The sequence below is a fragment of the Lynx canadensis genome, chromosome X (assembly GCF_007474595.2).
Source record: "Lynx canadensis isolate LIC74 chromosome X, mLynCan4.pri.v2, whole genome shotgun sequence".
Lineage (NCBI taxonomy): Eukaryota > Metazoa > Chordata > Mammalia > Carnivora > Felidae > Lynx > Lynx canadensis.
Genome location: NC_044321.2, coordinates 108,453,508 through 108,525,596, shown reverse-complemented (window position 1 = coordinate 108,525,596; position 72,089 = coordinate 108,453,508). Strand labels below are relative to the sequence as shown.

General features: G+C 44.2%; 2 protein-coding genes across 3 annotated transcripts; one reads left to right on the top strand and one right to left on the bottom strand.

Moving 5' to 3' along the window:
- Nucleotides 1-34,149: 34,149 nt before the first annotated feature.
- HPRT1 (hypoxanthine phosphoribosyltransferase 1) lies at nucleotides 34,150-70,826 on the bottom strand. Of its 2 annotated transcripts, XM_030305510.1 has the most exons (10): nucleotides 70,815-70,826; nucleotides 70,272-70,276; nucleotides 58,485-58,591; nucleotides 56,446-56,629; nucleotides 45,736-45,801; nucleotides 41,496-41,513; nucleotides 39,474-39,556; nucleotides 35,593-35,639; nucleotides 35,347-35,423; nucleotides 34,150-34,836 (listed from the first exon to the last, which is right to left on the bottom strand). In XM_030305510.1, the coding sequence occupies exons 2-10, from the start codon at nucleotides 70,272-70,274 to the stop codon at nucleotides 34,789-34,791; spliced, it is 633 nt and encodes a 210-aa protein (XP_030161370.1). In that variant the 5' UTR covers nucleotides 70,275-70,276; nucleotides 70,815-70,826; the 3' UTR covers nucleotides 34,150-34,788. The 2 variants fall into 2 exon arrangements, with proteins under 2 accessions (XP_030161370.1, XP_030161371.1); XM_030305511.1 differs by lacking the exons at nucleotides 70,272-70,276; nucleotides 70,815-70,826 and adding an exon at nucleotides 69,452-69,612.
- On the top strand, nucleotides 52,978-53,707 carry LOC115507235 (40S ribosomal protein S3a-like). The gene is given in 3 exon segments (XM_032592119.1): nucleotides 52,978-53,280; nucleotides 53,283-53,571; nucleotides 53,573-53,707. Coding segments are annotated over 3 exon segments (690 nt in total). The 5' UTR covers nucleotides 52,978-52,994; the 3' UTR covers nucleotides 53,688-53,707.
- Nucleotides 70,827-72,089: the final 1,263 nt, after the last annotated feature.

Here is a 72,089-nt window from a genome sequence, read left to right as displayed (position 1 = left end):
CCGGGCCCGGGAGAGGCGCGCGGGACGGGGAGGGGTTGGGGGGGTGGGAGCGTGAGCACCGCGTGGCCACGCCCCCGGAGCCGGCTTTTTCTAGGGCCGCTGCCGGAGGCTCTCCGCTGGCTCCCCGCTCGCCTCCGGTGCGTGCACAGCTCCGGCCCTCGCTCCGCTCCGCCTCCGCCACGCCGCTCTCCGAGCTTCGCCGAAGCCAGCGCGAGAGCGCGCCCTCAGCGCCGCCACCCCGGCTCCCGGCGCCCCGCGACCTCGCGGTCTCCCAAGTCCCGGTCCTGCTCCCCGCCTGGCCCCGCTCTCTCACTGTCTGTGTGCTCCCCCCACCCCCACCCCGTTCCTCCCTCTCTCTTTTGCTTGCTTGCTTGCTCGTTCGCTAGCTCTCAGACCAGGCGAAGCAGCTTCGCAGGAAAATCCCAGAAACCTTTGCAAAAAGCTGACAATGAAATTTAAGAAGTTCTTCGATTTCGGCGCCATTTTCGAGTGGAGCGAGAGGTGACATGCGATTTTTTTTAAAAGGGACTTGTTGGCTGGCGTCTTCCCCGCTAGTAACGTTGGTTACGGCAGACTGGAAAAAAAAAAATCTGGTGACAATGCTGAAAAAGTTCAGTGTTGCTTTGGGGTTGTAAAGCGCGTTGTGGGCCAGGGTGCGGGCGAAACAGACTTTGAAAGTGTTTAGCACACGACTGCGGCCGGGAAAATTCTTAGGAAACGGGCTGGAGAAAAGCTAACATGGAGGGGTGGGGAGAGCAAACCGAGTAGAGGGGCAGTGACCGACTGTCAGCCTCGCCAGGGTCGGGAGCCACCGGTTTTGACAGACTGTAAATGGACTTTTCGTGGCTCTTATATGCAAGCAGGAAAATATGTGTTAGAAAGAAATGTGGTTAATTTCGCATTGTCTTTTCCCAATTAAAACTTTCAAAGATGTTTAGTTTTCCCTGGAGGAAACTTGACATTAGGAAAGTTTGGCACGAACGCGCCAAGGGAAGGTACATCGTGTGTTTGGGGCGTGGGGAAGAAGGCATTTGCAAAATTAAGACAAAACGTTGTAAAATATGAACGGAAGAAGAGGCGTATTCTTTGGCTCTTAAATGATTTGGCCAAACACAGTTCAGTTCGTCAGGGGGTGGGGCTATGGGCCACTCGAAAGTATCGATTCTTTGTCTATTGTATCAGCGACTGACCATCTCCTGAAGTGACCAGACGCCTCTTTGTAATCTGTTTTCGTAAGTAAATTTCAGTCTAAAGGGAAATCTGTAAAGTAGGGGATGGAGGTGCCTCTTTAGGAATGTAAGTCGTTGTCCTGTCACTGGGAGAGAAGAAAGGGGTTAAGTGAAAGGTACAAATGAATTCAATTCCAGTGAGTTTGCAGAGCGATCTGGACGGGTCCTTCGCCTTTGACACCATTGCTATTTCGAATAAACTTTTGTTTTTCTAAATAGTCAACTAAGGAAATGTTAAATTAGGGATGACTTTAACATCTGATGTGATGGTTCACATGTTTGTGTGGAACGTAAATATTTAATTGGGAGAGGGTTGTGGAGTTTCAAAATATAACTGTACATTTGCTAAACATGTTTTTCTTTCTTTTTAAGGGCAACCAAGGACGTTTTTCACCATTAATCCCAAAAGTCACTATAAGAGTTGTTTGTACATAACATAGCCAGAACAAGATGGAATTTAGAAACACTTAACTGTATGTCCCAACTGAGGGAGTGGAGTTACTATATTAATAACCGTGTTTACCATGACATAAGCAGTGTAATTGGTAACACTGGGTCTCTGGTGTTAGGAATGTTGTTAGTCTGATTAAATACTCTGCTCATTTTATCAACTAATAAGTAGGACACGACATCCCTTGTACTGGTTCTGAAACACCGACGTGATTTTTAAATGAACCAAAACACTTAGCAGATTTGGTTGGATGCTTCAAGTGTCCGTTACTTGTATTGAAATGTATTTTAATTTGCAAACCCATTAGAGTTTTGTGGTGGCTTTGTTGTTCTAACTTTTAGGTGTGTGCTTGAGGTTACAGAGTAGTTTCTTCTCTGCTTAATTGACTATTTCGTTTAAAGGAGGGGGAGTGGGTGCCTTGTAACTTATTGCTGATGGGTGTCCATTTTAAGAAGGGAAAAAAGTGGTATCTAATGAGTTAATCATTAAGGAGTATGCACTGTGCCGGCCATTTCAGGACATGAAAGAGTTTCTGTGGAACTGCTTGACACAGGAAGGAGTGAATTGACATCAAGTATTTAAACTGCTTTGATTTGTGTTTTGATAGGTGACATTGAAAGGTATAAATTATTTATAAATAACGTTGAATAGCCAGGTTGATACGTAAACATCCAGATATTTTATTTAGGGGCAGTTATCTCTCATTCTTTGGTGCCTCGAGGGAAGGGCTCAAAGCAGGGCGTTTGCTGCAAGAATGGGGCACTGGGGGGTTAAAAAGGACCTCGGATGCTTGTATGGACCAGCTGTGTTTCCCAGCTCTCTTATGTGTTAGAATCAGCTGAAGCTGCCAGAGACATTTTGGTTATCATCTTTAATCAATAAGTGAAAAGTTTCTTTCTTTTTAATGGGGACATTAAATGAGACTTACGGTTCATAGCCTGCAGCAGGAAGACGTTTCCCTAATACTTTAAAGCTGGCAAGAGTGACCCGGATATTGCCAAAGCGCCTCAATTTATTTTATCTTATTATTATTACTCTCAGAGGTAAGATTCTTTCCCACCTTCATTCCTGACTCCCACCCCTCTGATTTTCACCCTACACTTTTCCAAGATTCAGCCTCTGGGAAAAAAAATACTGAGAGCCACACCCTTCGCTCCACCTGCCAGTCCTGGAAGTCACGCGGTGAAGTTCTAAAAAGTACGTCGATCTGGAATGACGTGTCTTAGTCCTGCGTTTTGCTTTGTTCCTCGCCTTCGGGCGGGACTTGACGGGGCTTCCTTCCAGTCATCATGTCTTTCTCCACCTGCAGGTACCCCAGAACGATCCCCCTTCGTTGACTCCGAGGGGATGCAGCAGCAATTCATGTTTTGAAGTGCTTTAAACGGTTCAAAACGTGAGGCGCTGCTATACCCCCTCGCGGGGAAGTTGGAAGGTTGGGTTCTGCTGGACGTGGGCTCCCGCGGGGCGCCCGCTCCCAAAGGCCAGTTCGGGAGCAGGTAGGTGGGCGGGGGCTTTGGTCTCTCTTCCTCTTCCCTCTACGCCTCTCCCCGCCCTCGAGGCACCGCCATGGTCAGGGGAGAGGGCCAGGGCCGTGCGACGACTTCGGGGAGGGGGGTGGTCGACGGCTGCGCGCAGGCGTTGAGCGCCGAGCAGGGACGCGGTGGCCCGCTCTCAGCCGTGCCCTAGCAGCGGGAACAGTACTGCAGTGGGCGATCGGTGCTCTGGAGTATTGTTTCTGCTGCCCGGGCAAGGCTGGGACTGCCGCACGGGCCCACCCGCCAGGTAAGTCCTAGTGCGGCGCCTGCCGTGTCCGCCCCGGGAGGAGCGAGCAGCTAGGCCCGGGACTAGCGCGTAGCGCGTTTGCTGTCCCTCAAACGGTTGCCCGTCTTTGAATACGTAAATGGCTGTGAAAGATGCTTCCTCGTAGCACCCCTTTCCCTGCCCAGGTAAAATGTAAACGATTGCAAAGATCCCTTCCCGATCACTTAGAATACCACCCACACGACAAAAAGGACTACCTTCAAGGCCCAACAAGTCAAGGAGGGCTGGATATTGGAAAAGGAGCGAGAGGTGGCAGGAAGGGCGACCCGCTGCAAGCAGTTCCCAGGCCACTCTGTGGCTCCTGGGAACCGGGCTCACATCCTGCATGTGGAGAGGGCTTTGGAGTGCAGGAAAGATTCACGTTTCCGCCCCTTCCCGACACCCTCTTTCCCTCCCGCCCCCTCCCCAGCTGTGTGGCGGGGACCTTCCTTGGGGTTCGGGCAACGACGGATCGGGGCGAGGCCTAGCATGCGGGTGGGAAGGCCCTGACCTGCCCGATCTGAGGCCTGCAGCGGAGCAAGGGCCGGAGGGGGGTGGCTCCGGGATGAGGCTCTGCGTTTTCTAGCTGCTTCTTGCCTCATCTCGCCAAATCTGGTCCCAGAATTCCACTCTGGAGGCGCTGCCCCAAGGCCACCTTTGTCGCTCCAGGGGCCTCACAGAAAAGAGATGGTTACCCCGCTGGCAAGGTACCGGCTTGACACTTCCCAAGAAAACGGCAGCACCCGAGCTGTCGATCCAGGGGCCCTTCGTGCCTCCAAACTCCGACACTGCGGCTCGTTCGTGTCGCACAGCCATCGACCTCTAGAGCCACCTGCACCCCTCACAGGGGGTCCCGGTCGGCTAGGGGCGGGATAGAGCCGGGATAGCCGGCCTAGAGAAAAGACGGCTGATCCCCTGGTTGAGGCCTTACTTTATCTGTGAAAGCCACTAAAGCTGTGCAGGGCTTTTGACCTGGCGCACGGACAGGTAGAGGACAAAGGGAGGTGTGGCGTCCTCCCCACACTTTAGGTCCTCTTAGAAGAAACAAAACACCAAAAGCCCCCCTGGCGGGCGCGGGCTGCCTCGAACTGGCCCCGCGGGGGCCGGGGCCCTGGCAGTCTGGCAGATCTGCGGTGCGGGGAGGCCGGGGTTCCGGGGGGTTCCGGGCGGCCCCGAGCGAAGAGTCGGTCGGGCCCCGGCGCCCACGCGGCCGCGCTCCCAGACTCCCTTGCGCCTGGGGCGGGCGCGGGGCGCTTTGGGGCCCTTCCGGCCGCCGCGGCCCCTCGGGCTCCCCGGGGCGCAGCCGCCCGGGCCCCGCCCGCTCGCCGCCGCCGGGACCCTTCCGGCGCGCGGTCCCGGGGCCTGGCCGGCGAACGGGTTCCAGCGCCCGCCTTGCCTCTGCGCCCCCCGGGGGTCGGGGAGGCACCTCGCAGCGGCCTTCCAGCCTCTCACCGGCCTCCCTTCTCCCCCTCTCCCCGCTCTGTACGGGCGCCCCTCGGGCCGGGAGGAGGCCCGGTGGCAGCCGGCGCCCAGCCTCCCCCCCCCCCCGCCCCCGGAGGACGGTGCCCGCGCCTTCTGGCTCCCTCCGGTGGGCGCCCGCAGGACCCAGGTGAGCGGGTGGCCGGCGGGGAGCCGCGCGGGGCGGAGGGCGGGCGGGGGCGGGGGGGGGGGGGGGGCGTTGCCTTCCCGACGCCGGGCCTCCTCTCCATGCCCCCCCCAGGGGCCTCGAGGTCCAGGGCGTCCACTCCGCCCTCGGACTGCGCGGTGCCCTTTGCTGACTTAAAACATTCATCTCGCACCATTAGCCACGGGGTCCAAGTTGCAGTGTGCCTAGATTTTCCTCCAAGGACAAAAATGTGAATAAAGCAATATTTTAGTCAAACATTTCGGTGTTAATGAGGAAGATGGCAATTCGTTCCGGACTATAAATTCTCTTTAGCAACTCTCCAAGGTATTCTTTAAAATTGTTTTTTCAACACTGCTGAATGTGCATCATGACGTGTGGGAGACTTGTGTAAAGCGAATCAATTTATAGTGGGCTGATCCCTCGATCCAGTGTTACACCTTCAAGGAGGCACCTTTCCATCGTTTTCTCGGTTGTTTCCCAACACGTGTTATCTGTTAGTGAGGAAGCTCCGTGCACACAGCACTGTATTCAGTCTGTTAGACAGACGCGGCTCTCAAACTAGGAAAAGCCGAGTCCAGCTCTAAATTCAAAAATGGACGTTAAGTTGTGGATTAAGATATACAGGTAGCTTTTATGATCTATAACTGAACATAATCTTAAGACAGATTTAATCACAGGATTTTTTTTTTTTTTGAAGGCACCCAGCATCTCCAGTTAGCAGTACTGACTTTTTTCTTTCCCCCCCCCCCCCCCCCAACAAAGGCACACTACGTCAACACTCTTGGCCGGGATCTGGACGCAGAAGACTCCTGTTTCAAGAAAATACAATCGTCTCTCAAAGTCTGTAATTTATATGCATTTTTAACTCACTAGGTATTGAAAACCACCCAAGTGTCCCACAACATGGGGTAAAATATAATCACTGAGTGTAATATTATACATCCCTTAAAAATGTTATTGGAAAATGTTTTATGATCTGTAAGACAAAATACCCTCTCCCACCATTTCTTTCTCCCTGCTGCTCCCCCATACCCACGCATCTTTGTTCCAACTGGCATGTTCAACTTGGTTTTCCCGCCAAATGAGTCAGTTATGATGGGAACGTCAATTGATTTGAACAGATGTGTGTCAGTGTTACTTGGGAAACTAGATGCCAATAACCAGGGCCACACAAAAAGGCAGTGGTTGCAACTCCGTACAAATTTATGCGGGCATGCAGACAAGGACTAAAGTGGAACCCCAAACAGGAAAACAGTTGGATACACTCCCGAGCCGAGAGACTGAATGATTGTACGCTGCTTTTGATTTCCTTTAATACAGGCAACTGTCCAATTAAAAAGACCTAAGAAGGACTCTGCAGTTCAAATTATTTTGCTGTTTTAAAACACCATACCTATGCAACCCTCGAGGCAGATGGGGCAGCAGATTCCTTTCTCCCGGATCCTGGGCCCTAGAGCTCGGGGCAACACTTGGAAAAAAGTGCTCCCACGCAGGTGGGAGTTCACTTCTACACAGCTTTGCCAAGAGACAGTGCAAGAGGAAAGTAAAAATAGGTTCAAAAAGCATTTTGGGGGCGGGGAGATCAATGAGTTTATCGATAGGCCCGAAAGACTTGAACCGAAGGCTATATCCAAGTTGGCATAAACTTTTAGAAATCTGTTTTCCCATTGGCCTGCAGCATAACTTAGCGTCATAACCCTAAAATTTTATATATGCATATGTATTTTGAATGATTACATTAATCTTAAAAAACTATATATGTATACGGATACATCTATATTCTTACACACACACCCCAATTCTAGCAAATGTATATCTCCTTGCCCCCTCCACCCCACTCACCCTGCCCACTAGCTACTGCTCAGTAAATGAACAAAGATCTGTCATCTCTAACACCCCATTTCACCTAGCCACCACCTTAGCCTCCCTCCCCTCCTGCACAATTGATCTCTTTGGCAAGTTCAAAAAGGCCTAACCACCCCCCCACCCCCACCCCCGCAGGATAGTAAATTGAGCCATTAGGGAGGAGCCCTGAAAAGATCTCCATTTCCTGTAGTGGCTCAGGCTTTGGAGCACTCCCCCTTACTAGCTCAACAATCTGAGCAGCTGGGGGGGTGGAGGGGGGGAGGTGGCCGGGGCTTCACCGCCGCCGCCACCGCTACCGCTGTTGCTCTGGGAGCTGAGAACAGAGCTGGGAGTCCTCATTGCTTTGAAGTGTGATTCTGCTGAGGCAGCTCCTTCACCTGTTCGCCTTCCCCCACCTCCACCCGCTCTCCAGACCAGACCGTTCTCCCAAGACCAGATCTTTTAAAGGTCTTGGTCACAAAAACCGCAATAGTCAGAATCCCAGTAATCCCAGCACCTTGCGGTTGTAGCGTGCTTGTACGTGTTTTTGCAAATATTTTCATATTTTCTACTTGTAACAAGAGAAAAATAGGATAAGGCAGTCAAAAGAACCAATTACAAAGAAGAAGACTGGGGCTTCTGGAGGTTAGGGATTTGGCTCAGGCTGGGCTCAAGCCTCTCCCTCCAGACCTCATGCGGTGCTTCTTATATCATTACCGGTTAAGCAGAACCCGCTACACAGTCGTGACTAGAGTCGGAAATGAATTCGTTTGGTTAAAAAAATTCGAGGCGATATTGATCAGTCTTATAATGAGCTTTTGCCTACACCCTGAGCACTTCCTGGGGGAGGCCCAAGATTTGGCCCCAGGATGAGGAAATAGTGACTAAAGTACCCAGCCGTGTACAAGTAGATATGTACAACCCACAAATGCTTTAAGTTCATTAGAATCTGTGGCCCATGTTGTTACTTTCTATAGATTCAACCAAATTAACCTTAAGGAAACAAGTGGAATGTTCAACCATAGGGGTTAACTTAATGTGGTCACTCACTCAGTGGAACCTTTTTCGGCTGTTACAAGTAATAATTATAAAGCCTATGTAGAAACCTGGAAAATGCTTATGATAACCAAGTTTTACAAATCAGGACATAAAATCATGCGGACACCATGATGGAAGTGTAGGTCTAAACAGGAGCAGAAACTGGAAAGACCATGCAAGACAAACATACCTGTTGCCTAAGGTGCTGGGATTTGAGCTGGAGTCTCTTCTTTCTCTCCTTTTCCCTGTGTGTTCGTTATGCCGTGTTGTTTTGTTATGTTGTCAAACATAATTCTCTAAAAAGCCTTTAGGGGTCACGGGCAACCCAGAAAATTTGGGTCAAGGATGCACAGACCTCAGACATCTCGGGGATCATCATGTCACGAGAGACCACTGTGCACTTGTGACAGATTGATAACTGAAAGGTCTGGGAGCCACTCCTCTTCACAGCAACACGGCTGGTAAGTATTGCAAGACCAGCTGATGAAAAGATCGGGAAAAAGTGGGCCCTAAGCAAGGAAGAACGTGGCTGCCACGGCAGGAGAAGGGGCTGAGTTGTATTTTCGTAGTTTCATGGGAAGGGGGGGTCAGACTTTAAGTTTCTTTCTAATGAATGGAAACTTCTATATTCGTGCCAGAATGTTAAAACAAAGGATTGCTGCTCAAGCAAACAACTGGAAATACATTCGCTGTAAGCACTGAGACATAAGGAGGCTCATCGTTAATATGTTGACCCTCTAAAAATGGTCAAGAAACAACAAAAAGTGCATGAACAGAAAGCCACAGAAAAAGAATCCATAAAAAAAGCTCAGTTTAGGATTTGTAAGGATGGAAATTAGGAACATCCTGGTGATCAACAATGAAGGATGGGGTAAATAAAATATGGTGCATCTAGTAAGTAACACGAGACTGTGCCCCTGACGAAATACGTGATGCTAACAGAAACATGCAAAGTGCTCGCAGTTTCCATCTATGCAGTCTAGGAGTATAGGGAGCATTCCGTGTGCAGTTTGGTTTCAATATGGAGATAAAAGGCTGGAAGGAAATAGATCACAACCTTAATAGTGGTGATCTCGGGCGGCACACATGATCAGAGAAAGATGCTGAACTATTTTTGCGATGTGTTCCTAATATGTAATATAAATGTATTGGGAACATTTTGCATTCATAGTCTTGCATCACTAATATGGAAAGAAGGCTAAGGAGAAAGTATACCAAGAGTCTGTCAAAGAAAGATGCTGAACTATTTTTGCGATGTGTTCCTAATATGCGGTATAAATATATTGGGAGCATTTTGCATGCATGGTTTTGTATCAATATACAGATAAGAGGCTGGAGGGAGCACACCAAAAATCCTATAATGCTTCTCTGTGGGTTGCGATATGATAAAGTAATAAAAAGTAAGGTACAAAATTATTTTTGCAATATGTTCCTGAATATGTAATATGAGTGTATTGGGGACATTTTGCATCCATAGTTTTGTATCAATATTTAGAGAACAGGCTAGGAAGAAATATATTAAAATTTAATAGTGGTTATTTGTGGGTTCTAGTATTATAGATGATATCTGTTCTTCCCTTTATACTTTTATGTATTTTCCAAGTAATACTTGTACAAACAACAAAATTCATTACTTTTATAGCGATAATAAAACTTCCTTTTTTTTAATAAAGAGTTTGTATTTATTTTTAAAAAACAGCATAGCCCCCTGACCTGGGGATAGGGAGAGACTTCCTATTTGGATAGCAATGGGCCTAGCAGACATTTGCAAACCTGTCTGGGCCAACCCTACACAGCTTTGGTTGGTTTTGCAGTGCAAGTGTGTGTTCTCCTTTGCTCTTGGCAAAGGGTAGAGAAAGCATAATTTAAAAATATAACCATGACAGAGTAATAATAGTAATATCGTTAAACACACTGCTATCTCCTGTCTAATCAAAGTAACACTTTAAGAAGTATAGAAAGTTGAAACAAGCTCCTTTTCCTGTAAGAGCAATTCACGATGGCGCGACTTGGACGCTTGCCTGGGGCCTCAAGACACATGGGCCCATCTGGGACCTGCCTGAGTCAGGAAAACACCTTACAGGAAACCTAATTCCACCCAGCCGATCTTTTGCAGAGGCAGATAAAGCCCCCTGCATCTTGCCACCAGTTCTGCTGAGCTCCAGAGCTGCCCTGGTGTTGGGGAGCCCACGTGACACCCGAATTTAGGCTTTCCCTGTTTTGTTAAGAGAGACCTAACCATTTGGAAACATACCAGGCCCCTGGCCTGAGAAGACACCGGCCAAGGGCTCGAGCATTCCTCAGTTGCACTTCTTTGAACGGAGATACCGCATGAGAAGAGGATGTACGGCCTCTCCCACCCTCTTCGATGCTCTCGGGGAAACAGTTTCCCCCAAAGAATTAGTCGCACTCTGGAGCAAGGCCCTATCACTGGGCATTACTCTCAAAACATGTATCTTAGTCCTTAAAGCAGAAGCTGCAGTCACGAGGCAAAAATATACTTGAAAGAACATTCTTCCCATTTCCTGGTGTCCTGCCTTTGTTCTGCTTAAGAACAGTCATACAGCCAAAGTCATCCTTGGCGACATGTGTACTCCTCTGTATGTCTTTTTTTTTTTTTAAGTTCATTTATTTTGAGAGAGAAAGCATGAGCGGGAGAAGGGCAGAGAGAGTGTGTGTGTGGGGGGGGGGGTGGGAGAGGGGCAGAGAGATGAGAGAAAATCTCAAGCAGGCTTCATGATCAGTGCGGAGCCCTACGTGGGACTCAATCCCAGGATCTGTGAGATCATGACCCGAGCCGAAACCAAGAGTTGGAGCCTTCACCGACCGAGCCACCCGGGCACCCCCTCTGTATGTCTTTCATAAACATTTTTCCCCGCCTCATTCCATCAATCTGAGCACATTTTCTGGAGGCCTGGCTCTGTGCTGCTGACTTGGGAGAGGAGAGGACAGAAGCGAGGGGGGTAAGGGGATTCTGAGCCAGAGAGGCCTCGAACACATGAATCCTTTCCTGCATCTGCCATTGGGTATAAAACTGGGATCAGCTGGTGCTTTGACCTTCTTCTGAGCCAGGTCGGACCACACAGAGAACCTGCTTTGCTCAGCCAAATTATCCAGTGTCCTCCTTTCCCTAGGCTTCACTCTAGTCCCTGCTAGACAGAGTAGAGTGTAAAATAGGGAAGAGTGTGGGAGGGTCCCCTTACTAAATGGAAGGCCTCATGCCCAGCTGAGAGAGAGAGATCTTTAATATAAGCACTGACCTTAACTCTCTTCATTTACCAGTGAAAAAAAGCTCTAGGCCCTGAATTTCTGGACCAATACAATGTCCTAGAATTTGGCCAGTGGGGAGACCACTCCCAATTGGGGCTATGCCAAGAAGGGCTGGGTGGGGGGCAGGAGCAGGCGCCGAACGAGCTGGGAGCTGCCCTTTGCTAACGGGGTCAGTGCAATCCCTCATTTTACAGAAGAGGAAACTGAGTTGCCGAGAGAGAGGAAATACCTCGTAGAGAGGTCGTGCAGAGAATTGGTGGCAACGTTAGAACCGGAACCTTGATTTTCGGGGCTCTCTCCACCGTAATACGCTGTGTATAAAGGACACAGGGAGCCACCCAGGCAGACACCATAAAGAATGTGGGGCCTGATGAGCACCTTTGAAGGTGCGCAAGGCCAGAAGAGGTGGAGAGGGCAGGGGAGGACATCCCAGCAGGGGAGGACGGCCCCGCACAGGCACAGGCAGGCTTGGATATGGCATGGCACCGAGGCAGTCAGGAAATAGGTCTGGAGGAAATTGTTAAGGTCAAGTCTGGCCTCTCAACGTGAGCTCTTCAGACCATTGAGGGTGTCCCAAGGGGTACAAAAAGCCACAGAATACTTACGGCACAACTTCCTAGAGCGCAAATTTGATCGAATCGTTTAAAGCCTCGTTTTCCTGTGGAAAGCAGCACAGATCCAAAAAGATAAAACTGAGACCTCAAAAGCATTTCAAGGGTGTTGCAGGCCCCTCTGGGCTGTCCCACAGTCCGGGACTGCTTCCACCCCAGTCCCACTGCAAGTGAGTATTCAGGCACTGGTCCCTAGACATTCTGGCTTTTTGTTTTTCCTACCGGTACCAGGGTCCTCAATTTCTCCTGATAACAGCTCTCCTGCTCTTTCCTTGGGTGAACTGCCCCTGCCCACACCATCGGCAATAAACTGCTTAGCCTCCAGCCAAGCACATGACCCAGGTCAGGTCAGTCATAGCGACTCGTGTCCCCTTCCGTGCCAGCGGTGCTACAGAAAGCTCCCAGCCTCACCAATGAGGCTACTTCCCTGGGATTTTTTTTTTTTTTTTTTTTATCGTGAAATGGAGAGAGTCGTTTCTTCTGCAGTTTCTAAGCTTGGAGCTCTATGTGGCTACGCCCCTACTCACCCCGCTTGACCGTGTCCATCACTGGGAGGAAGCTCACCTTCAGCAGGAGAGAATGAGGATGATGTGTACATAGAAACACATAGAAACACAAGACGGAGATTGAGGGAAACGACGCCTTGAGTCCCTAGACCCAGGTCCGGAGCACATACTGTGCCTTTATTTATTTATCTTGTTAAAGTCTTTTTTTAAAGTATATTTGGAGAGAGAAAGCGCGCCCGTGCATGTGTGTGAGCAGGGGAGGGGAGGGGGTGGGGTGGGGTAGAGAGAGAATCCCAAGCAGGCTCCATGCTGTCAGCGCAGAGCCCGTCGTGGGGCTGGAACTCACAAACCATGAGATCATGACCCGAGACACAGTCAAGAGTCGGACGCTTTACCAACAGCCGCCCTGGCGCCCTTTGTCCCTTTTTTAATAGCTGGTTTCACTTATTCACTCACCAAGTGCTTACCGAGTGCCTGCTTCCATGGAGTTTACATTCTAGGGTGAGTTGTGCTTCTGTCATTTGCAACGGAAAACAATGCTGCCTGCCAGATCTCAGAATTTACAAGCTAGGATAAGGATCAGAGAGAGAGAGAGAGTCTATACTATAAACAAGGGAAAGTCTGAAGTTTCTGGAGCAGGGGAATCACGTGATCTTTCACAGCCCTCTGGATTTGAGGCAGACCAGGTTGGAAACAGGGACTTTGAAAGGGCTGGAGTGGCCGGGACTCTGACTTGCTCCATTTTTAAAATACCCTCATGAGTCAAGCTTCCCGGGAGGCAACTCAACTTGGAAGATAAAATGCTTCCAGGAAGTGCTCCAGGCCCCGCTCTTGCGGTGCTCCCACCCTCACCTTCACGGGTGGTTCGGTTCAGCCTTCCCCCGCCTGCACCATTTTCCAGCGCTTTGCCCGTTTGCTGCCCGGACGCTCATCTGTACGTGCAGCACCCGCCACTGGCGGGGACATATTAGCTGGAGGGAAGGCCCTTAGGAGCTCCCAGCTGGGCTGCTCTCTCCCTGCTCCGACCCACTGCACCTCTAGGAGCCATTCCGGGTGCTTCCTTCTCCAGAGGGCTCCCCGGACGGCCCCCCACCCCCGCCATGCCGAACCTCCTCGAGTTTCTGCCACACCCATGTCCGGGCACCTGCTCACAGAAGTGGATTTTTTTTTTAATTTTTTTTTTTAACGTTTATTCATTTTTGAGACAGAGAGAGACAGAGCATGAACGGGGGAGGGTCAGAGAGAGGGAGACACAGAATCTGAAACAGGCTCCAGGCTCTGAGCTGTCAGCACAGAGACCTACGCGGGGCTCGAACTCACGGACCGCGAGATCGTGACCGGAGCCGAAGTCCGACGCTTAACCGGCTGAGCCACCCAGGCGCCCCAGAAGTGGATTTTTTTCAGGTGTGCGTCGTGCGATTCAGTAGTAAGCTGCCTGAGGGCAAGAACCAGGCTCCCCTTTACCACCCCTCCCCCACCCCGGGAGCCTAGCCCTGTGCCTGACACAGCAGAGGGGGGTGCTCAACCCAGGTTGGTTGAGGGACTGATGGTGGAGACAGCTCAGAGATAAGGGGATCTGAAGTCCTTTTCCCGGGGCCAGTCTGAGTTTAGGCCGATTTTAGCGTCATCGTTATTTCACAGCATCTTCCTTCACTCTCCAAAGTGTCTTATGATAAAATATACTGTCACCTACTTATCTGGAGAGTACCAAAGGGGCCGTCGACACAGCCAAGTTGAAGCGGCTCCCGACCTAGGACAAAATATTTATAAAAGCCAAACAGCGGTATACTGCAATGCCGTGCTCTGTCGCTTGGAACTGAACATGCAAGGAACAACTTTCCTTGCAGAGCTCCGGAAAGTCTTGCCTGCTCGACTGCGGCCGGCTCCCACGCGCTCTCCAGCACACAAAGCATTAGAGCCACAGTGCAGCCTGTCACAAGATGCACATATTGCCCCCATCCATTTCATGCCACGGGCACGTAAAACAGCACGGTTGGCCCCACAGAGACTGGAAAGGCACACGGGCCCGGCCCAGGAGCGGAAAGAAATCAAAGGCAGTCGTGAATGGGTCGGGAGCCAAACAGACGGGGCGAGCTGCCGCAGGACGGGCGTTTTGGGCCCCCAGAGTCATGGCTTCGTCCTGCCACCGCAGTGGGGTGCTCTGTCTGCCTAGGACACTCACAGTCTTCAGAGTGGAGAACACCCGCCCCGAGCTTCTACGTAGAAGTCCAACTACTCTGAGGACTCCGTGCAGAAGCCATGTGGGCAGATGCCGTGGAAAGGCCCTGAGACCCCCATAAGGAGGGACACAGAGGCCCAGGGGGCACATTACTGTTGCAGCCCCCCGTGGTTCAGGGTCATCCCTGCCCAGTCCTCGGATATCACAAGCCATCCCGGCCAAATCGCAGATTCCTGAGCAAAACAAATGATCGCTGTTGTTCTAAGAGACAATGTTTTGAGGTGCTTACGTAGCTAGCAATTGACAAGCAGGACACTCCCTCCCGCCGTGTTGGTCTAGCGCTTTGTGTAGCCTAAGTAGGCCGTGCTATTTAGGCCCTACAACCAAATGTGAGGCAGGGGAAGGGAACAGCAGGTGGAGGGAACAGAGGACCCTGTACTGCTGTGCCCCGAGTTCATAGAGTATGATACTACTGGTGGGTGGGAGGGTGGTTAGTAGAGGAGAAGACCAATGTATTTAGCACTATGTGCTCATTTTTCCTTTCTTTTTATTTCTGGCGAGTGAAAATGGCTTTTGTTGACCATAGAGAGACACAATTATACTTAAAAATAAATTTACGTCACACTCATTAAGATGGCTACTACGAAGACAACCCGGAAAACAACAAGTGTTGGCCAGATATGGAGAAATTGGAACCATTGAGAGTTTCTTTCTCTTTTTTAAAGTTTATGTATTTTGAGAGAGAGAGAGAGAGAGAGAGCACATGAGAGGGGCAGACGCAGAAGGAGAGATAGACAGAAAATCCCAAGCAGGCTCTGCACTGTCAGTACAGAGCCCAACGTGGGGCTCTAACCCACGAACCATGAGATCATGACCTGAGCCAAAACCAAGAGTCAGATGCTTAACCAACTGAGCCACGCAGGCGCCCCAACCATTGCGCATGTCTTAAGTGCTATCGGCAATAGCCAAAGTATGGAAAGAGCCCAAATGTCCATCGATGGATGAATGGATAAAGAAGTTGTGGTATATATATATATATATATATATATATATATAGTGATTACTCGGCAATCAAAAAGAAGGAAATCTTGCCATTTGCCACTACGTGGATGGAGCTGGAGGGGATTATGCTAAGTGATATAAGTCAGTCAGAGAAAGACAAATACCATATGACTTCACTCATATATGGAATTTAAGATACAAAACAGATGAATGTAAGGGAAGGAAAGCAAAAATAATATAAAAACAGGGAAGGGCACACAACATAAGAACCTCTTAAATACAGAGAACAAACTGAGGGTTGCTGGAGGGGCTGTGGGTGGGGGGATGGGCCAAAAGGGTAAGGGGCATTAAGGAAGACACTTGTGGGGATGAGCACTGGGTGTTATACGTAGGGGATGAATCACTGGAATCTACTCCTGAAATCATTATTGCACTGTATGCTAACTAATTTGGATGTAAATTAAAAGTAAATCAATAAATAAGTAAATAAGTAAATGTACGATTAAGCCTCTAACTCTTTTAAAAAAAACAAATAAATAAATGCTCCAGCTTCTTGTTCTTGGTGGTCAATTCTGGGAGGCCTCTGGGTGCTTCTTTTTTTTTAAGTTTATTTCTTTGAGAGAGAGAGAGAGCACAAACGGGGGAGAGTCAGAGAGAAGGAGAAACAGAATCCCAAGCAGGCTTTGCACCATCATTGCAGAGCCCGGTGCAGGGTTCAAACTCATGAACTGTGAGATCATGACCTGAGCTGAAATCAAGAGTTGGATGCTTAACGGACTGAACCACCCAGGTGCCCCAACCTCTGAGTCCTTCTAAGGACTAGGGGAAGAGCTAGGGGAAATAAAACCCATGTTTTTTCCACGGGGATGACCTCAGTCATGCACACACTGATATTGGCTTTCTCTCTTGCCCCGTGTCACTCTCTCAGCTCCTTGACTCCAAATTTTGGAGACCAATGCCCAAATAAACTACCTTCTCTCAAACCCTTTTCTCAGCCTCCACTTTTCAGAAAACCCAAATTAAGATGCTGTCCATGTGAAGATGCCATAATCCAATGTCTGTGTCCTGGTCCAGGCATTCTAGAGTGCAGCCAGTGGACAGGCCTGACCCATGCCACGGAGCTTCCGTGGCATGGGTCATTTCTCATCCTTAACGAGACTCATCCGTAATGAGTATGTTCATTTCTCATCCTTAAATATGGATCAGGGTCCACAGTGGGGACTAGAGTAAGGCAAGGTGCCCAGTGTGCACCATTTTAGGAGGCGCTCGCCCTCACGTGCTGACCCTGCATTTAGATGAGCCTGAGAAGGGAGTGCTTCCCGAAATTTTGTACCCTAGGCATACCTCGTCCTGGTTCTGGCCAAGACACTAGTAAAAAGCTTCTAACATTAAGAGAAACAAATAGGAAAAAAGAAACTCAAATGAAAAGGAAATAATGCACACTGCAGAATGCTTAACAATCCACAATATCTTTGGAGACCTAATTCATCAAGCAGGAGCATTTAGAGAACAAGAAAGAACTCTTGCAAATTAAAAGTTTAGGACGGCTCTCAAAGAGTAGAACAAAAAGGCAAAAAGTGGGGAAATAGGACCAAAAAGAAAAAGGACATTACAGAATTGGTCCAGGAGACAAATATTAGATAGACATTCTAGAAAGAGAGCAGGAAAATTAAAACAAAATGGGGGGGGGGGGTGCGTGGAGAGGAGATTATCCAAAAAATATTACATGAAAATACCCAGAGCTGAAAGACATGAGTTTCCAGTCTGGAAGAATACAGTGTGCCCAGCACAGTGAGTGAAAATAACCCAACTCAAAGCAACGTCATCATGAAAACTTCAAATACAAGGATAAAGAGAAGATTCAAGAGCTTCCAGGGGAAAAACAAGAGATTAGATGAAAAGGACCAGAAATCAGAATGGCTTTGGATTTTTCAAGGGAAATACTGGCCACTAGAATACAAGGAAGGAATGCGTTCAATATTAAAATTCATATCCAACCTAGAGTTCCAAATCCAGCCAAACCAACAATTATGAGGATAGAATTTTCAAACATACAAGGCCTCAAAAATTAACTCTTGGGCACTTTTTCTCAGGAAGCTACTGGAGGATGCATGCCGCCAAAATGTAGAAGAGAGAGACGTCACTTCTGTAAATGGCAGACTAGGCAATGGGGACCAACACTCCTGCTGAAAACATCAAAGATGGTGAACAAAATAATTTTAGTGAGAAAGTAGTGAGTCAAGACCCAGGAGAGGACAACAACCCAGTGAGATAAGACCAGCTCTTTGGGTCACTTTGGCTCAGGGAGATTTTTCTAATCAAGAAGAAGCAGCCAAGAGATCAGGTACTTCTGGTGGACTCCCAGGGACAGGGAACAAAAGTCAGAGTCCAGGTTCAGGCCAGAATAAAAAGTCTGGTAAAAACCATCGCCTGCCTTGGACTACATCCTGAGAAATGGTGCCCTAGGAGTAAGGATGAATTGGATGTAAATCATGTCTCACATGCCTGTCTTCCATTCATCTGTGTAACTCAGAAAGTCTCATACCCTGAAATCAGGTTAAGTTTATTTCAGATAGCTGGGAGCCCCAGGCACCTAGGGAAAACAAATCAAAATCTTCTTTGGAGGAACAACAATATCTTAGTCTTCAAGTTGTTTCTTTAAACTAAGACCAAATGTCCAACACAAAGACACATAAGAATTTAAGACACTACGATGAAGAACCAGTAGAAATAACAGCCAGTAGAAATAAATGCAGAAGAACCTCAAATACCAGAATTTTCAAGCACGACTGCAAAACAATGCTGCTTATTTTGTTCGAGAAGAAAATGCCAAGATTTACAATTGTGGCAGGAATCGGAAAACTATACAACGGGACACAGATTAAAAGAGAAAGAAACCAGAACGTGAGAGGAAACCAATTAAGACAAAGATATGGGATCCATCAAATAGGGGCACAACACAGGAGAGGTGCAAAGGCAGTTCCCAAGGTCATAGTGGAGGAGATGCCAGCATGAAACCCGTGCACTAGACCTTGAGAGCTACAAGTTCAGACTGGAGCAGGGGGTGGAAGGCTTCAAGAAGGTTGTTTCCCAAGAGGGAAAAAAGTAGGACTGATAGGTTATCAACTGGGTTGAAAGCTGGTTTACAAGGTTAGTGGACACTATGAGACCACTTAGCCAGGGATTTGAACAAACGAAAGAGACAGACAGAGGGGTAGAGGCAAGTCAATGGAAAATATTCAAAATTGTAAAATCAGGTCACTTACTTGCTATTTCCAGCACTCTACATACCTTCTTGCATACCTGGCTTTCCTTCTGGCCTTATTTCTTTTTGGTCTAAGGGACCTCCTTCAATGGTTTCTTGTAATGAAGGTCTGCTAGGGACACATTTTCTCACCCTTGGCTTATCTGAAGCCGTTTCCCACTCATTTGTGAAGGCCAATTTTGGATGGATGCAGAATTCTGAGTTGACAGGCTTTCTTTCTTTCCCCAGTTTAACAAAGTAGTTTCATTCTCTTCTGACCTCTGTCGTTTCTCAGGTCAGCAAGAAATCTTATCCTTGCTTCCCTATATGTCATTTCGGGATTATTTTTTTATATTTGGTTTTTAGCATTTGACTATGATATGCCTAGCTGGGGTTCAATGAGCTTCTTGAAACTGTAAATCAATGTTGTTGGTGGTGGTTTTTATTAATGTGGGACATTTTCAAATGCTTTCAAATGCTTCCTGCCTCTCACTCATTATTCCTTAAGACTCCAATTACACCTACATTATATCATTTCATATTGTCTGACAGGGCCCTAAAACTATGGTCATTTTTCTTCTTTTTTTTAATCTTTCAGATGGGGTTATTTCTCTTGGTTGCCTTCAAGTTTAACTACTGTTTCTTCTACTATTTCTTTTCTATTTTAAGCTCATCAAGTGAATCTTTTATGTTACTTGTACTTTTCAGTTCTAGAATTTCCCTTTTTTCCTGGGGTTTTGTTTTTCTGCTAGGATTCCTTATCTGTTCACTCACTAAAACCCTAGTTTCTTAACGTTCTTTGACCATATTTGTAAGTGCCGTGATCTCTTTCTGTTAATTAGAGCATCTGGGCTCCCTCAGGTTGTTTACAGTCACTTTGTTTTATCTTGATAATGAGACCCTTTTTTTTTTTTTTTTGCTTCTTTGTGTATGTAGTATTTTTGATTGAATGCAGGACATTATGAATACTATATTGAAGATATTCTGAATTCCATTATCGTCCTCTGCAGAAGAAATAGGCAGGTCACTTACCAGCTAATAACCATTATGCTTGTGTAGGGTTGGCTAGGACTGGGGCTGGGCAAGATGGTGAAGGAGCCAAGGTGCCTGCAACTCTGTCCTGCCCACACCCTTTCGGATGAGAGCACTGCTGAATAGAATTCACTGTCCTACCCCCTTCTTACAGAAGGAGAAATCTGAAACTAGGAAGGGACCTCTCCAAGGCCACAAGGAGATGAATGGCAGGGAATGGGCTACGTGCCCTGACTCCCCGGCCAGTTCTCTTCCTCCCACATCCTTGTGTTTATGGCACTCTACCTTGTCTTTTAGAGTCTTCCCGGTCTCATGTCCTTAAAACAGATGAGACAATAAAAATGCAGGTGTACAGCCAAAGCCATAGCTCAGGAGAAGATGATGGGCCTGGTTTTGGATGGCAGCAAAGAGCTCGAGAAAAGCAGACACATTCAATAGGTATTTAGGAGGTCACATTTTTATTGTAAAAGGGATGTCCCCTCCCTTATCCTTGTTTGTCCTCTGAATAAGGCTCTGAGAGCTTCCCTCCATCGCTCCTCTCCATGAACAGTGGTTCCCTGAAAGCCTGAGGGCAGTGAATGATCTGGGGATGTTTCGAGACCCCGACAAAGTGATTTTCGCACTCACAAGACAACAGGACAGTTAGCAAAAGTAATGGCCACACTCACAAGGTGGGCAGTCTGTGTGGTCCTGCTATTCTTGGATTATGGTGCTGGAGGGACTTGCTCAGGCTCACCTGCTCCTGGGCAGATAGATAGTGCTCTAGACTCAAGCTCTGCCCCCTATTGATTGGACCCAGCACTTTCTCATCCCTCCCACCCATAATGCACTCATTCTTTTCCCTCCCAGTAGAGCGAAATGGCTTCTGAAGCCATTGCCAGCAAAGATCCCCAGTCTTTTTTTTTTTTAATTTTTTATGTTTTTACTTATTCTTGAGACAGAGGCAGAGCGTGAACAGGGGAGGGGCAGAGAGAGAGGGAGACACCAAATCCGAAACAGGCTCCAGGCTCCGAGCTGTCAGCACAGAGCCCGATGCGGGGCCCGAACCCACGAACTGTGAGATCACGACCTGAGCCGAAGTCGGACGCCCAACCGACTGAGCCACCCAGGCACCCCAATCCCCAGTCTTTCAACAACACACAACTTGTTCACTCTCTGGATGGTAAGGAGGTCCCCGACCTTAAACACCCAAAGGTGTCTTCTAAAGCACCATAGCCACAGGGGTGTCTGGCTGGCTCAGTCGGTAGAGCATGTGACTCTTCGTCTTGGGGACATGAGTTCAAGCCCTTCGTTGGGTCTAGAGCTTGCTTAAAATTCTTTTTAAAAATTTAACATTTATTCATTTTTTGAGATCGAGAGAGACAGAGCATGAATGGGGGAGGGGCAGAGAGAGTGGGAGACACAGCATTTGAAGCAGGCTCCAGGCTCTGAGCTGTCAGCACAGAGCCCGATGCGGGGCTCGAACTCACGGACCGCGAGATCACGACCTGAGCCGAAGTCGGACGCTTAAGCGACTGAGCCACCCAGGTGCCCCCCCAAAAACCTTTTTTAAATTATAATAAAAATAAAGTGCCAGAGCCACAGTAACAACAAACTGAGTTTTCATACTGTGATAGCTATTCTTACATTAAGAAAGCTAATGAGAATATATACTATTTCTGTTTTAAAAGTCCTATCATTTAAGAAAACACAAATGTATATGCAGAGAGAAAAGTCAGGAAGTATATCCACCAACTTTTAAATTGTGGTTCTCTCTGGGATGGATTTCCCTGGAGATTTTCACTTTCTTCCTTTAAACTTAACCTATCATATGTATGTGTTTTACATTGAGAATGTATACCTTCTACAACCAGGAAAAAATGATAAAGCTATTCTGACTAATGAATAACTTTGGTTAATTTTTTAAGACAGAGAGTGCAAGCTGAAGATAGGGTCAGAGAGAGAGAGAGAGAGAGAGAGAGAGAGAATCTTAAGCAGGCTCCACACTGAGCCTGATGCAGGGCTCGATCCCACGACTCTGGGATCACAGCCTGAGCCAAAATCAAGAGTTGCACGCTCAACCGATGGAGCCACCCAGGCGCCCCATTGGGTTAGTTTTTAAAGAACATTCTCAGCATTGGGTGTATGGTTCAAATGTACATCCTACCGTGGAAGTTTTCAGCCATCTAGGCAGGGCTGTGAAAGGGACTGCTTTAAGCCAGGGCCTTCCAGAGACCACACACAGGGAAATAAAGAGCTATTTTGATTTTGAAACAGTTGCTGTTTTTAAAATAGCATACAGGTGTTAAGAAGACTGGCAATAACATTTGGGCAGCAGTTGTATTAAGAATTACCATTTAGGGGCGCCTGGGTGGCTCAGCCAGTTAAGCGTCTGACTTCGGCTCAGGTCATGATCTCGCAGTTCGTGGGTTCGAGCCCCGCGTCGGGCTCTGTGCTGACGGCTCGGGGCCTGGAGCTGCTTAGGATTCTGTGTCTCCCTCTCTCTCTGTCCGTCCCTCACTTGTACTCTGCCTCTCTCTCTCTCTCTCAAAAATAAATAAACATTAAAAAAAATTTTTAAAGAATTATTTTCTGACTACCTACCCCATGTTATTGGAAGTGGACTCTCAGTGGAAACTGAGGCCCAGAGAGGTTGAGAGGAAGTGTTGGTCTTCTCATGCAGTAGCCTGGAAATGTGTGTGACCCACACACGCAAAAGCAAGAAGTCATGGTAGTACATAAAATGTGATTACAATTAGGATAAAAAACACTGTGCGCTTACAATTGTATTTGGATGACTTACCTTCTACGTTTCTGTATTTCCCACATTTTTGAAACTCAGAGAACATTAAAAACCATAGCACAAATTGAGGCTTTCTTTTTGATATAATCAGAATGATAGAAAAATCATAATGATTGAAAAGATACGAAAAAAAATCAGAGTGCATTAGCTTCCTTTTAAAAATAATCCCCTTTCTCTGTTTTAGTTTCATCAAAAATAATTTCATGTTTTCTGATGATACACATTTAAATATATACATAAAAGTTCAAGAACCAAGCAAACGACCTGATTAGAAAATGGGCAAAGCACTTGAATAGACATTTCTCCAAAGAAGGCATACATTTAAATCACGAGGCGCACCTGGGTGGCTCAGTTGGTTAAGCATCAGACTTTGGCTTGGGTCACAATCTCATGGTTCTCGAGTTTGAACCCCGCATTGGGTTCTCTGCTGTGAGCACAGAGCCTGCTTTGGATCCTTGGCCTCCCTCTTTCTCTGCACCTGCCCCACTCATGCACATTCTCTCTCTTCCAAAAATAAATAAACATTTAAAAATAAATAAATAGGGCGCCTGGGTGGCTCAGTCGGTTAGATGTCTGACTTCGGCTCAGGTCATGATCTTGCGGTTCATGAGTTTGAGCCTCATGTCGGGCTCTGTGCTGACAGCTCAGAGCCTGGAGCCTGCTTCGGATTCTGTATCACTTTCTCTCTCTGCCCCTCCCCTGCTCGTGCTCTGTCTCTGTCTCTCTCTTTCTCTCAAAAATAAATAAACATTAAAAAAATTTTTTTAATAAATAAAAAGCTAATAAACACATGAAAAGATGCTCAACATCACCAATCTTTAGAGAAATGCAAAACAAAAACCACAATGAGGGGCACCTGGCTGGCTCAGACTCTTGATCTCAGGGTCATGAGTTTAAGCCCCACATGGGGTAAGGAGCCTACTTAAAGACAAAACAGGAGTGCCTGGGTGGCTTACTCCGACTTCGGCTCAGGTCACCATCTCACAGCTCGGTGAGTTCAGGCCCCGCGTTGTGCTCTGTGCTGACAGCTTGGAACCTGGAACCTGCCTCAGATTCTGTGTCTCCTTCTCTCTCTGCCCCTCCCCTGCTCACCCTCTTTCTCTCTCTCAAAAAATAAATACACTTAAAAAAAAAAAGACAAAACAAAACAAAACAAGAAACCCACAATGAGATACCACTTCATACCCACGAGGATGGCCATTATCAAGAAATCAGGGGGCGCCTGGCTGGCTCAGTTGGAAGAGCATGCGGCTCTTGATCTGTGTTGTGAGTTCGAGCCCCACGTTGGGGGTTGAGTTTGCTTAAAATTTTTGTACATGTTAAAAAAAAGAAAAGAGACAATGACAAGTGTTGATGAGGACGTGGAGAGACTGGAACCCTTGTGCACTGCCGGTGGGAATGCTAAATGGTGTAGTCACTGTGGAAAACAGCATGACAGTTCTTCAAAAAATTAAACATAGAATTATCGTATGATTCAGCAATTCCACTCCTCGCTACGTACCCAAGAGAGTTGAAAGCAGACTCCCATAGATATTTGTACACCCGTGTTCACAGCAGCCTTGTTCACAATAGCCAAACTGTGGAAGCAACCCAAATGTACTCATTTGCTAGGGCCGCCATAACGAAAGACTACTGACTGGGGGGGCTTAAACAAGAGATTTATTTCCTCACAGCTCTGGAGGCTGGAGTCTGGGACCAAGGTGCCAGCAGGGTCAGTTTCTCTTGCGACCTCTCCTCACGGCTTGTAGACGGCCTCCTTCTTGCCACGTCGTCACGTGGCCTTTTCACACATCCTTGGTGTCTCTTCCTTTTCTTACAAGGACACCAGTCCTATCAGACTAGGGCCCCATCCTCTGACATCATTAAATCTTAGTTACCTCTTCAAAGTCCTATCTCAGTACAGTCACGTTGGGGGTTCTGGGCTTCATCGACGGACGAATGGATAGATTCTGGCACCTGCTACAACATGGCTGAGTCTTGCAGACATCACGTGAAGTGAAAGGCCAGTTCCAAAGGGACAGATGTTGTATGATTCCACTTACATTCAACCACGTAGAGCGGTCACATTCACAGGGCAGAAAGTAGAATGATGGCTTCCAGAGGCGGGGGGGGGTGGGGGGGGGTGGGGGGGGGCGGGGCTGGGGGATTATTGTGTAGTAGCGTGGAGTGTCGATTTCGGAAGATGAAAAGGTTCTAGGGATAGATAGTAGTGATAGTTGCCTCACAAGGCAGATGTACTTAAAGCCACTGAATTGTACACTTCAACGTGTTGAAAATGGTCAATTTTATGGTCCATGTATGTTACCACAAGAGACACACGAGAACCTCCCTGAGATAATAATCATTACGATTTTGGGAACTGAACTTCGGCCTCTTTTTCTACACTCACATATACACATATCACATGTTGTTTTTTCTTTTCCGTCCTTGGAGAAGCCCCGTTAATCAATCTTACAATAGTCTAATTATATGTCAGATGTCTAGAGAATCTCTTCAAATATAAAGCACAGAGAATCAGAATGCAGATGGCTGTGTACCCACCACTCAGCTTTAACAAATTTTAACATTTCCCCGTGCTTGCTTGAGATCTTTTAAAAAAGTCTTTTTGGGGCGCCTGGGTGGCGCAGTCGGTTAAGCGTCCGACTTCAGCCAGGTCACAATCTCGCGGTCCGTGAGTTCGAGCCCCGCGTTGGGCTCTGGGCTGATGGCTCGGAGCCTGGAGCCTGTTTCCGATTCTGTGTCTCCCTCTCTCTCTGCCCCTCCCCCGTTCATGCTCTGTCTCTCTCTGTCCCAAAAATAAATAAACGTTGAAAAAAAAATTTTTTTTAAAAAAAGTCTTTTTTATCATGTGATATTTAGTACCTACGGTATTGTAAAGCGCGGGCAAAATAAAAATGCCCAGTTGAGAACCCACATCACCCAACCTCAGCATGAGGCCCCGTGTTCTTCCCCGTGTCATCCCACCTCTTCCTCCCTACACCTCCCTCCCCCAGGAAACACTATCCTGACTTCCATGTTTATTATCCCTTCGTGACATTATCCCTAAGGGACCACCTGTCACTTAGATAGATGGCTCTGTTCTGGCCACCTTTTGCTGCCTCAAAAACTTCCTCAAAACATAGTGACTTAAAGGATCAACCATTTAATTATATCTCATGATTTTATGGGTCAGGAATTCAGGCAGGGTTCGGCGGGTGATTCTTTTATTTCACGTAGCAGACGGGCTGGTCTGGAAGGTTCGTGTGGGCTCCACTCAAGTCTGGAGACTTGGTGGGGCTGGGTAAAAGATTGAGTACAGCTGGGACTCTTTATTGGAAGCTTCCCAAATGACCGCCTCTGGGTGGTCAAATTTCTCGTATGGTAGCTCAAGTCTTCCAGAGTGTTCTAAGAGAGCCAAATAAGGCTTACAAGGCTTCTTATGACTTAGCCTCAATAGTCCTTGAATATCACTTCTGCCGCCAATTGTCGAGCAACTCTCTAAGGCCAGCCTGGCTTCCAGGAGAGGGGAGTTTGCTCCACCTCTTAAGAGCAAGGTTAGAAAGAATTTTTAGCCATCTTTAATCTGTCACAGTCCCTGGATAATATGGTTTTTAGTATTCTTAATGCCAGATGGTGGCAAGGGCCCTGTCCACCTTCTCACTTAGGCTTATCCTGATAAGTTGTTTTTCTTCCTTTTTTAAAAGATTTTATTTTTAAGTAATCTCTCCACCCAACGTGGGGCTTGAACTCACAACCCCGAGATCAAGAGTCGCATGGTCCACTGACTGAGCCAGCCAGGCACCCCCTTTTCTTCCTTTCTTAAAAACAACTTATGATGAAAAATTTCAAACACAGAAAAAGGTAGAATGGCATCATGAACTCCGCATATACCCATCACCCAGCTTCAGCGATTATCAGCTCATAACCAATCTTGTAGTCATGACCCTACCTATTTCTCCTGACTCCTGTATTATTTTGAGATAAATCCCAGACATCAAACCATTTTCATCTGTAAATAATTCAGCATGCATTTCTAAAAGATAGGACTCTTTTTTTTTTTTTTTGCCATAACCACAACATATTATTCCACATTTTAAAAACCACAATAATTCCTTGGTATCAACGTATGTTCAAGTCAGTGTTCACATTTCCAATTGTCTCATGTCAGAGATGTATATTTTAAATTTTTTTTAATGTTTATTTATTTTTGAGAGACAGAGAGCGAGACAGAGTGCAAGCAGGGGAGGGGCAGAGAGAGAAGGAGACACAGAATCGGAAGCAGGCTCCAGGCTCCGAGCTGTCAGCACAGAGCCGGACACGGGGCTCGAACCCACGAACTGTGAGATCACGACCTGAGCCGAAGTCGGACACATAACCGACTGAGCCACCCAGGCGCCCCAGAGATGTGTATTTTAAAGTTTACTCGAATCGGGATATAAATGAGGTCCATATGTTGCTACTGGTTGATATTTGTTTAAGTCTCTCTTTATAGGTTTCCCTTTTCGTGTTCTTCTTTGCAATTTATTTGTTGAAGAAACCAAGTTGTTTGTCCCGCTAGACAAACAATGGATAGTATCTTAGATGCCCTGAAAAACAGGAATATTTTTACTTTATCAAACTTAAAAACTTTCCACATTCCCCAGTTTTCACTTAACGAGCACAAGACTCCTTTCTTGGCACTTGAGGCCACAGAGGTTGTTGGTTGCCTCCCCAGCACCAATTCCCCGTTACTTTACTTCCTCTTTACCAAGTTCTGATTTTGTTCCATGGGTCTCGAGGGAAATGCACTCTATAATCTTAGCTCCGGAAGTGGGTCTGATGGGGCAAAGGGCGATCCCACCCCCAACCGCCAGTGACTGGTTAAGAAGTGGACATTTGAGCCCATTCTGTCTAGTGAGACCCAAGGAGGGATCTGTCACCACTTCTAAAAGCAAGTTGACCCAGAGAGCCATTCTCCACGAAGCTCGCACTCAGCTGATGTCATCTGACGGCGGGAGGGCCGAGGATGAAGCTGGCAGGACAGACGGCGGAGTATGGGATGGAGACCACGTGGGTTGGCATCAGCACGGAGCAGTGGATCAAACTGATCAGGCTTGAGCTACCCCTGGGCTTCCCAGTCCCATGGCCAAGACGCCTCCTTATTGTCTAAGCCAGTTTGAGCCTGGGCCATCTGACTGGAAGTCTAGAACATCCTAACAGACTCACAGCCCTTAAGAGGACCCCAATCCACCTCTCTGGCTTTCTCTCCTATCGCTCCCTTCTACATCCTTTCTGCCACGGCCAAAATAGCCTTCTCGCCATTTCCCACGCTGCCCTGTGATTTTTTTTTTTTTGACCCGTGCCTCTGCTCAGAGACCCTGTGGCTGCAAACTGTTCCCCAGTTTCCCTTCCTCTCTATGTACCTATCCAAACCTTTCCCTTCCTCCCACGTTGCATGTGAAATGTTGCTTGTCCCTGAAGCTTCTTTCAGAATGCCGCCGGCCGTCCCCTCCTCTTTCTGGGTTTTCTTTGAACCCGGGTTACATTATGTGCGCCCTCTCCTTCCAGCACAATGGAGCCTTGCCTTGCATGACAACACCCGTATACTTGACCCCTCTCCCCTCCTAGACCTTAAGCCCTTCAAAGGCAGGGACCGGCTGCATTCCGCTCTATCCCCGAAATGCCCAGCACAGAGCCTGAGACACAACTGTTTTCTAGGAGGGCTCCGTGGCTTTTGAAAGCAATTGGTAGATTTCCAAATTTGCCCGTAACACACGCAAACACGGTTTGAAAATGGGGAGGGTGGGATCAACTGAAGGCAACATCTTCCCCCAGGTTCCAACCAAAGGCCGGGTGGCCCCTTGGGGACTTTGTCTGACCACACCTGAGTAACTCGAGAGAGGGTTCCAACAGTTAACAGAAAGGTGACTTCAGACACGCCGAGCTTCAGGGAGACCCAGTCTGAGGAGGGACCGGACAATTTTAAGGAAGAGGTGTGGCACAAACGTCGGTCCTGGGGTCAGATCCCAGTTTGGGAGGACTGGTTATGTTCCAAGACGTCACCTTGGACACCTTCCTTACATCTGTGGGGCTCAATCCCCTCATCTAAGAAAATGGCGGGAACGAGAGTGCCTACCTCGAGGGTCTGCCGCGAACAGGAACGAAGCAACGTGGTCGACGTGCCTATACCCGTAGTATGTGTTCGGTATGATCGCAACCGCCCCTCAAAGCAAGGAAGACGGTGCTCACAGAGTGGGCGGGAGAAGGGAGTGAAAAGCAGGGGGAACAGGAACGGGACGGTGGGGGTGGGGAGGGAACAAAGTACGTCCGAGTAGACCTTTCTGGACTGCTCTCTTATTACGTTCCACCCTCGGAACGAACCGCAACTAGGATACGGGGGCCTAAACAAAAGACACTAACAGACAAATCAAACTGCCGCACAGGTGAATAACACAGCCACGCCGAAAGGGAGGCAGAAGAAAATAACTCCGGGCAACAGTATTTCAACCGGATGCTGTAAGGCTTGCGATGAAGCGATCTGCGCCCAGACACTGGGCTCTTGTTAGGTAAATCTGTTACGGGCACATGTAACCACTTTTACGATCCTGGGGTTGGACAGGGTAGTGAATTGAGCCAGATTCTCCCAAAGCAAAAGGTTCACAAGGAAGGGAAGGAGAGGGCTAGAATGAATCCTGCCGTGTGGATTAGAGCAGACACCAGTGGGAACTCATTTTCACACGTAGACGGATACAAACATAGACACGTGTGTGAGTGTGCATGCTTCGTCTTCTAGCTCTGCCCACTAGGAGGACCCGGAGGCAGGGACACCCCAGCGGTAGTGAGGACACCTCACTGCCACATCCTGGTGTCTAACGCCGTTCTTCGACACCAGCCGGGGCTCCTTGAGGTGACGGCTGATTCTGGCCCGGGGCTCCAGGGGAAGCCGTGGGCAATATAACTGAACCATAGCTCGCAAAGGTCGTCGTAATGAAGGAAAGAGAAAAAAATGTCGGGAAAGGGAGCTTCGCTGTAAAGCCACCAAGGTTGAAAGTCACTTCGGTCATGAGGCACAACGACGAGGCTCGCTGTGAAGTGCACCCAGATCGTGTAAAGAGAAAACTTGAAAGAATCTGGCAGTTTTTACCAGTAATGCTTGAAGTTACAAATAATAATGAAAAACCATTAAAAAAAAATCATTACTCTTTCAAGTGGTTTGAAGTATCTATAAAATTCACATTTAAAAATGGCAAAGAGCACACACACAATCCTTCATGCCAGGAAGTTATTTTGTCTGAAGCTGCCCATGGGATCGTAAAAGGAGCCAGCAGAACAACTTGAAGATCACGTTGGAAGAACTCCGTAACTGTCTTTGAAAAGGGTTCCTAGCGCTGGAGGAAGTCAGTTTACATTCCTAGTGATCGGCTGTGACCTCAAAAAGCTGCTTAATGTTCAAGTCATTTGGAGTTATTACCTTCAATGAGCTTAATATTTTTCTCTATGCTGTCAGTGTATTCGTTTGCACATAAAAGCTGGGCATTAACAGTTAAGTGGCAATGAACTAAGAGGGCAGGTTCTGGAATAAGAACTGGTTCTGCCTGGGTTCAAATTCCTTATCTGCCCCCTCTGGCTGTGTGATCCTGGGCAAATTACGCAACCTCTCTGGGCCTGCATTTCTTCATCTGCAAAATCGGGATGATCAAAAAACATCTGCCTCGGGGCGCCTGGATGGCTGTCGCTTAAGCATCTGACCTGATAAGGGATCAGGTCGTGATCTCCAGGTTTGTGCGATGGGGACTCAGTCTGGTTCTGTGCTGACAGCACAAGCGTGCTTGGGATTCTCTCTCCACCCCTCCCCTGCTTGCGTGCATGCACGCGCACACACACTCTCTCTCTCTCTCTGTCTCAAAATAAATGAATAAACATCTTTTAAAAACACAAAACAATCTGCCTCATAGGGGTATCATAGAGCTTCAACAGTGCTTACTTAGTATGACTCCATTCCATATGGTAATCATTCAGTATTAGCTGGTATTAACAAGAAACAGAATTTTTTGTTTCTTGGGTTTTTTTGCTCACCCTGAAATGTTGAGCATTTTGCCTCTAATTCTAGGTGATTCAGATATAATTTTTCAATAGTTTATTTGCTTTTTGAGCTCCTATCACTTATCCAACAAATACTTAGCACTGTAGTAGCCAGGCAGGTGTTGGAAATACGGCGGGGAAAAGACCGGCGAGGTCCTGCCCTCACAGGCCCAAGGTCTATTAGGGAAGCCAGGCAGGAAGCAGAGAAAGATCGATCGGCAGGTGCTTCTAAGGGAACCCCTCTGCCACAGATGTCACCACGTAGGCCACGTAAAGTCAACCGCTATCCGACCCCAGTGACCCTCCCAGGAAGGAGGTAAGGTGCGCTGCCTTGCGAGGAGCCGTGCCCAGGCTGTCACCCACCTCGTGTTGCGGGGTTGTGCCATGCGGCAGTTTCTCATCCCTCCCCCGCCCCCGGCTTCGGGCTAAGCCATGGGACCTGCCACCTTGCCTCCCGAGTGGGGACAGAGCTGCCGGCTAGAAAAGCATTTAGTGGGGCGTGGAGGCGGCTCCTCCACGACAGGGCAACTAGCCCTTGTGTCATCCGCCCTCTCTGATTTGGTGTCATCCTGTGGGACTGGGGATGCGGGCAGCCGCGTGGCGCTGGTCTCACTTACACCGAGACCGCGTCCGCCTGGACTGTTTCCTCCCCAGCCCGATAGTGCTGAGGGCCACGAGGAAAGTGAAACGGAATGTGGCAGAGGGCGACTTTGAGGCTGTTGGAGGAGACCGGGGAGGGGTCCACTGGGGTGGTACGTGAGCCAGCCCGGCTGATCTGGGGGAACGGAGTGGCAGGCAGAAGGAACAGCAGTAACGGAGGCCCTGAGGCAAGGTGGGGGGACTGGCAGGTCTGAGGAACTGAGAGAAAAGCAGCGAGGCTGCAGTGAAGTGAATAAGGTGAATAAGGTGAATAAGGTGAATTTTCCAAGGAAGAGAGATGCTTACCCCTTCCTTAAGCACCAACATTGCCCTGGATGGGAATGTTCCTTTTGTTTGTTTAGTTTTAAGTTTCTTTCTTTTGAGAGACAGAGAGAGAGAGAGAGAGAGAGAGAGAGAGAATCCCAAGCAGGCTCCGTGCTGTCAGCACAGCACGAACTCACGAACGGCAGGAGCGTCAGTGACCTGAGCTGAAACCAAGAGTCGGACGCTCATCCGACTGAGCCGCCCGGGCACCCCGTGGGAATATTCCTAAAACAGACTCCATGTTCCCGTATCTCCTAAAATCAAGCAAATGACATTTCACTTTCCTCTCCTCATGCACCTCCCTTATTATACAAGGCTGTAACGAAAGCGCAGCCGAGGACTACTGACGCGTGCCCTGTATGCCCATCTGCTCCTCTAAATGACTAAGCGACCCCAGAAGGCTTTAGCTTTTTTGCCGTTGGTGCTCTTCCTCTACCTTGACAGACCGTTATTCCAGAAATTACTGATGCTCCCATGGTGTGTCCCTTCTGTCATCTTATGAACGGACTACACGTAACCTGTTGTAAATTGGTTAAAGAAATAAAATGATTAGAAGCGTATGCCCGAAAAGCGGGTGAAGTAAGGGCTGAGAACTCTTATGAGAAAAGTGCATGAGGGGCGCCTGGGTGGCTCGGTGGGTGGAGCGTCTGACTCTTGGTTTCGGCTCAGGTCATGATGTCACAGCTCGGGAGTTCAAGCCCCACGCTGGGCTCCGCGCTGACAGTGCGGAGCCTGCTTGGGATTCCGTCTCTCTCTGCCCCTCCCGCACTCCCTAAAAATAGATTAAAAAAAAAAAAAAGAAAGAAAAAAGAAAAGTGTGTGAGCTCCTGGGGCCTTCCTTCCTGGCTGCCAGCTGGGCTTCCTGATGGGTTTACCAAGCAGCTCAAACATCACCCAACCAGAAACCAAGGAGTTCCGGTGAATCAGAGGAAAACAGCTGAGCTTCCTCATGACACTGTAGCAAGAATCAGACAGATCTTTTTTAATTCTCTGCCACTTACCGGCCACGCACCTAAGTTCTCAAAACATTCATTTCTTTCAGCATCAACTAATGTTCACGGAGCCCTTGCTAGGTCCCAGGCCACACTGTCCTGTGTCACCTGCACTACCGCATCTAACTAGCCTCACGGCACGCCTGTGGAGGCCAGCATTCCCCCCGTTCATGAGCTGGAAACGGGTTCCAAGGTTCAGTCACTCAATGTCATACAGCTAATAAGCAAAGGTCAGTGTGGTCTAACCCAGGGCTCTTAGCCATTCATCCATTCAACATCACCTGAGTTCCCAGTAACTTTGAGACACTGAGTCTACATCAGTGCACGAGACAGATAAAAATTCTTGCCTCCCTAATGGGGCTCAAGTTCTAGAAGACTTGGATGGGGGAGACAAAGAGTAAGCAATACATACAAATGTAGATAACACAGCACGTTTTTACGTTATACCACTTGAAACTGCCAACAGCCAATAATTTTTTACCTACAAGAACGGTCATTTCACACGGTTCAACCTGACCGGAGGTGGGAAGTGCACTCGAAAAGGTGGCGGGGGAGAAGCAGCGGGACGCAGCCCATCGGGTAGCCCACCGGGAGGTGACGTGTTGACGGGAGGAGAGGAATCGGGACTCACAGCGGGTACTCCACTTGCGTGCACCAACGCCAACCTCGACGTCACAGGGTTATGAAGATCAAAGGAGAGAACGGAAGTGAAAAGGTTTTCTGCAAGTTCTAGGACTGCGACAAATGATTACTTGGTATTACTTAAAGTTCTTCCCTACTTTGCTCCCGGGAATTACAGCAACTTTTTTTTTTTAATTTTTTTTTAACGTTTTATTTATTTTTGAGACAGGGAGAGACAGAGCATGAACAGGGGAGAGACAGAGAGAGAGAGGGAGACACAGAATCTGAAACAGGCTCCAGGCTCTGAGCTGTCAGCACAGAGCCTGACACGGGGCTCGAACCCACGGACCGCGAGATCATGACCTGAGCCAAAGTCGGCTGCTTAACCGACTGAGCCACCTAGGCGCCCCTACAGCAACTTTTTAAAGGCATCGATACGGCTAGATGGCTCACGGGGTTGCCGGTTCATACCCTACCTGGGGCAGAGAAGCCACTGAGAGTTTGGGTTTCAAACTTTTCTTCCTGCTCCCAGAAAACAAGAGGTTTTGCTGCTGCTGGCCTTTAATCAGTAAGATTCCTGTCTACACGAGGAAGGTACCATCACGTGTCTGCAGGCAGACTGCTGAGCCGCATGCGAGACTGCGATGTGAGCCATCTAACACAACTCCGAGACAAAGCCGTGTTGCGTTAACACAGTGAGGTGTGATAAAGTACACCGTGTGTCGGAAATTTAACGTCCCCCGGGTTGGTAAGGATTTCACTAGCTCTGCCAACCCACTCTACCAGGTAATCAGTATTTGCTATGCTTGGTAAAGATTACAACTAAAATAGCTGCTAAAACTTAACAGACAAGGAAAAGGTAACCGACAAAAAAACTACACTAGGTTAATTTGTAGAGAAACGATAGGTATGCATAGTTTCTTTTAAAGAGACAGCCTTTATTGTAAGGATTTTTACACTGAAGAATTCAAAACGTGGTCAAGTTTTCTGGAATTTGCAGATTTGTATTTAAAAGGAACTGTTGACAAAGATTCACCGGAAATCATCTGAACAAGTGAGAAAATACAGTCGATACTACTGAAACAGTAAAATAATTCCAGGACGTATGGCTTATCCAACACAACAATACCTTAGATGCTGTCACTGATAGGAAAACTGTTTCTTCCTCTTCTAAATACACAGTAGTATAATTACCAATATTCAATCACTTCTGTTCTTTCCTGAATATATAAAAATTAAAATACCAATTAAAAAACTAATATATCTTCTCTTTAAATGTTTCTTACAGATACAATTTCATTATTTTCATTCAATAGTGGTGTGGTTTAAGAGATTTTTCATTCACAAGTCAAACACCAATCCACCCAAAGGGAACTGATAGTCTATATGCTTATAGTGCAAATAAAGAACTGACATTTCTAAAATACAAAACAGATAAAATTCTTAGGAGATACATGCAAAAAGCTCTACTGGGCAGCTGGCCACAGAACTAGAACATGGGACTGGTGATTCCAAGGGGACTCCAGGCGCTTCCAAACTCAACTTGAAATCTCATCTTACGCTTTGTATTTTGCTTTTCCAGTTTCACTAATGACACAAACGTGCTGTAAAACAGAAAGTCAGAAATCCACATTAGAAAAGCGCATTCTGCGACACAAGGCAAGAAGCGCGTTCTGCGCCGTGCCGCGGAGCTGTTCGCTGGACAGACAGATGTTCGCGCGGCCTGGCTAATCTCCCCCGCCCGTGTGCACCAACGCGCTCTCGGGCCTCCCGCCTACGGAGCAGAGGCAGGGATCTGAAAGAGAGTGAGTGCAAAGACTTGAACCAGTTCGCTTATTTCTTACTTATGACCACATCTATCATCCGCAATCATAATGGGACAGTTACTGTGTACTAAAGCTGCTCAACTGTTGCAGCCAGCAAGAAGTGTCGCGCTAGCCTGGCCACGTTCCAGCTCTCAGGACGTCTGCACTCGACTACAGCTTTATGTGACTAATGGGAACCATCAGTCTGTTCCAATGATGAGGTGCTGGAAAGAGAAAACAATTCTTCTCTCTCGTAAATTTGTATACGGGTTCTGAAAAATGAGAGCGAGGAAAAGAAGCATTACTTACATTCAAGTCCCTGAAGTATTCATTGTAGTCAAGGGCATATCCTACGACAAACTTGTCTGGGATTTCAAATCCGACAACTACAAAGAATCACAATTCATCACTTAGATACAGCACATCACTTTCCGATCCAATGCTTACAAATGTGCCTTCTCCGCAAATATTCTCTAAAGTAACTCTACACCACTTCCGACAAAACTCGTTTGGGTTAAAGATGGTTCAATGATTGACAAAAAGTAATTCACTTACAGTCTGGTTTATAGCCAACGCTTCGAGGGGTCCTCTTCACCAGCAAGCTGTTAGTGACAAAATGTAACATGTGACATATGGAGACATGACAGGGCACCACACAAGAGAACATAGTGCTCTGAAACCTGCTTTCACCTGCATGTAGAATATACTACGTTCGGTTTCAACACACCCCAAGGCACACTATGAAACGGCGAGCTGGGTCACAGGCATCGCTGGGCAGGAGCAGCAGTGAGTTCACACCACAGATGAGGCCCTTGACTGAGCCCCACCTGGAACACGATCGACTGTCCTGAGAGCTGCACCCCGAGCGCCCGTGCACCCATCGAAGGGCGGCTAATCAGAAGGATGAATGGATGGGGAGTGCCAACGAGTGGTTCAGAATCCCTGGAAATCCAATCCTAACGCTGCAAAGGGGTAGGAGATGTGAGCATCACCTTTTGAGACCTTTAATTCGTGGCTTACAAAGATCTTTAGGCTGAAATATAACTAGCATGCTAGAGGAGCTAGTATTTACTTCTGAGAGCAAAAATCACAGGTGGGATAAGCCACCTCCAACATAAGCCAATCTTGTAACTCAAGTGCCTACTACCTGCTGAAAATCTTCAGCCGTTAAGAAAAGTTGTAGACAGTGTTTCGACAGCCTTTACGCATGTTAAGGGCAGTCCCGGTACAACTTATGATTTTATACCTTCCTAGATAAATATATTTAAAAACCTGGGAAGGACAGGAAGCGATTCTCAACCTTAGCTGCACATCCGAATCACCTGGGAACTTTAACAAAACAACACTCAAGATACCCAGACCACACCCCTGACCCATACATCAGAACTGCTATGGATGGGACACCGACATAGGTTTCTTTTTGTTGTTTTTTTTTTTTTTAATTTTTACAGTCTGTAGAAGTGAGTAAATTATATAGGCATAGCTCAGAGATCTTGCAGGTTTGGTTTCAGAGCACCACAACAAAGCAAATATCACAAAAGAGGGAGTCAAATCAATTTTTGGGTCTCCCAGTGCACAAAGTTATGTTTACACTCCGCTGTAGTCTATTAAGCGTGCAACGGCATTATGTCTAAAAAGTGTTCATACCTTAATTTAAAAACACTGTATTGTTGGGGCGCCTGGGTGGCGCAGTCGGTTAAACGTCCGACTTCAGCCAGGTCACGATCTCGCGGTCCGTGAGTTCGAGCCCCGCGTCAGGCTCCGGGCTGATGGCTCGGAGCCTGGAGCCTGTTTCCGATTCTGTGTCTCCCTCTCTCTCTGCCCCTCCCCCGTTCATGCTCTGTCTCTCTCTGTCCCAAAAATAAATAAACGTTGAAAAAAAAAAAAATTAAAAAAAAAAAAAAAAACACTGTATTGTTAAAACATGCTAAAACCATCATCTGAGCTTTCAGAAGTCATAATCACCGATCGCAGATCCCCACGGCAAGCATACAATAATAATGGAAAACTCTGCAACATTCCAAGAATCATCCAAATGTGATACAGACGACATGAGCAAATACTATTGGAAAAAGGAACGGGGCCTGCGCACCGACTTGCCCGATGCAGGGCTGCCACAGGCCTTCAGTCTGTAAAACGCACAGCATCTCCAAAGTGCGATGAGGCAAAGCACAACAGAATGAGCTACACCTGTATTAAAAGTTACTAAGCAGCTAGAGAGTCCAACGTTAACAGCTTTTTCAAAGTTTTCATTTTGAAATAATTATGGATCCCCAGGAAGTCACAAAAGTGCACGGGAGGTCCTACGTGCCCTCTCCCCAGGTTCCTCCAGTGCTGACAGCTCACGTCGCTAGGAGCTTGCCACCACCAGTTCCCACACAGACTCTGGGGAACCGACCTTCTCCAGATTCCACCAGTCATTCACACGTATATTTGTGTGTGTGCGCGTGCGTATACTTCTTGGCAATTTTATCACACGCGTGGATCCACGTAACCACCACCACACTGAAGATACAGAACTTTCCATCACACGAGGCTCTCTCTGTCCACCTCTTTATTTCCAGTCACACCCACCCATTACCCCCCTTACCCCGGCAAGCACTAATTCGTTGTCCGTTTCTATCATTTTGTCACTTTAAGGGGGTGGCGTACATGGACTCACACAGGAGGTGAGCTTTCAGGATGGGCTCTTATCAGCACAGCTCCCCCGAGGCTCAGCGAAGTGGCCGCGTGGCTCAATGGCGCGCTCCTCTGTCCCGCTGAGCGGGGCTCCACTGAAGGTGCACGGCGGTCTGCTTAGCCATTCACCCACTGAGGGACATTTTGGTTGTTGCCAGTTTGGGGCTATTACAGATGAAGCCGCTATGAACTTTCATATACAAATTTTTGTGAGAATGTGAGTCCTCATTTCTCTGGGATAAACGCAGATGCTGGAGTCCTATGATAGCTACGTGTTTTGTTTCTCACGAAACTGCCAGGTTATTTGCCAAAGCAGCCATTCCGTTTGACATCCCTATCGGTTCATAGTTTTTAAGTGTTTTGTTTTTTATTTTTTGAGAGAGAGGGCATGAGCAGGGGAGAGGGGCAGGGTGGGGGAGAGAGAGAGACAATCTCAAGCAGGTTCCATGATCAGCGCCTGGATGCAGGACCTGAGCCAAAATCAAGGCTCAGATGCTCAACCGACTGCACCACCCAGGCGCCCCAATAGTGCTTACATTTTGAATTAAACTTTTAAGTTATCTAGTCATTCTTAAAGCTGCACTGAATAACAGAAATAAGCTCTCATGCTTACTCTTATGTACAAAGCACAGATACACACATACTGTAAACAGACATACAATGTATTTGAGATATTAAAATTCACCGGTGAGGGAGAGACTAAGAAGAAAAGGTTAAGAAACACTGACTTAGGCCAAATGCATCAGTAAGAAATGACCTAAGTATTTATTCTTTGAGCACGTCATACCTCCAGCAACACAAAATCCCTGTTTCATGAGGCATTCTCAATTCCACAGCATACTCCGGGAAAGAGGGACAAAGGAACATTCAGAGGCTACAGGACATCCTAGGTCACAGTAGGTTGACATCTACAATCCTAAAGAGCACGTAGAGAAATAAGCCAGAGCCCCGATTGGCTTCCAGGGTACTAGTGCCCTAAGAGTGCATCATTATACACTCTTGTCACAGAAAAATTATAGCATGGTCAATGATTTCAAAATAAACGCTGAAACTGCAAAAATCTAAAACAACAAAACAACAGAAACCAAAAAACCATCTGGGATGTTACCCTACTGAAAACTTAAGGCAGTAAAGCACGAACTCTGAGCCGGCTTGCCTGGCTTCAAACCTCACCTCTAGAGTGTGCTAGCCAGGCCTTGTGCCTTCGGCCAGCTCCCTACGCCTTGGTACCCTTATCTGCAAAGTGGGAGTAAAGTGCTGTCTCCCAGTTGTCAGGGATTACACTGTAATTATAATGAAATACAATTATAATTAAGCTACAAACAAAGGTAGAACTAAGAAAGCACCAGCCAAACAGCACAGGCAGGGCCCGGAGGTGAGGCTGGCACGTGTCGCCACTACCTGGACCTCGGAACCCATCCCCCTCCTGCCACCTCCGAACCTCAATTTGGGATCCTTGGTCTCATTTTTTCAAGAGAGTCCCAAACCATTTACCATGCTACCTGGGACAAGTTGATACCATTATCAGCAGGCTGAAAAACCAAATGTTAATGATATTAGGCAAAAATGACTGCAACGAAGGCCTTTGTTAACACATGACAAAATTATTTACAAAGGATATTTACTGAGTCTTATTTGAGATCACATTACTTTTTGAAGACAACACGACTCGAGCACATTTACCGTTACAAAGAAGCAATTACTTAATCCTGTTTCAAATGAAGAAAATGCCCCATGTCATAATGTTATATACATACCTTGCAACCTTGACCATCTTTGGATTATGCTGCTTGACCATGGAGAGCAAGGTTTGCATTGTTTTGCCAGTGTCAATTATATCCTTAAAAAAAAAAGAGAAAAGACATTTATATAGTGAATCAAACTGAGAAATTATATAAATACAAAATGCCAAAGTGCTGTGTGTAAATGGAATAATGCTTTTTTTTTTTTTTTAGTGTAACCAACTCTCGGATGCACGTGGTTAATAGACCACATTCTGAGAAACACTGCTTTATGCCATCTTGAAAGTATCCAAATAAATAAGGTTTTACTGTATAAAGTGACTTTACATGAAGGTGAATCTTAGCTATTTAGTCAACATTAACGGGGCGCCTGGCTGGCTCAATAGGCACAGCCCGTGACTCCTGATTTCAGGGTGGTGAGTTCAAGCCCTGTGGTGGGTGTGGAACCTACTTAATTTAAAAAAAAGTAGGACATTATCCAAAACAAACCCATCTCCAGTTGAGAAAAAACTTCTTAAACCATAACCCTAATGCTCTTCAACGAAAACCCTCCACAGATGGTGTGAAGCTTCACAAAGTGGTAGCTGTGAGTCATCAGCAACGTCAGGGCTACAGACCCGAGAAAGAGGCGGATTTCCGGGCCGCGCTGGCTAGAATTCGGATGGCCCCCAAGACTCCCACTGCCCAGTGGACACGCCCAGGATAACCCCCACCCCCAGCATGAGCAGGCCTGTGAAAATGAGGGGGACGGTCACTCTTGTGATTAGCTCTATGAGACAGCACACCGGAGAGAGGATCTCCTGCTGGTTCCGAAGAAGTCAGCTGCCAGGTGAGAGGGCCCCGTGCAAGGGCGCGAGGTCGGCCTTTAGAAGCTGGGAGCCGCCCCAGGCCAGCAGCCAGGAAGACGACGGGGCCCTCGACCCTGCAACCACAAGCACTAAATTCTGCCAACCACCTGAATGAACTTGGAAGATTACCATGGGCCATGGGTGAGACAGGAGCCCCAGCCTTGATTCAGCCTGATGAGACCGAGCGGAGGACCCAGCTAACTGGTACTCAGGCCCCTGCCCCATGAAAGCGGGGACGCTACACGTGTGGTTTTAAGCTGGATTTGCAGCAATTTGTTAGGTGGAATTACCCCACACAAAATCAATCTGAAGTGGAATTAATCTACATTTACGAACAAGCAACCGGTTCCCAGGGATATTCCTGCATCCTTGGAAAAGTGTTATCTGTTTAGTTTTTAATCCACAAGCTAAAGTTTCTAAACACCTTAAAAACAATGAAAATGAATCGGGGGATACTGTTGCTCTTAAGCCTTAAACATTTTACATACAAGAATGAGAACTCATTCTCCTGGTGAGAGTGAAAAAGCATACAACCACTCTGTTGAGTAATCTGGCAATAACAGTAAAACAAAATGTACTTAGTGTGGTCACTGCACTCCTGAGTGCCTGTATATAGACGGAACTCACACACGTGCATGTAGGGTACCGCAAAAGGATGCTCTTAGCAGCCCTGTAGGAAAAATGGAAGGCTTGCCCTATTTGTAGGGCCATAAATTGGTGGATCTGTCACTGCAATGCAATGTTGCACTTTAAGGCCAACGAACCGTACGTCCCAACACGAACAATCTCAGAATGTATTGAGTGAAAATAACAAGGGGTGAGAGAGAATATGTATAGTGCAGCACTACAGAATCATTAAATCACAAAATATGTTTTGGATATGGATACACATATGCAATAGAAGTATAAAAAAACATACACGGGAATGATATATATAACTTTAAAAGAAAGAAAAAAATTTCAAGCCCAAAAGAGAAGGGTAAGAAATATACCAACATTTTTCCATTATCCAATAAAAATAAATTACTAAGTATTTCTCACAAAACAACAATCTTACTCCCTTTTACATAACACAAGCCCACCATTAAAATTGATGAAGAGGAATTTCTTTCCCTGGATTACCTTTAGGACTATGCAAACTAAATCAGAAGAGTCATAAATAACTATATTAAAAGAAGGTGGAACTTACCTCAACAATCAAGACATTCTAGAAGAAAAAAAAATGAAAATCAGTACAATGAGTCAGACAGTGTTTCCAATTATAACTCAAATCACATCATAACAAACTCATCATCCAAATTCTTGTTTTAAGATACCTTCCTATACCAAACCCTGATTTAAACAATGGGCCATCTGCTGGGATATGGAACTCTTTAATTAGAAATTTTCACTATAATGGAATTTTTAAAAATAAAATTTGACCTATATGTTCATTTTTTTAAAAAATCCTCATTATTTTAGGGGCACCTGGGTGGCTCAGTCGGTTAAGGGCCCGACTTCGGCTCAGGTCATGATCTCACGGTTCGTGGGTTCAAGCCCCGCGTCCGGCTCTGTGCTGACAGCTCAGAGCCTGGAGCCTGCTTTGGATTCTGCGTCTCCCTCTCTCTCTGTTCCTCCCCTACTCTCACTCTGTCTCTCTCTCTCTCAAGAATAAATAAAGATTAAAAAACATTTTTTTAATTCTCATTATTTTAAACAAATGTCTAATCTTGGGCAGAGAGTGAAATTTCTCTGGGCCTCAGTTTACCATGTGTAAAATAAGGGACTTGAACTAGTATGTATCTTCCAACTCTAACATTCAACAACTATAATTTTTACTGTAACTCCAAAATCATGCACTTAACTTACCATACGGAACCCAACTCAAAACCCATTTTCTCATTAGGCTGAAACTGATCTGCATTTTCTGGATGTGTTCGTATTCTTGGACTCAACTAAAGACAGGTACCAATGCTTTCTTCCACCATAAACCCTCACCCCAGTTTCTACCTCTCAGAATTTTATAACGGGAAAAGCCCTTACAGGAGAAACCATCTAACAATGACCTCCAAGGTAGAGAAGAGCTCTATCTATTCTTATGTCAGTTATGGGAACGAGGCAGCATTTCACATACTGGTTTAATCATTGTCATAAGAAAGATTCATGCTATACTGTGTATTTGCAGATCTCATTTCTTGGTCACATACCTATTGCATCGGAATTTTAATGTTCTATATATTCTTCTAAGTCAGTGGTTATCAAGGTAGGGCACACGAGATCCACAGGGTTGCAAGAAAGAAATATTAGAACTTTTTTTAACCTTACCCTGTTTAACCTGTAATTTTGTGTGTATTTTGTAATGTACGTAACACTGTTACCACACTCTGTATATCATTTACCCCTTTCCTCATATCACAACTAATTTGGCTCTTTTCAAAAGATACCGCAATCTCAATCACTACTAAAAGCGAATATAAGCGGTTATTGGACCAATAACTGTCTCACCACCTACCATGTGGCTCTGTGCTAGCACATCTGAAGGACAACATCCTCCCGTCCTAACTGTGGCTCATTGCTGCAGCAATTTACACCATGGGATGGAGTTATAGTTTGAAAACAGAACTGAATTATGAGACAGAAACTGTATTCTAGTCTTGGCTCTAATTCTAGCTGCACAACCTTGATTAAATCATAACCACTGACTTCTGGTATTATGATACAGTTTGTACAAATCAATCAAAATCCAAAGAGAGTAAATATTTACCCGATACAAAATCGTAGTATCTAGAGTACGATCTCAATACTGTTTTAAAAATAAACAACGAGGGGCGCCTGGGTGGCTCAGTCGGTTAAGCGTCTGACGCGGTTTCAGCTCAGGTCATGATCTCACGGCTTGTGAGTTCGAGCCAGGCTCGGGCTCTGCACGGATAGCAAGGAGCCTGCTTAGGATCCTCTCTTTCTCTGCCCCTCCCCTCCATGTGCACCAGCTCACTCGCTCGCTCTCTCAAAACAAATAAAGAAACTTAATTTTAAAAATATTTAAAAATAATGAGAATTTCTACCATTATGGAGAGCTCATTTTATGCCAAAGAGCTACATCCTTACTTCATAAATGAAAAGAATGAGACTCAGAGGTCAAATAATTTGCCTAAAGTCATATAACTAGTGAAGTGGTAAAGATCTAAAGAAGTGTTTTCAGGGTCCAAAGCCCATATTCTCAAGCACTAACTGGAAAAAAAGAGGAAAAACATTTATATACCTATGTATCTGCACACACACAGTGTCCCAAAAAGAACTGAAATAGAAAGTCTAAACAATCTCACCACCATGAAATAGCTTCACCCAACTTACGTGTCTTGTTTTTTTTCCCCACAATAAATGTGTTCTACTGTGATGATCGTGAAAAGAAATTTATCTTAGAAAGAGACCTTTAAAGATCACAAAGCCACATAATAGGATAGAGCCATTAGGCGGGAAAGGCAAGGTCAAATGGAATCCCAGGACGCTTTGAAGGCTAGGCCCCTTCCAGCACTAAAAACTGAGTATAGGAGTAAGGACTTCAAATGACTTCTAAATATGGGCAAAGCACGCTAGAAGGGAAGAATAGGTTTGGCAGTGGTATATAAGATGGGCAGGAAGGGGAAAAAGTCAACAGATTATAATTTCTCTTTTGAAGTTTTCAAAAGATGCTGAGGAAGACAAGATTAGTTTGGCATGACACTGACATGGGGCAAGGGGATTTGACACCAGTATTGCATGCTGAAGTTTCCTAACAGATAGTCAAGCAAGCTGTAACCATTAAAACCTAAAAGCCAGAGGAAGAAAAGAGCTGTGGGGCCAGACCTGCATTTAAAGTCAAGTTCTGCCACTTAGCGGCAGTGTGACTCTGGACAAGTCTTTCAAATTTGCTGAGTCTTAGTTTCCTGATCTGTAAAATAGGGGTAACAGTATTTACCTCATGGGATGGTTGTGATACTATTATGAGATTATGCCTTTATATTTGGCAGTGTTTAGAAATAAAAAAATAACTAGCAGCTGAAAAAAACTGTAACATTCCATGATTTATCACTGGTTACTCAAAAATCATTTCAATATATCACAAGAATAATATTCAAATATCTTAATATCTCTATTATTTCGGCCAACTGTCTACACTGGAAATATCTTGATGCATTTTAAAGAACTCTTTTTGAGGTTTCTTAAAATAGTCGTATGTTGGGGCGCCTGGGTGGCGCAGTCGGTTAAGCGTCTGACTTCAGCCAGGTCACGATCTCGCGGTCCGTGAGTTCGAGCCCCGCGTCGGGCTCTGGGCTGATGGCTCGGAGCCTGGAGCCTGTTTCCGATTCTGTGTCTCCCTCTCTCTCTGCCCCTCCCCTGTTCATGCTCTGTCTCTCTCTGTCCCAAAAATAAATAAACGTTGAAAAAAAAAATTAAAAAAAAAATAGTCGTATGTTTGAATTTATTGAGTATTCTAACTACCAGAAACTGTTGGAAGAGGTCTAATGCACTATTTCACTTAATGCTCTTAATTCTATGAGGTACCTGCCATTACTGTCCCCACCTTACATACGGGAGGACAGAGGGATTAGATAATCTGCCGAGGGTCACACAGAGGAAGTACCGAACCAGGCTTTGAACCAAAGCCGCCCATCTTAGGGCTGGCTCAGATGGTAGAGCATGGGATTCTTCATCTTGAGCCCCATGTTGGGTGTAGAGTTTATTTAAAAACAAACAAAAAAAAGCTGTCCATCTCTAGAACCCACACTTTCACAACTACTACATGTTTTGCTGTGTGAATCTATTTTTTTTTTTTACTTTTTTTAAGGCTTTATTTATTTAATCATGTAATCTCTATACCAAACATGGGGCTTGAACTCATGACCTTGAGATCAACAGTCACCCATTCTACCAACTAAGCCAGTCAGGTGCCCTTGAGTGAGTCTGTTTTTAAAAAGAAGACTGTTTCTTGCCCCCGCCCCCAATATATATATAAAGCTTATTTATTTTGAGAGAAAGAATGTGTATGCAGGGGAGGGGCAGAGAGAGAGAATCCCAAGCAGGCTCCATGATGAGCTGTCAGTGCAAAGTCCAGCATGAGGCTCGATCTCACGAACCATGAGATCATGACCTGAGCCGAAATCCAGAGTTGGACGCTTAACTGACTGAGCCGCCCAGGAGATGCCCAAAAATATATTTTTGAACAATTCCAAATTAGATCACCACAGAGAAAGTACTTTGTAATATGGACTTTAATGTTGGATTCTTCTGCCTCTCTTGCATATGACCTAGGGAAAGATAGCTAACTTAGATTGCTTATAAGAGTTAAATAACCCTTGTTTAGGTGTATAAATAACCATGTAAACTGCCTCTTAGTGATAAAGCACAGTGTTACTAATTGACTCTTGGCATGAAGTCAAGAGAACTCTTTTCTTCCCCTTCAAGACACATACCTTTCCAGTTAAAGTTGAGAGATCATCTCCACCAATTACTTTTATGTCCCCTGTTGACTGGTCATTCTAGTTAAAAAAAAAAAAAAAGATATAAATACATATATGTATATCCTTTTGCGTACACACACACACATTTCAAATTATCAAATGGGACCTAGAAGATTTAAGAAGTTAGCTATCTAATGTCATATCATTATGATATTCTAAATGACACAAATTATTAAGAATTATGTTTCAAGAAATGAACAAGGTAACTCTCAGCTAGACATTAGTAAGAATTTTAAAGTTCTAATTGGCCATTACTGATTTGATGCTTTTAAGAGTCCTAAAAAATAGGAGACACACATTGTCAAGTGGGCAGTATTATAGCAGCCACCCATATTCAGTCACAGTAATTTCTGAACCGTGAAGGAAGTTATTAGCATGACAGATGTCTGGTTCTGGCCCTGGACCATTCCCATGAGTCAAGCAAGCTGTAGATTCTGGTCTATATCACACTCAACCCCCAAAATACTGCCTTCAACAATCTAGGCAAGATCCAGGTCATCTTCAACACAGTCTGGAGAAACAGGTCTGATTAGTAGTCCTTTAAGGCATACTTCTTAGGCTCCCAGTTTTCTTCTGTCACAGATTCCAGCAGAGACCCTTACAGGAGTTCAAAGGGAAATCCTCCTTATCCACTGTAGTTAGTGGTGATAATCATAATTTGTGCTAGAGCCAAAGAGCAGGTGAACGAAAGAGCTGAGCCTACCCTACCAGAGAACAGACCATACCAAACCTACAGCAATTAAAACAACGCTGTACCAGCACAGTTACGAAGAGCCCACGGAACAGAATAGAGCCCAGAAACACACCCAGAAATATATGAGGATTTAGTATATGATAAAGATGGTATTTTAAGTCAGTAAGGAAAAGATGAATTATTCAATGAAGTAGTTATCCATTGGGGGGGGGGAATAAAGTATGATCCCTACGTCATAGCATACCCAAAAATAAATTCCAGCTGAATTAAAATCTAAATGTAAAAAATAAAACTATAAGCAGACCGGAAGAAAACGTAGAAGAAATATTTCCACATTCTTAGAAAGGGTAAAAACCCAGGCATAACATGAACCCAAACTGAAAGAAAAGATCTGTAACAAATATTCCCATTATATGCTGGATTCCAAGAACAAGAATCCAATAGAAAATGAAGAACAAACACAAATAGGCAATTCACAGAAGAGAAGGCCATAACACATAAAATGATATTGAGCTGAGAGACAAACACTAAAACGACGTGATTCTACCATTCATCCATTCACACTGGCAAAATTTAAGCCTGATGATATATGTTGACAAAAGTGAGGGGGAACAAGCACTCCCAGTGAGAGTATAAACTGGTACAAGCCTTTTTCAAAATGACATAGCAATACCTATTAAATTGTAAGCATGTGGGGCTCCTGGGTGGCTGAGTTAGTTAAGCGTCTGACTTCAGCTCAGATCATGATCCCACAGTTTGTGTGTTCAAGCCCCAGTCGGGTTCTGTGCTGACAGTACGGAGGCTGCTTGGGATTCTCTCTCTCCCCCTCTCTCTCTGCTCCTCCCCTGCTTGCTCACTTTCTCTCTCTCTCTCTCTCTCTCAATAAATAAAACTTAAAAATAAATAAAAAATAAAATAAAATGAAATCGTAAGCATGTGTGCCATTTGCCCCAGCAATCCTACTGATGCTATAAAAACACAACTATGCAAAGATACATATAAAGGAGGTTCACTGTATCAACTATTTATAAAAAAGAAAAACTGGAGACAACCAACATGTCTATTAACAGGGACCTATTTAAATTAAATTCATCTGCAAAAGGTAATACTGTGCCACTATTAAAAAGAATCTGAAAATCTATACATGCTGACATGAACAATGGGAATGAAAAACGCCAAGTAGTAGAGCAATGTGTTGCCTATGAAACCACTTTTGTTCAGCATTTTAAACAAGTTTATAACATCAGTTACGTCTCAGTAGTGAGAAAGGGGATAACAAGGCTTTTTATCTTTATATACTTCCATTTTCATCATATGCTTCTTTACACATGTCCATTTTATATGGAGCATCATTTAAAAAAAAACACAACTGGGCCAAAACTATTCAGTGTTGCAAACTAAAAAGATCTAAGTATGACTTCTGATATGAAAAAATTCAAGCATATTACTTTTCAAGGAAATAATAGACACCTTTTATTCAACTAACTTAAAACCTAGAATTTCAAACAGAGAGAAATGATTAATAGCAAAAAAAAAAGAAAGAAAAAAAAGAAAGACCATACAAAACCTGAAGCTTTCTATGAATGAATCATAGTAAATGATTTACATGGTACAGCAAAGTAGACAGTGACATCTTCTGTACAAGTTTGGTATTACAGTCCAATTCCAAATGCCATCCCCCCCCCCTTTTTTTTTTTTTTTTTTTTTTTTAAACAGAGAAAGGAGAACTGAAAAGTATGGAGTCAAGGGGAAAAAAACCCATGATTCAAAGACTATGGTGACGCGCTAAGAGAAAAGAGAACTCTAAGCATGTAGGACACTTGCTCCACTAGCATCCAAACAAACCTCCGTATTCCTGTTTGCCTCAAGAGACTTTTTTTTTTTAACGTTTATTCATTTTTTTTGAGAGACAGAGAGAGACAGAGCTTAAGTGGGGGAGGGGCAGAGAGAGAGGGAGACACAGAATCCAATGCAGGCTCCAGGCTCTGAACTGACAGCACAGAGCCCGACGTGGGGCTCGAACTCATGACCTGAGCCGAAGTCAGATACTTAACCGACTGAGCCACCCAGGCAGCCCTCAAGAGGAGAATTTAGTTTAAATCTCCTTTTCACGTGAAAAGCCACCTTTCCAATGGAGGCTACTAAAGAAGATGCGTTTAAGAAAAATATTCCAGCCCAGTGTGCTGGGATACAGGCGTTAAATGCCCCAATCGCACAGAAATGGCATCCATGGATCAAGTGTCCTGCCAGAGGAACCTGCCTCCCCCCCCCTCCTGGTGCAACAAGTTTCCCCCTGTATCCCTGCTTTGTTACATTACTGAGTTGACTCTCGCATGCCTCATCTTTAACGAGATGATGGGGCTGGCATGGGGGAGGGGAGAGTCCCCCTCACGAGTTGCTCTTCCCTCTTCTCAATCACCCCATCCCCTCATTCGTCCCAGCCAGACAGCCCAATCTGTCCTCAACTGAGAGTGTCATCGTCGACTACATAACATTCCCAAAGAAACTCTCTGGGTCTACAAATACCTACCCTTAGCAACTGTGTCTACCTTTTTTTTTTAAGTGTTAAGACTGGCAGTTATGATTTTTGCTTTTTTTTATTCAGGTATAATTAACAAACAGTGTTATAGCAATTTCACATGTACAATTACCTTTCATGAGTCTAGGTGAGAAAAATGAGAAAGGAACTAGGAAGGAACTTTGTTTATTCTTAGCTGTACATGGCTAGGGATTTTGCAGCCTCCAGGCGGCAACAAGAACCGCAGCCCGGTACAGGAAAGCAGGAGAGAAGGCTGTGCGAGAACACACAATGATCGGGCTGCAAAAGAACGGCTTGGAACAAACAGGAGACCGTAAGAAGAGGACGCAGAGAGGCCAACCCCCAAAGCTGAGCTCCCAAGAGGGCAAGACTAGGAGTCGTACTGAGGTAGGACGTCTGGGCTTAGCACCACGGGGATTGCTCGTTGCAGCGAACTCCAGACAAGTTCTTTCAGAGCCCTAGAGTGGAGTTGCCGGGGAAAGTCACTCCTCTACGTCCAGCTCGGCCCTGGTCCACCACACTCAGGCAGGCGCTCCGCACATCCTAATCACAAGCATCCTCTGTCTTTCCCCACTTTCCTGTACCGTGATCAAATATCAACGGCAGTGACAATATTAGAATCATATACCTTTAGAAGTAGACCACACCTCAGATGAAAAACGGCAGATACCCAATTTTTGAAAAATATATACAGAAAAAGTAGGTCTGGAAGGATATACACCCAGGGAGTAATTGATTTACCTGTGTTTTATGAGTTTTTTGAAAAAATACGTTCCTAAAAAAAGTTATTATTATCAATTTAAAAAATGATGCTAATAGTGAAGGACGCCCGGCTGAATCAGTCGGTGGAGCTTGGGGCTCTTGATTTTGGGGTCGTGAGTTCAAGCCCCATGTTGGGCCCAGAACTTACTTAAAAGGTAAAAGAAAATAGGGGCACCTTGGTGGCTCAGTCAGTTAAGCGTCTGACTCTTAATCTCAGCTCCTGGTTCATGAGATTGAGCCCCTCATTGGGCTCAGCACTGACAGAGGAGAGCCTGCTTGGGATTCTCTCTGCCCCTCCCCTACTCATGCTCTCACTCTCTCTCAAAACAAATAAATGTTTAAAAATAAAAAATAGTAAAACAAATGTTTTTAATGATGCTAATGAAGCAGGGCTCCTGGAGCATCTACTCCTGCACCATCCGAGACAGTAGCCACTGAGCACATGTGGCAATTACAGGTGACCCTGGAACAACACAGGTTTGAACTGTGCAGGCCCATTTATACATGCATATTTTTGATCAGTACAGTGCAGAACTAGAAGTGTATTTTCTCTCCTTTGTGGTTTCCTTAGTAACATTTTCTTTTCTCAAGTTTACTGTGAGAATACAGAATATAATACAAAAAACATACAAAATATGTAGAAGTGTATTTTCTCTCCTTTGTGGTTTCCTTAGTAACATTTTCTTTTCTCAAGTTTACTGTGAGAATACAGAATATAATACAAAAAACATACAAAATATGTGTTAATCAATCAGCTGTTTATGTTAGCAGTGAGGCTTCTGGGCAATAGCAGGCTGTTAGTAGTTAAGTTTTGGGGGAGTCAAAAGTGATACAAGAATTTTCGACTGTGCAGGGGGTTAGCACCCTAACCCCTGTATTGTTCAAGGGTCAACTGTTCTTAAAATTACATAAAATTAAAAATTCAGTTCTTCTGTTGCAGAAGACCTAATTCAAGTGCTCAACAGAGTGGCTCTGTATTTGACAGCACAGATATAGAACACTTCCATCATCACAGAAAGTTCTATTGCTCAGCACTGCTCTAATCAAACCAAAGATACCATTTGCACAACGTAATACTGAAAAAATTGAAGAGTTAGTGCTGACATTTAATATCTAGTGTTTTCGGGGCACCTGGGTGGCTCAGTTGGTTTAGTCTACGTCTTCAGCTCAGGTCATGATCTCACGGTTTGTGAGTTCGAGCCCCGCTTCGGGCTCTGTGCTGACAGCTCAGAGCCTGGAGCCTGTTTCAGATTCTGTCTCTGTCTCTGTCTCTGTCTCTCTCTCTCTCTGCCCCTCTCCCACTCATGCTTTGTCTCTCTCAAGTAAATAAACATTTAAATTTTTTTAAAAAATCTGGCGTTTTCAAATACAGTTTCTACAACCTTGAGTAGTTATTGCACCCAATCTTCATGCTTTTCATTCCAGGTCTGGTTTGGAGCAAGGATCTGATCAAATAAACATGTTCAGCAGAACCACTTTGCATGGCCTTGTATACAACAGACGGGCAATATGTTTGCTGAGTGAATTATTTTCCTTCATTTTTTGAATATAAAATTTGTGGGTTAGCAGGGCCAAACTTGAACACTACCTTTATGTTCTAAGAAACAAGGTGTTTATATAATACCTCAGCCTACATCCAAGTGAAAACCCACAGGAAATGGCTACAGAGTATACTTTTGATACAGTTCTGGTAGTTGCTTATACCACAGATAGTACACATCCCCTTTCCTGCCAATTTATACTGAACAAATTCTTTCCCCCATACATGTCTATGGTCTTAAATGAATAAGCAGGAAATAGAAATCGCTCCACTTGCTTTATAGACAGATAGATATTAGATTTATAGAAGATTTTTTAAAAAGCCAAAAGATTAAAAAAAGAAAAAAAAAAAGCAGACCTGAAAGCAATTGACTAAGTAAAGTAAAAGGTCAGACTGAAAGCTACTGACCTCTTCTCATAAGAGGCACTTTAAGAAACTACTCCAATATTTTCCACATTTTTCGTTAACAAGTTCAAATAGCCACCCTCTTACAAATTACAAGGTAATTTGCATCTTTGATACATGAAACAGCTTAATCAAGCTACTAACCAAGCGACTTCCAAGATCAAGACTGAAAGTTATAGCTTTACACACCTTGACTGCAACTGAGGAAAAGAAATCTCACAACTGGCGAGATAACTTGTTTGCATACAAAACTTCTGACTGGTAGAAAATGAAGAAATAAAAGGAAGCCATATCAGAGGATTCAAGTCAGTTACAAGTTTTCCCAAACGAGACTCGGTTCTGCACAATTAAAGGTGCGGGTTCAATTCAAAAAACCTGTATGATCTTGGGCAAGTCATTTCATCCCCCTGCACCTCCCTGTTCTCAAATGTACATGGAGATAATAATTCAGAACTCAAAAAATTTTCTCCAAGATTTCAAATCGTAAGAACAATTTCATTTTAACGTAAGCCACTTTGTCTGGACACGATAAATCAGGTTAATTTTCCCTTTGTTTAAGACCCACACAAAAATATTACCACAAAAAATTTACCTGACAATTTTTCCCCCTGAGGCTTCATCTTTTTTTTAAAATTTTTTTTTCACGTTTATTTATTTTTGAGACAGAGAGAGACAGAGCATGAATGGGGGGAGGGTCAGAGAGACAGGGAGACACAGAATTGGAAGCAGGCTCCAGGCTCCGAGCTGTCAGCACAGAGCCCGACGCGGGGCTCTAACCCATGAACCACGAGATCATGACCTGAGCCGAAGTCGGACACTTAACCGACTGAGCCACCCAGAGGCTTCATCTTTTTATGATGAAAAAAATTATTTAAAAAATTACTATGAAATTAAACTTATAAGAAAGAAAACACATTTGCATATTTATCAATTATTCCATTCTTCTGAATTATCACAGAGCCTTAAGGATAGAAAAGGTCTTTGAATATACAGTACTACATTTCATTGTTCGAAGCTGCACACTCACATTTTAATACCCTTGAAATTGATATATTACAACTGATGGCAACTTACAATATAACTGACAGTGTCTTCTTCTGTAGCGGTACAAAAAACGGGGGTACATTAACATCAGTGACACCTTACATTTAATGAAATATGGTATTTGGAATCCCCAGGCAATTTCCCATCGAGGCACTAAGCAAATAAAATCCTACCTAGCTACTCTAAGAGTATGTAAACTATGCCCTTTTGGCTCCCTGAGGAGTGCCATGGCGGCTGGCAAGAACAAGTGCCTTACAAAAGTCGGCAAAAAGGGAGCCAAGAAGAAAGTTGTTGATCCATTTTCTAGGAAAGACTGGTATGATATGAAAGCACCAGCTATGTTCAATATAACAAATAATGGAAAAACACTAGTCACAAGAACTCAAAGAACCAAAATCGCATATGATGGCCTCAAGGGTTGTATTTGTGAAGTGACCCTTGCTGATCTGCAGAATGATGAAGTTGCATTTAGAAAATGCAAGCTAATTACTGAAGATTTCCAGGGCAAAAACTGCCTAATTTCCACGGCACAGATCTTACCCATGACAAAATGTGCTCCATGGTCAAAAAATGGCAGACCAGGACTGAATCTCATGTTGACGCCAAGACTAGCAATGGTTACTGGCCTCATCTATTTTGTGTTGGTTTTACTAACAAATGCAACAATCAGATTCAGAAGACCTCTCACGCTCAGCACCAACAGGTCCACCCAATTCAGAAAAAGATGGAGATCATGACCCGAGAGGTGCAGACAAGTGACTTGAAAGAAGTCGTCAACAAATTGATTCCAGACAGCACTGGAAAACACAGAAAAGGCCTGTCGTTCTATTTATCCATTCCAGGATGTCTTCGTTAGAAAAGTGAAAATGCTGAAGAAGCCTAAGTTTGAATCGGGAAAGCTCATGGAGCTTCATGGTTAAGCTTCTGGAAAAGCTACTGGGGATGAAGCTGGCGCTAAAGTTGAACGAGCTGATGGATATGAGTCGCCAATCCAAGAATTTTTAAAATTAAGACATCTGATGGTGACAAAAGATCTTATTGTTTGTGATGTTTAAAAAAAAAAGACTACGTGTGAACTCGGATATGTATGCATGTATACTCAGAAAATTCTTTTAAATGTGAGAAATAGGGGCACCTGGGTAGCTCAGTCAGTTAAGTATCCAACTCTTGATTTCGGCTCAGGTCATGATCTCACAGTTCGCGGGTTCAAGCCCCGCATCGGGCTCTGTGCTGTCAGCGGGGAGCCTGCTTGGGATTCTCTTGTCTCCCTCTCTCTCTGCCCCCTCCCCGCTTGCATGCACTCTCTCGCTCTCTCAAAATAAATGAACATTTTAAAAAAATTTTAAATAAAAAATAACTTTAGAAATAAAAGTGGTAGTGGAAGTCAGGGTAAGTTCATTTCTTCATTTGTTTACTTCCTGTAATTGTATGCTTTTCGTAATAAACATGTATTCTTTAATCAAAAAAGGGCAATTTTTATTTTGGAGGAAAACTAGATGCAGTGTGCTGTTACTGTTACTGCTCTTTACATATTCCAGAAACATTTAACAGTTCATGGAGCATTACTTTAGGATTAGTACAGATCAGTTAAGGTTTAATTCACTGTTTCAAATTGGTCAAGATCAGCATGTAAAACTACACTAACATCAATGTTACTGACACTGCAACAATTCTAAATTTCCATCTCAGGATTTTATCAAGTTAAGCTGCATGATTTTTAATATGTACGTGTGAAGATCTTCCATGACAAGCTGATGAATTATTAAATAGGGCAGAAATGTTACATCAAATCAACAGTAAGTATATGGGTTTAATTTTTTGTTGTTTAGTAGTAAATTTACACAGAATTTTACATAGAACAGATATGATTTTTCTCTATGTAAAAACTAACCTAAAAACTTGCTTTGCTTATGCTTAGGACTTCATTCTTTTTTTTAATATGTGATTTTTTAAATGTTTATTTATTTTGAGAGCGAGAGAGTGTGCATGTAAGCAGGGGAGGGGCAGAGAGAGAGAGAGAGAGAGAGAGGGAACCCCAGTCAGGCTCTGCACTTCAGCACAGAGCTCAATGAGGCGCTGCATCTCCCATGAACCATGTGGTCATGACCTGAGCCCAAATAAGAGTTGGACGCTTAACCGACTGAGCCACCCAGGTGCCCCTAAGATCTCATTCTTTTTATCACCTCAGGGCTTAAGCTTAATAATCCTCTAAGATTTAAAACTAATAGGAAAAAAAACCTGAAAGGAGAAAATGGAATTAAACTGTCAAAGTATTTCCATGGCTTTATACTGTTCTTATAACTATAAAATACTTTAAAGAAGAAAATATTAAGTTCCCCTCATTTTTTTCACAAGTTTTCAAAGAAAAAGCATTCTATGCAAATCCTGAAAGAAATTAAGTTTAAGGCATAAAGAAATAAGACTGATTTTTATGTATATGTGTGTGGAGCGGGGGCAGGGGGACTCCAGAAGATCAAAAGCGATATCATACCATGGACCAGAAGTACCTGTTTTGACTCTAAGCCAACAATCAATTAAAGGCTGGGTAGCTACTGCCAGCAATTACACTGACTAGATTCCAATCTTAGTGTAAACCAGCTAACTAACTGTAACTAACTTCTGTTGAGTGAAGATCCAAACTCTTCATTTAAGCAATTCTTTAATTCATGCAAGACTTTGACAAATTAAAAGGAGCTTGTAGTTATGAAGGAATGTCATGGTGTATGAGCACAAAGGGTTTTCGGGGGATAGGGAAAATGTCTTAAATCGTTCTCCAATCACCCACAGGACTGATGAAAATGTGGAAAAGGTCAAAAAACTTGGGTCAAATAGATGATTAACTGGGAGAATGAAGGTTGAAAGTTAAATGTAAGCAGCCTTATTCTCAATGAAAATATAAACATAAGGCTAGTTTCTACAAAGATGCACAACACAGATTCATGAAACAACAAAGACCAGACATTTATTCTAATCTTTGAAGAAGCTAGGAGAAACCCCACTTGTAAGGAAAATAGTAACCCGCAGGAACTACAGCGCCCACAGGCAACCAGACACAAACAACACTATGAACTAACAAAAATCACACATTCACATACTCAAAGAAATTATGGAGGATGAAATTCACATGTAAAGATCACACGGACTCTGGCTCATCTGACAGTGTCAATAATGGTTATTGTGTCAATATTCTCAGACATTTGAGATCCCGTGACACCGGCAGAGTAACTGAATCCAAAGTGGTTTCTTCAGTGGGCCGGTGCTTTCACTCCACATGTGCTTTCTAGGAAACAACTGTTGGCCCACCTTATTTATCAGCTGCAAACTGACTTTCAACTCCCTGGAAAACCAATCTAGCTCTAGAGAAGAGAAGAGATCTGCCAACACTAAGTATAGTCAAAAATATAACTCCAGGTCCCAACAGCAACTCCCAAAAGTGGTCTTTAAAAAACCAGAAAAACAAAACCAGATCAAAAATCCTTTAAGAAAAGTGACTAGTCTAAGGTGACTAGTTTGAAAAAGACAATATTCACTTGTATACAAAATAGTAGTGAATAGATTAGAAAATGTCACTGTAACCAAGTGCAATGAACATGTGAGTATGGTTTGTAGACTTTCAAACACACACAGAAAAACGTACAGTTACCGAGGTTTTTATAAGCATATATTAAATATACTTACACAGTAGCTCTTCAGTCTGATGAAATCTACAGTCATAGGAATGGATCCATCACTATTTCTGTTCAGTGCTTTGATATAATCCAGCAGGTCAGCAAAGAATTTATAGCCCCCCTTGAGCACACAGAGGGCTACGATGTGATGGCCACCCATCTCCTTCAACACGTCTCGGGCAAGACGCTCGGTCCTAGAGAAGTATCAGGAATTTAACAGAAATTAATTTACAATATAATAGAAATATATTTAGCTTTATAACAAACATCCCCTTTAGGCATTAAACTTCCACCAAACACATCCTTTGCCCCCCATGAAGTATACCCTTGCTTTATAAAGTAAAGATAAACTTCAAAACACAGTTATACTGTAACATCTATCATAAATATTTAAGGGGCGCCTGCGTGGCTCAGCCGATTAAGTGTCCGACTCTTGGTCTCAGCTCAAGTCATGATCTCACGGTTCATGGGTTCGACCCCTGCATCAGGTTCTGAGCTGACATCGCAGAGCCTGCTTGGGATTCTCTCTCCCTCTCTCTCTGCTTCTCCCCCACTTGTTCTCTCTCTCAAAATAAATAAACAAACATTAAAAAAATAAATATTTAAAATGCAATTTAAAATACCATTGTCACCTATCAGAATGGCAAATTCTGATTAAATGAGATTTCCCTGATAATAGGCAATATTGTAAGAGACTGTGAAAAAGAGCACTGTCGTATACCACTGTGAGTATAAATTAAAACAACGTTTTGGAGCATAATCTGGCAGTATCAGAAGCATTCAATAAATACCTTCCCCTTGACCCAGATTTTCCCCATGGATAAAGCTGAAGCAAGTGACCAAATGTGTATAAGAGGATGTTCCCTTCTAGTATGGTCTGTAAAATAATGGTGATGCCTTGCATGTCCATCAATAAAGGACTGCTTAAATCAATTATGGTACAGTCAGAAAATGGAATGTTATGCAACCTTCAAAATATAGGATAGCTCTAACCATACTAGTATGAAACAGTGCCCGATAAATTTCAGACCTGTATGACAGTACCACCTTCAAAATATAGGAGAAAGCTCTAAATATACTAATATGAAAACATGCCTATGTGTTAAAATATACGCAGTTGGCTCTTAGACAACACAGGTTTGAACTGCACACACAAGTCCACTTATACATGGATTTTGTTATAAATATCATACTATAAATATATTTTCTCTTCCTTATGATTTTATTAATGACATATTTTCTCCAGCTTACTTTATTGTAAGAATACAGTATATAACACATATACAAAATATGTGTTCATCAACTATATGTTATCAGTGAGACTTCCGGTCAACAGTAGGCTATTAATAGTTAAGTTTTAAGGGGAGTCAGAAGTGATACACAGATTTTGACTGTGCAGATGGTGGCATCCCTAACCCCCACATTGTTCAAGAGTTACTGTACATATATTTGCATACAGCATATGTGCATAGCCAGTGTGTACGAAGGACTATGCAGGAGGCTGAGAAGAACTCTACTCATTTAAAGCCTCAATCCTTAGAATATTTTACAACAGCTATATATTGATACTATAACCTTAAAGTCAAAAACAAAATAGCCACACAAGGCAAGCATTTAAATACCAAGTAAGGTCTCTCACTGCAATTCATTTAAGGGGAACTTTTCAAGCTAGACGTGCATAATAGTCAAAATATTACCTTCCCCTCCTGTGATTTAGCCCCAGCCCATTATCCTGTTCAAGGCTGAGCAATCAAAGACTGTTACTAGAGTTCATTCCTCCAATGTCCCTTCAATGTTTACTTTATTCTACTCCCTACAGATTCCCAGTATACCATGACTTACACTGGGTAATTAGCTCTCCCCCCAACTTTTTTGTAAAGAGGGCTCTAAAACAGAAAACCTCTATTATTCGACAAGCTGGCCTAGTTTATGTTCAAACATCAATGCCTTAAAACAGTTGCTGACACTTGAAATTAATAGAAAATTGAGAAAAAACAGAAATAGAAATTAAGAAAAAAACCAAAAACTTCAATTTAAGATCTTACTAACCTGTCCATAATTAGTCCATGAGGAATAAACACCTTTTCCAAATCCTCAGCGTAATGATGAGGTATACAAAATAAATCTAGGTCATAGCCTGGTTCATCATCACTAATCTGAAAAAGAAATATGACTGTTTCAGTGACAGCATTACACGACTGAATTTAGATGTTAAAAAAACCTTAGCCTATGAGAGAAATTTAGGGGCGCCTGGGTGGCTCAGTCGGTTGGGTGTCTGACTTCGGCTCAGGTCATGATCTCACAGTTCGTGGGTTCAAGCCACGCATCAGGCTCTGTGCTGACCACATACTCAGAGGCTGGAGCCTGCTTTGGATTCTGTGTCTCCTTCTCTCTGCCCCTCCCCCGCTCATGCTTTGTCTCACTCTGTTTCTCAAAAATAAATAAATGTAAAAAAAATTTTTTTTTAAATAAAAATAAAAACAAAAAAAAGAGAAATTTAGGTATGAGACATCAAGAATTTTCTGTAACTCTGTAGGTATGACAATGAATTATAGTTATATAAGAAATGAACTGTATGCTTTAGAGATGAATAGTTAAGATTGTATCAGTAAAATGACATGTATGAAATTTCCTTTAGCTCCACAAAGAGGAAACGAAAAACTTTAAAGAGTTAAGACAAATGTAGCAAAATCTTGATAACATTTTAAACACGGCTGATGAGCATATGGGGATTCAGTATACTATTCTCTCCACTTTTGAGTATGTTTGAAATTTTAGTAAAAACGATTTTAGTAACACTGTAGAAAAAAATTTTCATACACTGTAGTCTAACAAGTTAAAAAAATCACACAGAACAAAAGCTGTTGTTTCCTACCCCAAATACAAACAGCCTCTCTCACCTCAGAGTAGGGGAAAAAAAAAATCACCAAGAAAGCTAAGTGATTTCTGAAAAACCCAAACTCTTAGAAGTCTGAGATTGTTATAATCAATCCATGAGGTGCCTTCCTAGCAGATACTCCACGATTGCTTGAGTAGAACCATATTTGGCTGTCTTCGTATGCCCAATAGCTGGCATACAAACTATTGAACAAAACCGATGATGTGGTACCTGTGGTGGTAAAATGTACTATGATTATAGTTTTATAAATATTATACATGTACCTATACAGAAAAAATATAATAAAATCATAACAGCTATTATCTCGGGGAAGAGAGTTATAGTGATTTTACTTAGTTCTTTATACTATATATTGCAAATTTCCTTCATTGAGTATATACTGCTTTTTAAAAAAATTCAGTAGTCTTTCTTTTAAATTATTTGTGGCATTATGTGTTTTTTTTACACACATATAAAAAGTACAGGAATTCTGAAAGATGTATGAAAGTAAAATCTACAAACAAAAATTGTAATCCCAAAAAATAAAAAAGAAGTGAGGAGGGGAAGGGAGAGGGAACAAAGGAGGAAAGGAAGGAGTGGAAGAAGGAAGAAAGGGTGGGCATGAAAGAATATACCAAACAGTGGTCAACTACAAGAAGGGGGAACTCGCTGAGCTGCACACTTTAATATTGACCTGGCCTTTTTTTTCATTGTCAATTTCACTTTTTTTTTTTTTTAATCATAGGTGATTTATAATTCCTACTCATCATTATATTTAAAATTCAAAGAAATAAACCAGTTATAATACTCTACTTCACATGATATTCAAGACTAAATATCTTCCAAATCACATTCAAGAAGATGATGATAAGAGCTTTGGCAGTTTTCAAGAAATACTGGTCAAACCATAATTAAATCTCAAAGTATCAGCAAACATCTATTGAACACCTTTCCGTCAGCACTATGTTAGATGCTTAAGGACAGGTAGCTAGGCTTTCAATAAATTTTAAAAATACATACTTAAGATTTATAATATTATTCACAGAATTCATAATTATATTCTGAAAAATCTGAGGTTCGTGTTACTTTTTCTGTCCCAAAAGGTCAGTTTTGAGTTCTCCAGACTTGGGTGGAATTTTAGGTATTGTTTTATCCAGCTGGTGTTACCTTCACACCATTTCCACCTATGCACATGGCCAGGAAGCTGGCAGTGATTCAGGTAGGTGGACCAGGACATGAACACAGGCACGGCCCTGTGGCATGTAGTGCCCAGGCACTCGCTCGGCAGCCAGTTTGAGGGTGGTAGGAAGTCAGTACTAACTTGTTTTTAAACCAACACATATTACTTTCATACACAGCAAGAAAAATTATATTTTTGGGGAAAAAAGATGATGCCAGATCTTAAGATCTGGCATAAAGTACTAATGTGTCTGCTAAACATTCACATCATGTGTATTTCAGAACACTTTCACTACAAAAAGAATGGAAATGGGACATTTGTGTCCCCTATAGGAACATTTCTAAAATACTTTTTAACAAGCAAATATTACTTTTCTAAATTTTATAAACTGAAACTCAGTTCAAGTTTTGGGAAAAGACAGACCTTGCTAGATCCTACAAGATGAGAGGATAAACATTCAAGTCTGGCTCAGAATATATCTGCTATTACCTGACAAGAATGAAAATGTACCACTTCATACTGCTTTAACACTAAGAAGATCCAGAAAACCAAACTGGCTTCCCTGAAGGTTACTCACCACTTCTACCAACTTACTCACTGCTCCGCACAAGCATAAACCAGGACCCACCCAGGACTCTTTGAAACATGCAACATTTATAAAGCCTATAGCTTCTGTGAAAATGGCTCAGTGCCTGGCTATAGGTTTTGCAGGCAGCCTAAGAACTTCATGAGTCTGATTTGTTTCAATCAAAGCCAATGTGAATTCTGCCCAGAGTTCATCCTAGACATGCAGTCTAATATAGACAGAACAGCTGGGATGCACACCAAAACAGGAATTCTACCTCTGTCAAAATACCAAATTAATTTCTAATTCAAAAGTTTCTATTTTCAATCAATACTATTAGATTTATAAATCACATTTAATGTCAAAGGGTTGATTTGTGATTATATGAGAATATTACAAAAAATTACATGCCAACAAACTGGACATCCTAGAAGAAGTGGATAAATTTCTAGCAACATATAACCTCCTAAAACTGAATCAGGAAATAGAAAATTTGAAGAGACCAATTACCAGCAATGAAATTGAATCACTAATGAAAAAACTCCCAACAAACAGAAGTTCAGGACCAGACGCCTTCACAGGTAAATTCTATCAAACATGTAAAGAAGAATTAATACCCATTTTTCTCAAACTATTCCAAAAAACAGAAGAGGAAAGAAAACCCGAATTGCTTCCATGAGGTCTGCATTACCCTGATACCAAAACCAGATAAAGACACTACAAAAAAAGAGAACTACAGGCCAATATCTCTGATGAACACAGATGGAAAAATCCTCAACAAAATATTAGCAAACCAAATCCAACAATACATTAAAAAAATCATTCACCACGATCAAGTGGGACTGATTTCTGGGATGCAAGGGTGGTTCAATATTTGCAAATCAATGTAATACATCACATTAGTAAGAAAAAGGATAAAAACCATATGATCGTTTCAATAGATGCAGAAAAAGCATATGACAAAGTACAACATCCATTCTTGATAAAACTGTCAACAAAGTAGTTTTAGAGGGAACATACATCAACATAATAAATACCATATATGAAAAACCCACAGCTGGGGCGCCTTGGTGGCTCAGTTGGTTAAGCATCTGACTTCAGCTCAGGTCATGATCTCACCGTTTCTGAGTTCGAGTCCCGTGTCAGACTCTGTGCTGACAGCTCAGAGCCTGGAGCCTGATTCAGATTCTGTGTCTCCCTCTCTCTCTGCCCCTCCCCTGCTCATGCTCGTGCGCGCTCGCTCTCTTTCTCAAAAATAAATAAACATTAAAAAAAAAACCCACAGCTAAAATCATACTCATGGTGAAAAACTGAGAGCTTTTCCCCAAGGTCAGGAAAAAGACAAGGATGTCCACTCTCACCACTTTTATTCAACACAGTACTGGAAGTCCTAGCCACAGCAATCAGACAAGAAAAATGGAATAAAAGGATTCAAATTGGTAAGGAAGAAGTAAAACTTACACTATTTGGAGATGACATGATACTATATGTAGAAAACCCTAAAGACTCTACTGGAAAAACAACTAGAACTTCAGTAAGGTCGCAGGATACAAAATCAATGTAGAGAAATCCATTGCATTTTTATACACTAATGATGAAGTAACAGAAAGAGACACTAAGAAAGCAATCCCATTTACAACTGCACCAAAAATAATAAAACACCTAGGAATAAACTTAACCAAGGAGGTGAAAAGATCTGTACTCTGAAAACCATAAAACACTGATAAAAGAAATTGAAGACAACATGAACAAATGGAAAGATATTCCATGCTCATGGATTGGAAGAACAGATATTGTTAAAATGTCCATACTACCCAAAGCAACCTACATGTTTAATGCAATCTCTATCAAAATACCAACAGCATTTTTCACAGAACTAGAGCAAATAATCCTAAAATTCATATGGAACCACAAAAGACCCTGAATAGCCAAAAAAAAAAAAAAAATCTTGAAAAAGAAAAGCAAAGCTTGGAAGTATTATAATTCCAGATTTCAAGTTACACTACAAAGTTGTAGTAATCAAAATAGTATGATACTGGCACAAAAATAGACACCTAGATCAATAGAACAGGATAGAAAGCCCAGAAACAAACCCACGATTGTATAGTCAATTAATCTTCAACAAAGCAGGAAAGAATATGCAATGGGAAAAAGTCTCTTCAAAAAATGGTGTTAGGAAAACTGGACAGCCACATGCAAAAGAATGAAACTGGACTACTTTCCTACACCATACACAAAAATAAACTCAAATTGGATTAAAGACCTAAATGTGGGACCTGAAACCATAAAAATCCTAGAAGAGAGCACAGGCAGTAATTTTTCTGACATCAGCAGTAGCAACTTCTTTCTAGATAGGTCTCCTTGAGGCAAGGGAAATAAAGATAAACTATTCAAGTTTATCAAAATAAAAAGCTTCTGTTCAGCAAAGGAGACAATCAATAAAACTAGAAGACAGTCTACTGAATGGGAGAAGATATTTGCAAATGGCATATCCAAAAAAGGGTCACTATCCAAAATGTATAAAGAACTGACATAACACCCAAAAGACAAATAATCCAATTAAAAAATGAGCAGAAGGGGCCCCTGGGTGGCTCAGTTGGTTAAGTATCCAACTTCAGCTCAGGTCATGATCTCACAGTTTGTGAGTTCGAGCCTTGTATCAGGCTCTGCACTAACAGTGCAGAGCCTGCTTGGGATTCTCTCTCTGCCCCTCCCCTACTTGTGCTCTCTCTCAAAATAAAGAAACTTGTAAAAAATGAGAAGACATGAACAGACATTTCTCCAAAGAAGACATACAGATGGCCAACAGACACATTTGAAAAGATGCTCAACATTACTCATCATCAGGGAAATGCAAATCAAAATTACAGTAAGATATCACCTCACACCTGTCAGAATGGCTAACATCAATAACACAAGAAACAACAGGTGATGGCTAGGATATGGAGGAAGGGGAACCCTCTTGTACTGTTGGTGGGAATGCAAACTCATGCAGCCACTGTAGAAAACAGTATGCAGATACCTCAGAAAGTTAAAAATAGAACTACCCTACGATCTAGGAATCACACTACTGGGTATTTACCAAACAACAAAACAAAACACTAATTCAAAGGGATACATGCACCCCTATGTTTACTACAGTATTATTTACAATAGCCAAATGATGGAAGCAGCCCAAGTGCCCATCGATTGATGAATGCATAATATATATATATATATATATATATATATATATATATATACACACACACACACACACATACATACATACAACGGACTATTATTCAGCCATAAAAAAAGAATGAAATCTTGCCATTTGCAACAACACGGATGGAGCTAGAGAGTATAATGCTAAGTAAAATAAGTCAGTCAGAGAAAGACAAATATCATATGATTTCACTCATATGTGGAATTTAAGAAAAACAACGAATAAGGGAGAAAAAAAGACAAACCAAGAAAGGGACTCTTAACTATAGAGAACAAGCAGATGGTTACCAGAGGGGAGGCGGGTAGGAGGGAGATGGGTTAAACAGGGGATGGGGATTAAGAGTACACTTACTGTGATGAGTACTGAGTAATGTACAGAACTGTTGAATGACTATATTATACACCTGAAACTAATATCACACTACACTAATTATACTGGAATTAAAATTTAAAAAAAAACAGTACCATTTTTAAAAAGGGTTGATTTGTGCTTTCAAGCATAAAAAACATGTTAAAATATAACCCTTTCCAAAAGGCAGAAACAAAAAAAATCTTAAAACTTGTATCACTTGAGGGACTTTAGGCATGAATTCACAACTCTATTAAAATTAACTATAAATAAAAGGGGTATATTGATGGAGGTCCTAATTTAAGAAATATATTATTGGCCATAGGTAGATAGTTTGTTGTCAGAACTGGGCAATGGGTATATGATGGTCTGTTATACTATTATGTCTACTTGTAGATATTTCAAATATAAAGTTAAATACGGAGCAATTTATTTAAATGATGACAAGGCACCAACATCAACTTTTCCCAATTTTTACATGTAAAGTCCAAGTCTTTCAAATCCATATATAATGACCAAATATTAGAATACTAATTTTAAAATGGTGAGGACCTTATCCAGAACCTGTATTATTACTAATACTCACATATTTATTGAGAACCTACTGTGTTGTACATACTAGACAGGATTAGATAAATTTGACATACCTACCCTCAAAGAGCTTACAGTATAGAAGACATGACATGCATATGAATAACCATAAGACAGTGTTAAACCACTATGAAAAAGATATAGGTGATGCATGCTGGGAATTTAGAGAGTACTCAAACTCTCAGAAGCCTCACGTGCACCTGGACCAATGATAAGAAATAAGATATAATTCAATGAACACGAACATGGTCTTTTTTTTTTTTCATTTTACTTATTTTAGAGGGAAGGAAAGGGGCAAAGGGAAAGAGAGAAAGAAAGAAAGAGACAGAGAGAGAGACAGAGAGAGAGACAAAGAGAGAGAGAGAGAGAGAAAGAGAGAGAGACAGAGAGACAGAGAGAGAGAGAGAGAGAGAGAGAGAGAATCTGAAGCAGGCTCCACACTCAGTGTGGAGCTCGATGGGGGGGCTCAATCCCACGACCCTGAGATCACAACTTGAGCCAAAATCAAGTCAGACAGACACTCAACTGACTAACCCATCCAGGTGCCCCCAGGAACTTGTTCTTAATCATGCAAAACACCAAAACTTCATATTAAATGGGTCCAATAACTCCAATCTCCACAAGAGCTAGATAGAAATATACTCGGTGGCCTTTAATCTTATTAGCCCTTATTTGTCTGATTTGATATTAATATCTGATATTAACCTCATCTGATTTGGATTAGTTAACAATCCAGTGGCTGCTTTGACAGGAAGGGATTGCAATATATTAAATTACATAAAAATGCATTTAGCATTCACTTTGGTAAGGCACTGTGCAGTAAATTTTGTAGGGAGCATACAAAGATGATTTTAAACTGAGAGCCCTCAAAGAGCTTATACATAATCTAGTAGAAAAAACATACATACAACTATACAGCACAATAAAGCTTGTCATTTGTACTTGAATCTAATTTGACCAGCCCACAAATTTGTGATTATCAACAGCGGTTATACATGCACTAAAGATAAACCTGGAACCCAGCACCAATGACTCCCCCTACAGCCTACCGAGCTTCAAGTAGTCTGTTGCCTGGTTGTAAACAGAGTCAAGTACACTGGCATGTCTCTAATACTGAATTAGCACAGTTTTCTAAATCAACCAGGCAATAGTTGATTATGAATGTAAGTCACACTTCGAAATGAATGTAAACCACATCTGTTTTATTGGTGACTTGGTGTGGCATGTCTAAGCATGTGGTGATTACCGACACTTTCTAAAACAACTGTCTTAGTCTGCTGGAGCTGCCCTAGCAAAATCCCACCAGCTGGGTGGCTTAAACAACAATAATTTATCTCTTGCAGTTCTGGAAGCTGGGAAGTCCAAGATCAAGATGCCAGCAAAACAGGTTTCATTCCGAGGCCTCCTCTCTAGGTTTGTAGGCAGCTGCTTTCTCCTAGCTATGTGCACAGTGGAGGGTGGGGAAGGGAGCTCCTTGGTGTCTTTTCTTAAAAGACCAGGACCCCAATCTCATGACCTTATTAGTAATCCTAATTACTCCACAAAGGGCCCCATCTCCAAATACCACACAGTGGGCAGTTGGGGCTTCAACATATTTATCTGTTGGCTATTACTGGAGATACAAATGTTCAGTCCATAACAAGAACCGGACATAAAATGGCTAAAGAAGATCACAAAGAAGGTTCTGGATGGCTCTGGGAAGAGCCCAACCCGAAAACATTTGGGGAAATGGGACACGTGAGTGGCTCACTTGGTTGAGTGTCCAACTTTGGCTCGGGTCACGATCTCATGGTTCGTGGGATGGAGCCCCATGTCGGGCTCGCTGCTGTCAGTGCAGAGCCTGCTTTCGATCCTCTTTCTCCCTCTTTCTCTGCTCCTCCCCCACTCACGCTCTCTCTCAAAAATAAAAAAAAATCTTAAAATATGTGGGGGCACCTGGGTGGCCCAGTCGGTTAAGCATGTGATTCTTGGCTTTGGCTTGGGTTATGATCTCATGGTTGGTGAGTTCGAGCCCCATACTGGGCTCGGTGCTGTCAGTGTGGAACCTGCTGGGGATCCTCTCTCCCTCTCTCTGCCCTTCCCCCCACTCTCTCTCAAAAATAAATAATAAAACATTTTTCTAAAATGGAGATGTTAAAAGGCACCTGGGTGGCTCAGTCAGTTGAGCGTCTGGCTTTGGCTCAGGTCATATCTGACGGTTCTTGGGTTTGAGCCCCATGTCGGGCTTTGCACGGGTAGCACGAAGCCTGCTTCGGATTCTGTCTCCCCCTCTCTCTGCCCCTCCCCTGCTCTCTCTCTCAAAAATAAACATTAAAAAATGGAGGTTAAGAGCAGACTCTGGGTCCAGATAAGTCAGATTCAAATCCTAGCATTGCTGGGTGATCTTGGATAAGTTACTTAACCTCTCTGAGCCACATAAATTTATTTTTAAATTTAAAAATATCAAATCAGTTAATATATGTAAAGAGCTTAGAACAGAAACCAGAACATACTAAACACTATACAAGTGCCTGTTATTACTAACGTGCAATTTTTGGCAAGGGAATAAAAAAAGAACAGTACTTTGCAAACCAAAAACACAACGAAGATCTTAACGTTCAAATGAAACTAACAATAGCTAGTTCTGGCAATAATAATTCACTGTATGCTGGGGCAGGCATCACACCCCAAAGCTAAAAACATCTAACTTCCTCAGCAACTGAGTAAACACAAAAGCCCCCACCATTTTTTGAGTACCTACAACAGTATACAATAAGCATACCACTTAAGGGCATGGTTTCTTGAGAGAAACCTAGGCTTGAGTCGGAGTTTCTCTTTGCAACTATGTGACGTGGGTATGGCAAGAAGTAAAATTACTTAACTTCTCTGAGGCTCCAAAGATTCCTCCTCTGTAAAATGGTAATAATCTTGCTATTGTTACAGTTGTTTCAAGGAGTAAACAGGACTATGTAGGTAAACACGATGATAGCTATTATTACTATTCCCAGTCAAGGACCACGGAAAGGTTGTTTAAGCAGACAGTCTTACAATATTTCAGTAACACCCAGAGGTAGCTAGTATCTCAGTTATACATTAGGGACACTTAAGCCCAGAAAAGGGAAGTAAGTTACCCAAGGCCACACAGCTAGTAAACAGCCCAAGCAAGCAGGATTCCAGGCCAGACTCCACGAAGAACTCTGCCCTTTACCTTAAGCCATCGTTCCCAATATCAATAGAATCCTTCCTTTTGGGGGGCTCAAGTGGTTAATTATTCACTCAACAAACCATTATTGAGAATTTCTTACATGCCAGGCACTGTCCTATATGCTGTGGTTATGGTGGCGATTCCTGGCCTTACAAAGCTTCTGTTTTAGTGGGAGAGACAATCAACAGGTAATCAGGCAACTGCTAAAATATAATGATGACGATGATGCAGACTGAGGCATGTAACTATTGGGAGGGGTGTTGGCCGTTTTAGCAAGCATGATCGGAAAGGCGGGGGGGGGGGAGTGGGGGGGTGCAGCTTGGCTTGTTCCAGAAACAAAAAGAACCAATGAGGTTGGAGACAGGATACAGAGGCTGGTGATGGTACGAATGTCCTTGAAGGTAAGGACCAGATTCGCACTTTTTGTCCCCGCAGCATCAAAGAACGTAGGATCCGGATCGAGGCACACCTGAATTCGAGGCCTAGCTCCCTCTGGGCGGAGAGAAAATTACCTAATACCGTGTCACTATTTTCCTCGTGTGTAAAAACGCGGGCATGGTTACCGCTACCAAGGCTGCTGTGAGGGTTCAGGCAGGCAATGCGCATTCGCACGGTCATTATGGCATTTGCGGAACTAGGTGCAAGTACCAGTCCCCGCATGCCCTCCCACGTGGCCGCTCCCGTGCCTGCGCCCTCTATTACAGGGGCCCCGAGGACCTCAGCGGCATACCCCCAGTTTAGAGAAGGGCCTCTCCGGACAAAGCCCCCACCCGCGGCGCGCCGGATCCTTCCCGAACTGGCCCGCGGGCCCTCCCCGGCCGCACGAGTCCGCCAAAGCGCCATCCCCACCCTTCCCTGCCACACGCAGCCCCCCTCCCCGGGGCTGTCCCGAGGCACCCACCCCGCACCTCGCCACGCATCCCCCACGCCACCCCGTGTGACGTAAAGCCCGAGCCGGGACGCGGCGGTCGCCCCCCGCCCCTCCGGGCTTCCCCGGGCCACACCGGCCGGCGCCCGCACTGCGGGCCGCGAGCCTCAGGTGCCGCGGGCCGAGCCGCTCACCACGACGCTGGGGCTGCGGGTCGCCATAACGGAGCCGATGGGCGCGCGCGCTGAGGGCAGCCGGAGGAGGAGGAAGCCGGAGGCGCCACAGAGGAGGAGGCGGAGGCTCCGCAGAAGGCGGCGACGCGCGGGAGAGCGGAAAGAGCCGCTCGCTCGTGCACTCTAGGCCGCCGCCGCCGCCGCCGCCGCCGCCGCCGCCGCCGGAGCGAAGGCAAAACCGGCCCCGCCCGCCCCCGAGGCTCCGCCCACAGACCGCCCGGGCGCCTCTGCCGGCGCCTGCGGGTTTCCACGCGCCGGAGGTGGGAATTTTCCTCCGGAAGGAGCGGAGACTCCTGGTGCGCAGCCTCCGTCCAGCTTTCCCTGGGTCTCCCAGCCTGAGGGCTCCTGGCTCCCCACACCTGCCTCCGCCCGGTTTCTTCCTAGTGCCCCTAAACTGGGCGCCGGCTTTTCGGCTTGCCGTCACCACGTGCTTCTGTCGCCCGGCGCCCCCTTCCCTAGACTCTGGACTGCATTGCGGATTCCGTTTTACTAATTCTACCAAACATCTTTAACTGGGTGTGAGAGTTGAGACCAAGAGCCCTAGAGTCAGCAGGTCAGGGTGCAAATCGGACGGGGGACACCTGACTGCTCTGTGACCTTGTGCAAATCAGACTGACTGAGCCTCTCTTTTCGTCTCAGTTAAATGAGGGTATTAACAGGATCGTTGTGAGAATTAGACATGGTATCCCTGTGTGTGTGTGTGTGTGTGTGTGTGTGTGTGTGTGTGTGTGTGTGGTACAGTACCTAGGACGTTGCATAATCAGTAAATGCGAACTGTCACCATTACTGATCTTTATTTTTGCCTCCACAAGTCCCTGTATGGAACTGGGGACAGGAATCTTACCCTACTCTCAAATAGGTCAGGTAAGCAAACAACAGTTGTTCATTCCTAGCGTTCGTACGACTCCAGAACCCACCATAGTGCCTGGCACACAGTTGGTGGCCCCTGTTAAGGCTGCCGAGAGATAGGTGATGGTAAGAGATTTGTGAAACTGGTCAAGTCATTGAATTTCTCTGAGCCTCAGTCTCTTCATCTAAAAACTGAGAATAATAATTCTTGCTATGAAGGGTTATGAGAATTGTAAAGACAATTTATGTAAAGTACCTAGCATGGTACTCGCCTCATAGTAGGTGCTCAAGAAATAGTAGCAGTTATAATTTTAGAATGTATGAGTGTGTGAACACCATACTGTCCAAGTTTCTCTGCCTTCCCTATCTATCATGGAAAGAAAACAGACTATAATGGAAAAGGTACATATGGCCTTTGGATTGAGAAAGATCTGAGTTTAAATCCCAAGTTTATACCTTGGGCAGAATCCTTGACCTCAGTGTGCCTCAGTTTCCTTATATGTCAAATGAGGCTAATATCTCCATCACAGGGCATGGCGAGGATTAAACAAAATAACGCAAGAGTGCATAGCATAGCCCTTGCTCCAAAAAAAGTTCAGGGGCCCCTGGGTAGCTCAGTCCATAACCATCGGACTTTGGCTCAGGTCACGGCTCAGGTCATGATCTCATGGTTTGTGAGTTCGAGCCCAGTGTCAGGCTCTGTGCGGACAGCCTGGAGCCTGCTTCCAATTCGGTGTCTTCCTCTCTCTCTGCCCCCACTCCCCCCACCTCTCCTTCCACAACAAGTGCCTTAAACTTGCCTTAACCAAGTTTTCACTCTGTTTATCCTTCTAGTCTCTAAGACATCCATTCTCCTATTGATGGGCATGTGGGCAGTTTCCAGGTTTGGTTTGTTACAAATAGTGCTGCTATGAACATTTTGTATGTATCTTTACATATCTTTTGGTAAACATACGAATGCACTTCTTTGGACATAGACTTTGAAGTTCATATCAGCACATGTTTATACTTATCCTTTTACCAAACACTGCGTTCCACCAAGAGTTCATTCAGAGCACTTCTAGTTATACATTTGGCCCCTGACACGTGGACTCGACTACCCACATTTGTGTCTAAATTAGGTGTCCAACACTTCAGAGCCCTTCCAGTTTGTTTGTGGCTTGCAGTTTCTTTCCGCGACACCTGTGGTAGCACATACCCCCGTATTGTCACAGAGGCTTGAACTAAACAGTGATAGCCTGGTGATTCTAAAGACAAAGAAACAGTACTATCATTTCATTCCTGTCATTCTAGGATGACTTGGAGCTTTTCTTTGTGTTTAAAATTTTAAACAGCGGGGACAGCTGGGCGGCTCAGTTGGTCAAGCACATCTGACTTCATCTCAGGTCATGATCTCACGGTTTGTGGGTTCGCGACCCACATCGGGCCCTGTGCTGTCAGTGCAGAGCCCGCGTCAGATCCTGTCTCCCTCTCTCTGTCCCTCCCCTGCCCGTGCTCTCTCTCTCTCTTTCTCAAAATGAATTAAAAAAACTTAAGAAAAATTTAAAACAGCAAACAGTGCCATTTGTAAGATGTGATACTTTTATTTGGTAAGTGAAAATCTGGTTCACATGTGAAATATTTTGCTGAATTTGGACAATATATTTAAAATCAAAATGTATTTTAAAATTATAATTGTCTTCAAAAATAAAAAATAAAATAAAATTATAATAGTCTTGAAACCAAAAAAGAAGTCAAGAAAATAATAATT

Excerpts from the sequence above, each read along its gene's own strand:
- HPRT1 (XM_030305511.1), bottom strand. The coding sequence starts at position 69,478 with ATGGCGACCCGCAGCCCCAGCGTCGTG. Across the intron at positions 35,424-35,592 it reads CGTTGGCTATAAACCAGACT|TTGTCGGATTTGAAATCCCA; the intron begins GTAAGTGAATTA and ends GATTCTTTGTAG. Across the intron at positions 34,837-35,346 it reads AATACTTCAGGGACTTGAAT|CACGTTTGTGTCATTAGTGA; the intron begins GTAAGTAATGCT and ends TCTGTTTTACAG.